Consider the following 72089-nt stretch of genomic DNA (forward strand, 5'->3'; position numbering starts at 1 on the left):
GGATGACTAGATTGGCTAGAGAAGGTCTTTTAGGCCCACTCGCTAGAGTCACTTCGCCCACTTGTGAGCACTGTCTTGCTGGTAAGGCAACAAGGAAACCATTTGGGAAAGCCACAAGGGCATCAGTCACATTGCAACTTATTCATTCTGATATATGTGGACCAATGAATGTGAGGGCAAGACATGGAGCCCCTTATTTCATCACATTTATAGATGATTGCACGTGTTTTGGTTATGTTTATTTGATTTCTCACAAGTCAGAAGCATTGGATTGCTTTAGACGGTATGTTCATGAGGTTGAGAATCAATTAGACAGGAGCATTAAGGCTCTAAGGACTGACCGAGGACGTGAGTATCTATTTGAGCAATTTAAAGTGCTCTATGAGGAAAAATGAGTCGTCAGGCAATTGACAATTCCTAAGACTCCGCAGCAAAATGGTGTAGCGGAAAGAAGGAATCGCACATTGCTTGACGTGGTTAGATCAATGATGGCGCAAGCTAATCTTCCCATTTCTTATTGGGGAGACGCTTTATTGACTGCTGTCTACGTCCTTAACCATGTGCCCTCCAAATCAGTTCCTTCCACCCCATATGAGATGTGGACTGGCAAAAAGCCTGATTTGGGCAATTTGCGACCTTGGGGTTCGGCAGCTTGCATACACAACGCTTCTCGTAAGTTTGGGAAGTTGGACCCTAGAGGAAAGAAGTGTATCTTCATTCACTATAGTGAGCATTCTAAGGGCTATGTGTTTGTTGGGGAGCATCCGGATGGAAGTGTGACTGAAATTGAGTCACGAGATGTGGATTTCCTAGAGGAGGATTTCCCTAGCAGAGGTGAGGTAACTAGAGAAGTAGAACTCTATGAGATGAAGGATCTACTTGAAGGCGCACCTAGTAGCCTAGTAGAGAATGAAAAGATAATGTCTCAAGCTCCTAGGGACAGTGGGAGCGATCTACCTGCCTGTGGATTAGATCCATTGGATGAGGATTCTCAGGATTCTCAACTACGTAGAAGCAAACGTGGAGCTATACCCCGTCGCCGTTTTGAGATTGAAGGGGAAGCATTCATGATTGCTCCGAGTGATGAGATGGTGCCTAAGAATCTCAAAGAGGCTCTCTCATCCCTTGCTAGTAAAGAATGGAGTACTGCAATGGATGAAGAAATAGTGTCTATGAAGAAAAATCATGTCTGGGACTTGGTTGATTTGCCGCCAGGGCGCAAGACTATTGGGAACAAATGGGTTCTCAAAATCAAGCGCAAGGTGGATGGTTCCATAGAAAGGTATAAGGCTCGCCTAGTGGCGAAAGGTTACACCCAACGAGAGGGTGTGGACTATGAGGAAACTTTTTCACCAGTTGTAAGGTTTGCCTCTATTCGCCTAATCCTGGCCATAGTAGCTCAGTTGGACTTAGAGCTATATCCGATGGACGTTAAGACTACCTTTCTCAATGGAGAATTGGATGAAGAGATCTGTATGGATCAACCAGAAGGCTTTGTGGAAGTAGGTCAGGAGCGCAAAGTTTGCAAGCTTCAACGTTCTATTTATGGCTTAAAGCAATCATCCAGACAGTGGAATCTGAGATTTCATCGAGCCATTGTTTCTAATGGGTTTACGATGATTGATGAAGATCACTGTGTATATGTTAAGCGGTCCAAGGACATTTTTGTGATATTATCATTATATGTAGATGACATATTAATGGCTGGAAATGACAAGGAGATTATTGTCGCCACTAAAATGTGGTTGTTCTCTACATTTGAGATGAAGGACATGGGTGAGGCAAGCTATGTGCTCGGTGTTAAGATCCTTAGGGATCACACTAGGAGACTTCTTGGTTTGTCTCAAGAGACTTACATTAAGACTATCCTAGAGCGATTCCAGATGCAGAGCTGCAAACCCACAGACACTCCTGTTGCAAAAGGCGAGAGCCTAAGCCTTGATATGGGTCCTAACACTCAAGAAGAGAGTGAAAAGATGGCCCGTGTTCCCTATGCAAATGCTGGTTGAAGCTTGACGTATGCTATGATGTGTACGCATCCTAACATTTGATATGCGATCGGATTGGTGAGTCGTTACCAATCTAACCCAGGACCAGCTCATTGGAAAGCAGTTAAGAGGATATTACGATATCTTAGAGGGACTACAGATTACACACTTTGCTACCAGAGTTCAGATCTACATCTAGTTCGCTATTGTGATGCTGATTGGGGAGGAGACTTAGATGAGCGTAAGTCTACTTCAGGATATGCTTTCATGCTTAGCGATGGTGCTATTTCTCAGAGCAGTAAGAAGCAATCTTGTATCGCCTTATCGACAATGGAGGCTGAGTTTGTGGGTTGTTCATCTGCTGTTTAGGAAGCCGTGTGATTGAGGAGATTCCATCAGCATTTGGATGTTGTCACGCACACTTCAGACCCTGTGACTATCCACTGTGACAGCATGGCTGCACTCGCTTACGCTAAGGATCCTAAATACCACGGAAGTACCAAACACATTGATGTGAGGTTCCACTTTATCAGAGACATTTTGGCGCAGAAAGAAGTGCTCCTGGAGCACATCCCTACGAGTCGTATGGTTGCAGACCCTCTGACTAAGCCCATTGCTAGAGATGTTTATCTTACTCATGTTAGGGCTTTAGGACTACGTAGGTGGTGATATGTTTTTTTTATGTGTATCCAGTTGAACTCATATTTTTTGGGGATATTTATGCCATTAGTATTCATATTTGTTTCTATTACACATTTATGTTTACTACCTTTTGCAATGGCTTGTGAAATAGCATACACAAAATAATTAAATTGATGTTTGCAGGTAAGATTGGCTCACTCACACGAGCAATCGCCCTTAGCGCTAGGTAGCGAGTAAGGATGAGACTAGTGGCTTATTGTATTTGGAGCAATTAGAAAAGCCAAAATTATCCACTAGCTATGTCTCCTTGGTTGGTGCCAAGATGAGGTCTTGTTAGAGACCGACCATGGATATGAGAGTACCCACTTTTCCATGATATGCCTGTTATGGATAGCCAGATGCGAGATCTCATTTGATGCCTGAGAGGCGAGCAAATAGAGAATTCGAGTTAGACGCTAGAAAGCGACTAGACTAAGATCTGTATAGTGTGTGAGTTTAACATCACTCTTGGGAAGAGTAACTCCACTATAACATGCATTGATACTGCATGTGCTTATCGACCCGTTAGCGAGGTGAAAGAATGGATCCCTGCTTCTTCATCGTGTGCGTCCTAAAAGTCATTTTTCCCTAAATGACTTCACTTTGTGCCTTTTGTGACCTTTGACTATGTTATATGATGAGGAGTTGATGTTCAGCTACTTTGGTATGCTGCCTGCGGTCAGGTATGATTCGGCTTTAAGGGACATTAATGGGAAAGCGATCAATTGCAAATTGAATGATATAAGGTGAAGGGAAGATCATCTAGTTCTACATCTCTGCTCTATATTCACTGTCGACAACTCATATCGCTTTTATAGGATGCTGATTGGGTGTGAATATAATGCGGGACCTAAGAGAGTCAAACATGCTCTTTGAGGGATTAGAGATGTTTTTGGACTGATGTAGCTAGATGGGTCTGGGTACATGAGACACTATTTCTGTTTTTTTTTGGGTTAATTTCTCTATGTTGACTCATATTGAGTTTCGAGTATAGAACTCCCACATGCATGTGTTCTCAACGGTCGCACGGTGCATTGGCTAGTGTGAGACTGTTCATTTTTTGGGGAGATTGAGATAGAGATGTGGCAGTGTCATGCCAACTCATGTGCGAGTGGGAGATGTTAGAAATGGACGCCCATGTGGCATGACCATTTCAATGCTTTGAATTTATAACTGGAACTCCTGCATTAATGGGGTTTGTAACTCCTGCACTAATGGGGTTTGTAACTCCTGCCTTTATTGCTGAGGTTAATGCTGCATTAATGACCAGCCATAGAGGCTGGAAGCTTTTCCTCTCTCCCCTATACTTGCTTAAATTGAGACCCTCCTGTCAAGTCTAAAACACACGGAAATTTTTCATATTCTGACTCTCTCCCAAAGACAACGATCAAAGCCGTTTGCACTGTGATTTGTGTGGGTGATATTCACTGTTGTAATATCACCCCACTGCTGGGTTGACTGATCAGATTCAGGAAGCACGTGGTTTACCCACGAGATGTTTTCTATTCAGACTCTGTAAGAATGGTATGACCATAATTTTTATTCCGCTACGTTATACTGCAGATTTACATTGGTATCAAAGCCTAGTTCGGTATTTTCGTGTTTTCTTAATCATGTATATATATGTACACATTATATAGCCTGAATTGTTTGTAAATTTACATGAAAATGCTATTGTATGGAATTTATCATGCTTTGTATATGACTTAAGTAGTGAGAGATTTTTTGATTGTTTTTTGCGCATGGAATTAAATTAAATTTTGATAATTATCACTAGAGGCGCAAGAGATGATTACGAGCATAGCAAATTTTCGATCTTGAGACATGTGTAAAATTATCATTATTTAATTTAGATTCTTTTTTGCTGCAAAATAATTTTTTTTGTGTTGCTATCGTTAATATCCCCTGCGCATTTGTTTACCCTATATGTAGAAATGGCAGCTAAGACAGTGGTGGCAGACTTAACTAAGGGAGAGAAATCGGATGGCGACAATTATGACATATGGCGCTGTAAGATCCAATACCTCCTCAATGAGCAAGAAGTGTTGGCCACACTTGAACAAGTGATGGTTGAGCCAGAGCAGGGCAATACAGCTCAACATCGTCGTGATCTTGAAGCCTTTCAGACTTGGCGTAACAAAGATCGGTGTGCGCGCTTTACTATGTTGAGCAGCATGCACAACGACTTGATAAGTGAGTTTGAGCATTGCCCGACTGCATTTGAGATGTGGGAAGCTCTCAAGCAAAAGTTTGGTATTACCTCTTTGGGAAAGCTACGTGGGCTGACTATGAAGTTTGACTCATATCAGAAAAAGGCGCATCACTCGATGAAGCAGCATTTGAGGGTTATGTCAGCCATGATACGTGAGCTTGTGGCTGCTGGGCACAATTTGACTCAAGAGCAGCAAGTACAAGCTGTGATTCGCTCTTTGCCAAATTCTTGGGAGTAGATGAAGCAGAACAAGATGCATAATGAGAGTGTGAAAACATTCGAAGACATATCGCGCCATTTGGTGTTAGAGGCTGAGTGCCTTGAGGCTGCTAAGTCTGATGGTTCTGCTATGGTGGTTGAGTCAAGCTCACGTAGGACTTCTCAGTTCAAACGTGGAAAAGCAAAAGGTGCCCGTAAGGAGCAAGTAGCAGCGGCGCTTAAGCCCAATGGCACTAGAAATTTCAAGCATAGGGCACGAGAGGTGGTAAGAAGGCAAAGGCCAAATTGACATGCTTTAACTGTAACAAAGAAGGACACTTCGCTTGGGACTGCCCTGAGCAGAAGTTGGTACTCCATACTTAATTTCACACATTCAATGCTTTGTGTCTAGTCAAGCATTAATTGCTCATTCTCCTCATTTTTGGGTTGTGGACTCTGAAGCAACAGACCACATCGCGAGGGACAGAGTAGGGTTCGTTGAGTATCGCCGAGTACCTACTGGGAGCAGAAAAGTTTACATGGGGATCGAGTCCAATGTGGAGGTGCTTGGCATTGGCACATTCAAGCTGGAAATGCGACGAGGGCGCACCTTGTATCTTCATGATGTTCTTTATGCTCCGGATATTTGGCGAAACTTAGTTTCAGTTATTAGCATGATGAGCCTTGGTTTTAGTTTTTGCTTTGAGAATAATGGTGTTAGCATTTATTTGGGAACAATTTTTTATGGTTTTGGTTATCTTTCAGATGGTTTTTTAGTTTTGGATGTGGATGATTCTAGTCTTAATAAAAATGCCAATGGCTCTGTTTCTAATAATACATTTTTTTGTGATAATGATTCTATGAGATGGCCTGCCAGATTAGGCACCATAGGGCAAGACAGGATGACTAGATTGGCTAGAGAAGGTCTTTTAGGCCCACTCGCTAGAGTCACTTTGCCCACTTGTGAGCACTGTCTTGCTGGTAAGGCAACAAGGAAACCATTTGGGAAAGCCACAAGGGCATCAGTCCCATTACAACTTATTCATTCTGATATATGTGGACCAATGAATGTGAGGGCAAGACATGGAGCCCCTTATTTCATCACATTTATAGATTATTGCACGCGTTTTGGTCATGTTTAATTGATTTCTCACAAGTCAGAAGCATTGGATTGCTTTAGACAGTATGTTCATGAGGTTGAGAATCAATTGGACAAGAGCATTAAGGCTCTAAGGACTGACCGAGGACGTGAGTATCTATCTGAGCAATTTAAAGTGCTCTACGAGGAAAAAGGAGTCGTTAGGCAATTGACAATTCCTAAGACTCCGCAGCAAAATGGTGTAGCGGAGAGAAGGAATCGCACATTGCTTGATGTGGTTAGATCAATGATGGGGCAAGCGAATCTTCCTATTTCTTATTGGGGAGATGCTTTATTGACTGCTGCCTACGTCTTTAACCGTGTGCCCTCCAAATCAGTTCCTTCCACCCCATATGAGATGTGGACTGGCAAAAAGCCTGATTTGGGCAATTTGCGGCCTTGGGGTTCGGCAGCTTACATACACAACGCTTCTCATATGTTTGGGAAGTTGGGCCCTAGAGGAAAGAAGTGTATCTTCATTCGCTATAGTGAGCATTCTAAGGGCTATGTGTTTGTTGGGGAGCATCCGGATGGAAGTGTGACTGAAATTGAGTCACGAGATGTGGATTTCCTAGAGGAGGATTTCCCTAGCAGAGGTGAGGTAACTAGAGAAGTAGAACTCTATGAGATGAAGGATCTACTTGAAGGCACACCTAGTAGCCTAGTAGAGAATGAGGAGATAATTTCTCAAGCTCCTAGGGACAGTGGGAGCGATCTACCTGCCCGTGGATTAGATCCAATGGATGAGGATTCTCAGGATTCTCAACTACGTAGAAGCAAACGTGGAGCTATACCCCGTCGTCGTTTTGAGATTGAAGGGGTAGTATTCATGATTGCTCCGAGTGATGAAATGGAGCCTAAGAATCTCAAAGAGGCTCTCTCATCCCCTGCTAGTAAAGAATGGAGTACTGCAATGGATGAAGAAATAGAGTCTATGAAGAAAAATCATATCTGGGACTTGGTTGATTTGCCGCCAGGGCGCAAGACTATTGGGAACAAATGGGTTCTCAAAATCAAGTGTAAGGTGGATGGTTCCATAGAAAGATATAAGGCTCGCCTAGTGGCGAAAGGTTACACCCAACGAGAGGGTGTGGACTATGAGGAAACTTTTTCACCGGTTGTAAGGTTTGCCTCTATTCGCCTAATCCTGGCTATAGTAGCTCAGTTGGACTTAGAGCTATATCAGATGGACGTTAAGACTGCATTTCTCAGTGGAGAAATGGATGAAGAGATCTATATGGATCAACCAGATGGCTTTGTGCAAGTAGGTCAGGAGCGCAAAGTTTGCAAGCTTCAACGATCTAGTTATGGCTTAAAGCAATCATCCAGACAGTGGAATTTGAGATTTCATCGAGCCATTGTTTCTAATGGGTTTACGATGATTGATGAAGATCACTGTGTATATGTTAAGCGGTCCAAGGACATTTTTGTGATATTATCATTATATGTAGATGACATATTAATGGCTGGAAATGACAAGGAGATGATTGTCGCCACTAAAAAGTGGTTGTTCTCTACATTTGAGATGAAGGACATGGGTGAGGCAAGCTATGTGCTCGGTGTTAAGATCCTTAGGGATTGCACTAGGAGACTTCTTGGTTTGTCTCAAGAGACTTACATTAAGACTATCCTAGAGCGATTCCAGATGCAGAGCTGCAAACCCATAGACACTCCTGTTGCAAAAGGCGAGAGCCTAAGCCTTGATATGGGTCCTAACACTTAAGAAGAGAGTGAAAAGATGGCCCGTGTTCCCTGTGCAAATGCTGGTTGAAGCTTGACGTATGCCATGATGTGTACGCATCCTAACATTTGTTATGTGGTCGAATTGGTGAGTCGTTACCAATCCAACCCAGGACCAGCTCATTGGAAAACAGTTAAGAGGATATTACGATATCTTAGAGGGACTACAGATTACACACTTTGCTACCAGAGTTGAGATCTACATCTAGTAGGCTATTGTGATGCTGACTGGGAAGGAGACTTAGATGAGCGTAAGTCTACTTCAGGATATGCTTTCATGCTTAGCGATGGTGCTATTTCTTGGAGCAGTAAGAAGCAATCTTGTATCGCCTTATCGACAATGGAGGCTGAGTTTGTGGCTTGTTCATTTGCCGTTCAGGAAGCCGCGTGATTGAGGAGATTCCTTCAGTATTTGGATGTTGTCACGCACACTCCAGACCCTGTGACTATCGACTGTGACAGCATGGCTGCAGTCGCTTACGCTAAGGATCCTAAATACCACGGCAGTACCAAACACATTGATGTGAGGTTCCACTTTATCAGAGACATTTTGGCGCAGAAAGAAGTGCTCCTGGAGCACATCCCTACGAGTCGTATGGTTGCAGACCCTCTGACTAAGCCCATTGCTAGAGATGTTTATCTTACTCATGTTAGGGCATTAGGACTACGTAGGTGGTGATATGTTTTTTTTTATGTGTATCCAGTTGAACTCATATTTTTTGGGGATATTTATGCCATTAGTATTCATATTTGTTTCTATTACACATTTATGTTTACTACCTTTTGCAATGGCATGTGAAATAGCATACACAAAATAATTAAATTGATGTTAGCAGGTAAGATTGGCTCACTCACACGAGCAATCGCCCTTAGCGTTAGGTAGCGAGTAAGGATGAGACTAGTGGCTTATTGTATTTGGAGCAATTAGAAAAGCCAAAATTATCCACTAGCTATGTTGCCTTGGTTGGAGCCAAGATGAGGTCTTGTTAGAGACCGACCATGGATATGAGAGTACCCACTTTTCCATGATATGCCTGTTATGGATAACCAGATGCGAGATCTCACTTGAGGCCTGAGAGGCGAGCAAATAGAGAATTCGAGTTAGACGCTAGGAAGCGACTTGTGCGCTTAAAAGCGACTAGACTAAGATCTGTATAGTGTGTGAGTTTAACATCACTCTTTGGAAGAGTAACTCCACTATAACATGCATTCATACTGCATGTGCTTATCGACCCGTTAGCGAGGTGAAAGAATGGATCCCTGCTTCTTCACCGTGTGAGTTCTAAAAGTCATTTTTCCCTAAATGACTTCACTTTGTGCCTTTTGTGACCTTTGACTATGTCATAAGATGAGGAGTTGATGTTCAGCTACTTTGGTATGCTGCCTGCGGTCAGGTATGATTCGGCTTTAAGGGACATTAATGGGAAAGCGATCAATTGCAAATTGAATGATATAAGGGTGAAGGGAAGATCATCTAGTTCTACATCTCTGCTCTATATTCACTGTCGACAACTCATATCGCTCTTTGTAGGATGCTGATTGGGTGTGAATATAATGCGGGACCTAGGAGAGTCAAACATGCTCTTTGAGGGATTAGAGATGTTTTTGGACTGATGTAGCTAGATGGGTCTGTGTACATGAGACACTATTTCTGTTTTTTTTTGGGTTAATGTCTCTATGCTGACTCATATTGAGTTTCGAGTATAGAACTCCCACATGCAGGTGTTCTCAGCGGTCGAACGTTGCATTGGCTAGTATGAGACATTTCATTTTTTGGGGAGAATGAGATAGAGATGTGGCAGTGTCATGCCAACTCATGTGCGAGTGGGAGATGTTAGAAATGGGCGCCCATGTGGCATGACCATTTCAATGCTTTGAATTAATAACTGTAACTCCTGCATTAATGGGGTTTGTAACTCCTGCATTAATGGGGTTTGTAACTCCTGCCTTTATTGCAGAAGTTAATGGTGCATTAATGACCAGCCATAAAGGCTGGAGGCTTTTCCTCTCTCCCCTATACATGTATAAATTGAGACCCTCCTGTCAACTCTAAAACACACAGAAATTTTCCATATTCTGACTCTCTCGCAAAACAATGATCAAAGCCGTTTGCACTGTGATTTGTGTGGGTGATATTCACTGTTGTAATATCACCCCACTGCTGGGTTGATTGATCAGATTCAGGAAGCACGTGATTTACCTACGAGATCTTTTCTATTCAGACTCTGCAGGAAATGTATGACCATAATTTTTATTCCGCTACATTATGCTGCTGATTTACATTGGTATCAGAGCCTAGTTGGGTATTTTCGTGTTTTCTTAGTCATGTATATATATGTACACATTATATAGCATGAATTGTTTGTAAATTTACATGAAGATGCTATTGTATGGAATTTATCATGCTTTGTATATGCCTTAAGTAGTGGGAGATTGATTGATTGTTTTTTGCGCATGGAATTTAATTAAATTTTGATAATTATCACTAGAGGCGCAAGAGATGATTACGAGTATAGCAAATTTTCGATCTTGAGACATGTGTAAAATTATCATTATTTAATTTAGATTCTTTTTTGCGGCAAAATAATTTTTTTTGTGTTGCTATCATTAATATCCCCTGCGCATTTGTTTACTCTATATGTAGAAATGGCTACTAAGACAGTAGTGGCAGACTTAACTAATGGAGAGAAATTAGATGGCAACAATTATGACATATGGAGCCGTAAGATCCAATACCTCCTCAATGAGGAAGAAGCGTTGACCACACTTGAACAAGTGATGGTTGAGCCAGAGCAGGGCAATACAGATCAACATCGTCGTGATCTTGAAGCCTTTCAGACTTGGCGTAACAAAGATCGGTGTGCGCGCTTTACTATGTTGAGCAGCATGCACAATGAGTTGATTAGTGAGTTTGAGCATTGCTCGACTGCATTTGAGATGTGGGAAGCTCTCAAGCAAAAGTTTGGTATTACCTCTTTGGCAAAGCTACGTGGGTTGACTATAAAGTTTGATTCATATCAGAAAAAGGTGCATCACTCGATGAAGCAACATTTGAGGGTCATGTCAGCCATGATACGTGAGCTTGCGGCTGCTGGGCACAATTTGACTCAAGAACAACAAGTACAAGCTGTGATTCGCTCTCTGCCAAATTCTTGGGAGCAGATAAAGCAGAACATGATGCATAATGAGAGTGTGAAAACAATCGAAGGCATATCGCATCATTTGGAGATAGAGGCTGAGCGCCTTGAGGCGGCTAAGTCTGATGGTTCTGCTATGGTGGTTGAGTCAAGCTCACGTAGGACTTCTCAGTTCAAACGTGGAAAAGCAAAAGGTGCCCCTAAGGAGCAAGCAGTAGCTGCGCTTAAGCCCAATGGCGCTAGAAATTTCAAGCGTAGTGGGACGAGAGGTGGTAAGAAGGCAAAGGCTAAATTGACATGCTTTAATGGTAACAAAGAAGGACACTTCGCTCGGGATTGCCCTGAGCAGAAGAAGGTACTCTCTTACTTAATTTCTTTCATTCAATGCTTTGTGTCTAGTCAAGCATTAATTGCTCATTCTCCTCATTTTTGGGTTATAGACTCCGGAGCAGTAGACCACATCGCGAGGGACAGAGTAGGGTTCGTTGAGTATCGCTGAGTACCTGCTAGGAGCAGAAAAGTTTACATGGGGAACGAGTCCAGTGTGGAGGTGCTTGGCATTGGCACATTCAAGCTGGAAATGCGACAAGGGCGCTCCTTGTATCTTCATGATATTCTTTATGCTCCGGATATTCGGCGAAACTTAGTTTCAGTTATTAGCATGATGAGCCTTGGTTTTAGTTTTTGTTTTGAGAATAATGGTGTTAGCATTTATTTGGGAACAATTTTATATGGTTTTGGCTATCTTTCAGATGGTTTTTTAGTTTTGGATGTGGATGATTCTAGTCTTAATAAAAATGCCAATGGCTCTGTTTCTAATACTGCATTTTTTTGTGATAATGATTCTATGAGATGGCATGCCAGATTAGGCCACATAGGGCAAGACAGGATGACTAGATTGGCTAGAGAAGGTCTTTTAGGCCCACTCGCTAGAGTCACTTTGCCCACTTGTGAGCACTGTCTTGCTGGTAAGGCAACAAGGAAACCATTTGGGAAAGCCACAAGGGCATCAGTCACATTGTAACTTATTCATTCTGATATATGTGGACCAATGAATGTGAGGGCAAGACCTGGAGCCCCTTATTTCATCACATTTATAGATGATTGCACGCGTTTTGGTCATGTTTATTTGATTTCTCACAAGTCAGAAGCATTGGATTGCTTTAGACGGTATGTTCATGAGGTTGAGAATCAATTAGACAGGAGCATTAAGGCTCTAAGGACTGACTGAGGACGTGAGTATCTATCTGAGTAATTTAAAGTGCTCTACGTGGAAAAAGGAGTCATCAGGCTATTGACAATTCCTAAGACTCCGCAGCAAAATGGTGTAGCGGAGAGAAGGAATCGCACATTGCTTGACGTGGTTAGATCAATGATGGCGCAAGCTAATCTTCCCATTTCTTATTGGGGAGATGCTTTATTGACTGCTGCCTACGTCCTTAACCGTGTGCCCTCCAAATCAGTTCTTTCCACGCCATATGAGATGTGGAGTGGCAAAAAGCCTAATTTGGGAAATTTGCGGCCTTGGGGTTCGGCAGCTTACATACACAACGCTTTTCATAAGTTTGGGAAGTTGGGCCCTAGAGGAAAGAAGTGTATCTTCATTCGCTATAGTGAGCATTCTAAGGGCTATGTGTTTGTTGGGGAGCATCCGGATGGAAGTGTGACTGAAATTGAGTCACGAGATGTGGATTTCCTAGAGGAGGATTTCCCTAGTAGAGGTGAGGTAACTAGAGAAGTAGAACTTTATGAGATGAAGGATCTACTTGAAGGCGCACCTAGTAGCCTAGTAGAGAATGAGGAGATAATTTCTCAAGCTCCTAGGGACAGTGGGAGCGATCTACCTGCCCGTGAGGATTCTCAGGATTCTCAACTATGTAGAAGCAAATGTGGAGCTATACCCCGTCGTCGTTTTGAGATTGAAGGGGAAGCATTCATGATTGCTCCGAGTGATGAGATAGAGCCTAAGAATCTCAAAGAGGCTCTCTCATCTCCTGCTAGTAAAGAATGGAGTACTGCAATGGATGAAGAAATAGAGTCTATGAAGAAAAATCATGTCTGGGACTTGGTTGATTTGCCGCCAGGGCGCAAGACTACTGGGAACAAATGGGTTCTCAAAATCAAGCGTAAAGCGGATGATTCCATAGAAAAGGTATAAGGCTCGCCTAGTGGCGAAAGGTTACACCCAACGAGAGGGTGTGGACTATGAGGAAACTTTTTCACTAGTTGTAAGGTTTGCCTCTATTCGCCTAATCTTGGCCATAGTAGCTCAGTTGGACTTAGAGCTATATCAGATGGACGTTAAGACTGCATTTCTCAATGGAGAATTGGATGAAGAGATCTATATGGATCAACCAGAAGGCTTTGTGGCAGTAGGTCAGGAGTGCAAAGTTTGCAAGCTTCAACGATCTATTTATGGCTTAAAGCAATCATCCAGACAGTGGAATCTGAGATTTCATCGAGCCATTGTTTCTAATGGGTTTACGATGATTGATGAAGATCACTGTGTATACGTTAAGCGGTCCAAGGACATTTTTGTGATATTGTCATTATATGTAGATGACATATTAATGGCTGGAAATGACAAGGAGATGATTGTCGCCACTAAAAGGTGGTTGTTCTCTACATTTGAGATGAAGGACATAGGTGAGGCAAGCTATGTGCTCGGTGTTAAGATCCTTAGGGATCGCACTACGAGACTTCTTGGTTTGTCTCAAGAGACTTACATTAAGACTATCCTAGAGCGATTCCAGATGCAGAGCTGCAAACCCATTGACACTCCTGTTGCAAAAGGCGAGAGCCTAAGCCTTGATATGGGTTCTAAGACTCAAGAAGAGAGTGAAAAGATGGCCCGTGTTCCCTATGCAAATACTGTTGGAAGCTTGATGTATGCTATGATGTGTACGCGTCCTGACATTTGTCATGCGGTCGGATTAGTGAGTCGTTACCAATCCAACCCAGGACCAGCTCATTGGAAAGCAGCTAAGAGGATATTACGATATCTTAGAGGGACTGCAGATTACACACTTTGCTACCAGAGTTCAGATCTATATCTAGTTGGCTATTGTGATGCTGACTGGGGAGGAGACTTAGATGAGCGTAAGTCTACTTTAGGATATGCTTTCATGCTTAGCGATGGTGCTATTTCTTGGAGCAGTAAGAAGCAATCTTGTATCGCCTTATCGACAATGGAGGCTGAGTTTGTGGCTTGTTTATCTGCCGTTCAGGAAGCCGTGTGATTGAGGAGATTTCTTTAGCATTTGGATGTTGTCACACACACTTCAGACCCTGTGACTATCCGTTGTGACAGCATGGCTGCACTCACTTACGCTAAGGATCCTAAATACCACGGCAGTACCAAACACATTGATGTGAGGTTCAACTTTATCAGAGATATTTTGGCGCAGAAAGAAGTGCTCCTGGAGCACATCCCTACGAGTCGTATGGTTGCGGACCCTCTGACTAAGCCCATTGCTTGAGATGTTTATCTTACTCATGTTAGGGCTTTAGGACTACGTAGGTGGTGATATGTTTTTTTTATGTGTATCCAGTTGAACTCATATTTTTTGGGGATATTTATGCCATTAGTATTCATATTTGTTTCTATTACACATTTATGTTTACTACCTTTTGCAATGGCTTGTGAAATAGCATACACAAAATAATTAAATTGATGTTAGCAAACAAGATTGGCTCACTCACACGAGCAATCGCCCTTAGCGCTAGGTAGCGAGTAAGGATGAGACTAGTGGCTTATTGTATTTGGAGCAATTAGAAAAGCCAAAATTATCCACTAGCTATGTCGCCTTGGTTGGAGCCAAGATGAGGTCTTGTTAGAGACCGACCATGGATATGAGAGTACCCACTTTTCCATGATGTGCCTGTTATGGATAGCCAGATGCGAAATCTCATTTGATGCCTGAGAGGCGAGCAAATAGAGAATTCGAGTTAGACGCTAGGAAGCGACTTGTGCGCATAAAAGCGACTAGACTAAGATCTGTATAGTGTGTGAGTTTAACATCACTCTTTGGAAGAGTAACTCCACTATAACATGCATTCATATTGCATGTGCTTATCGACCCGTTAGCCAGGTGAAGGAATGGGTCCTTGCTTCTTCACCGTGTGAATCCTAAAAGTCATTTTTTCCTAAATGACTTCACTTTGTGCCTTTTGTGACCTTTGACTATGTCATAAGATGAGGAGTTGATGTTCAGCTACTTTGGTATGTTGCCTGCGGTCATGTATGATTCGGCTTTAAGGGACATTACTGGAAAAGCGGTCAATTACAAATTGAATGATATAAGGGTGAAGGGATGATCATCTAGTTCTACTTCTCTGCTTTATATTCACTGTCGACAACTCACATCGCTCTTTATAGGATGCTGATTGGGTGTGAATATAATGCGGGACCTAGGAGAGTCAAACATGCTCTTTAAGGGATTAGAGATGTTTTTGGACTGATGTAGCTAGATGGGTCTGGGTACATGAGACACTATTTCTGTTTTTTTTTGGGTTGATGTCTCTATGCTGACTCATATTGAGTTTCGAGTATAAAACTCCCACATGCAGGTGTTCTTAGCGGTCGCACGGGTGCATTGGCTAGTATGAGACTGTTCATTTTTTGGGGAGATTGAGATAGAGATGTGGCAGTGTCATGCCAACTCATGTGCGAGTGGGAGATGTTAGAAATGGGCGCCCATGTGGCATGACCATTTCAATGCTTTGAATTTATAAATGTAACTCCTGCATTAATGGGGTTTGTAACTCCTGTATTAATGAGGTTTGTAACTCCTGCATTAATGGGGTTTGTAACTCCTGCCTTTATTGTATAGGTTAATGGTGCATTAATGACCAGCCATAAAGGCTGGAGGCTTTTGCTCTCTCCCCTATACATGTATAAATTGAGACCCTCCTGTCAAGTCTAAAACACACAGAAATTTTTCATATTCTGACTCTCTCTGCAAAACAACGATCAAAGCCGTTTGCACTGTGATTTGTGTGGGTGATATTCACTGTTGTAATATCACGTAGTTACGTAAGCACATATGGATTACTCTTTTACGATGAAATTTGTCCCACAAAAAACCAAGAATTCTTAGTAGAATGAGTATTGATCAAGTACCCTTCTAGTAAGATCTCAAGGAATTTAATAGGCGCAAACAACATCCCAAAAGTCCAATCCCATACCCATCGAGTCATATAAACATGTTTGTTACATTGGCACAAAATGAGTAATATCTCATAATCACGAGAAATGAATCCATTATGGCAAAACAACCACTCCTCGTGAGCCCCAAGTATTCGAATCTGGTAGCTCTGATACCAAGTTGTAACGCCCCAAACAAAATACACATGATGATAACATAACATCCATTACTCCTTAAGACGAACCGAAATAATTCCCAACACTTGTATTACAAGATCATGAGATTAGTACAAAATAGTTCTACATGCGAATATACATTCAATGATTTCTAGCACCTGAATCTATAGCATGTAGAACTTTTAGTCAAAAATAAATAAATGCCCTCAAGGGCTTATAAGTTCTAAGACTTAAGCCCGGTTACACAAAAGATGGTTTCTCAAACTCATACATGTATAGCCCTTGGCTTGCAAAAAAATACAATCACAACAAAATAGAGCCTTGTGCTCTTAATACATACATCCACGCCCTAGTTGGGCGGGTTCACCACGTCTTTTCCTGCACCAAAATCCCATAGGATGAGCATAAAGCCCAGTAGAAAATTCTTAACAAAGTATATATATTTCATACAAGCCTCATAAAATGGAATACATATGCCATGCAATGCATTTGACAAGAAAATCACATCTTCATCCTTTGAAAACCATTATGCTCTATGATATCTTAAAATTTCAACAGTTCAAAATTTATCAATTTAACTCAAGGGGCGGTAAATACGACTCAGGTAATCCCTAGGTTGGTGTCTGCAAGTAGGCATAACTAGCACTACCAAAACCCCACTTTACCAATTGCTAACCGGAAGGGAAGTGGTACCTTTTCCGCTCGTGTTTTCGGTCCTTCACCCTGGATTCTCAGGCCAACTTAATCAGTTTTATCTCCTCTTCCTATCCGGACTTACCAACGTATTTACCCCAAAGCAATTCCATAAAAAGATTTATTCACAAACTTCTTTTCTCAATGCAAAAGTTTCCAAACTCAATTCAAAATGTGTAATAACCAATTGAATGAATATGAATGAAATAATTATCAATGCCATATAACATCTCTTCATTTTCAAATATCTCAATGATAATTCCATGACAATCAAAATTCCCATTTCTCCTTTCAATACTATTTCACAAGATAGCCACATATTCAATGAATTTTATCAATTAATAACAACATTTCCATACTTTGTACTTTTTTCAACTATTTAGTCATTTCAAGACTATATTAACATATTTGAACAACAACCTCCAAAATCACCACTTCTTATATTTCATGAAACTCATCATTTACATATATATATATAAATAAGAAATTTTTCCATCTTTTATTCATTTTGGCACACAAAATAATATATCAAAAATGTCAACCAAGTATTCTCAACATTCTTTTAAAACCCTCAATTTCTAGGTTTTTTCTCACCACACTACACACACACAAATCTTTTGAAAGAACTTCTTCAAAAAAAACTTTCCTCCTTAATCATTGTAATTCAAACCCTCAAGAAAATTAGTTCAAGAGAAACAATGAGCAATTCCCCTCCTAAACTACCCACATTGTTGAGCCAACCATCAAGTTTCAACATTAACAAGAAAAATTTGAAAATCAACAAAAAAATCTTGCAATATATATATATATATATATAACTCTAAGAAAGTCCCTACCTCAAGTTTGCAGAAGAAATGAAATGAAACCCTCAAAATCAATGGTGCCAAAACCCAATCTCCACCCCATACAATGTAGCCCTTGCTTAGCTCTCCAATATTTGTGAAGGATATTGGGTCAAAACCCCAATGGATTACAAGAGATCAAGAGTTTTAAGAGATTTGGCGTAGGAAATGTAGAGAGAAGGAGGAGGATATGTGTCACGCCCCGAATTTTAATTACTCGAAAACATTATCAAGAGCCTGAAATTTAGGTCCATTTTTTTTTTTTTTAAAAAAAGAGATCTATTATCCTTGAGCAATAGAAACATGATAGTACGTGTTCTCTCTCATGATGAATACAACAATAATAATAATAGATGCCAAGCTCCTACTATGAAGTTACAAATAAATAATTACAAACATCAAAGTACAAAGAGATTGCACACAAGATCTACATGAACTTCCTAATCGTTCAACCAATCAATCCGAACTCTCTTCCTGTAAAAAAAAAGAAACAATGATGGGTGAGCACAATTACCCAGTAGGAATCTCATCTAAAGCAATAACCATCCTATAGATAGAAATGATTATGCATGCAGGGTGATACCATATAGTAAAGTAATGTTTTGTAATTTCAAAATATCATACGTAGAGTACATTTTTCTCAAAATTTATTTGAACATTTAAGGAAACCTTTAACCATAAAAAAAACCATCCCTTTTTATCAGAAAACCATAAATCTCTTTTTTTTTTTTTTTTGAAAACAAATATATTTAAGGAACCACATCATTTTATATTTATTAACCAATTCCAAAATATTCCTCATTTAATTTCCATCTTAACATTCCTCATTTTTATTTCCATTTTCCCCTTTTTCTAGTTACATTTATTATAACGTCATAACCTCAAGTTCAAGTTCCCTTAATACTTCAAAACATGCCACATACATGCTATTCCCACCAATGTATTCATATATGTTGTAACTCCTCAATATAAAAATCCAAATCTCTTTTATAGTCAATAATTGTTATCCTACACTCAACTCCGACTTATCTAACAACTACATCACATCCACACTTGCATTATCAACTATAATTCAATATATCACAACTACATCATATCCACATATGTGTTATCAATCATATTTGAACATATCACAAGGATAATAAACCCTTTTAATTCAATTTGTTCAGATAAATTCTATATGCATTCCCTTTCCATGTCAAATTATACATCAATTGTAATTTCACAAGTCACATATGTCATCACTGACCTCAACACACTTCACAACACGTTCCACTTTTTGCCAGCTTGATACGGCGGGATAGCGGGCACCTAATTCATAGCACATTCCACCTTTTGCCGGCTATTATAGGCGGGAAGTGAACTTCCAAAATCATTTTCTCAAAAATCATATCTTTTTCCGAAAACAATCTGCAACTTTTTAGAAACCATCCCCCACATTTGTCGGCTATTATATGACAGGATGTGGGCACCCAAAACATTTTTGAAAACCATCCGTTTTTTCATTTTTTTCGGCTACAATACGGCAGGACTGTGTGGACACCCAAAAATCATTTTTTCACTTTCGCCGGCTACAATACGGCAAGACTGTGTGGACACCCAAAAATATTTTTCCCACATTCGTCTAGCGATAAGCCTAGACAGGGCAATTGGGCACTTTGAATTCAAACCACCCTCACATTTACCAGCTATTATACTGACGGTCGTATGTACCGAAAAACCATTTTTCAACTCCCCACGTGGGTACCAACCACAACACAACCCAACATAACTCAACACCACTTAATTCCACACAACACAACTTAACCAATTCAACACAACATAACCCAATACAATTCACATAACACACAACAAGATTCAACACAACCATTTCAACACAAAGATCATATCATCCATACCATTAGTAATTTCTTTTCCCCTAAGTTTGGTTTCATATTATAACATAATATAAAATATCAACATTATGAGTTCAATCGCAACTTTCACATAAATTTCTCAAATTCTTTAAAATTCAATTAAACTTGTACATGTGTAATTTAACACCTCAATTTCATGATTCTACTATTAATTGAAGCAAAATCATTAACCATCTTCATGAGCCAAACTAGAGTTTTAAAGAGAAATTAAGGCTTTTCACAAAAACACATTTTATTCCAACCCTTCTATTACCTTTACACCCAAACTAATGACCCAAGATCATAACCCAACAAATAAACCCAACTCTCTTGAAACCCTAAACCCCAATCTCGTGATTCATCACAATATGCATAAAAATATAAACTTTTGTATTTATATAAAGAAAATACCACAAATCTATCCATAAATGATGGTATTGAAAGAGAACTAAAAACCCCTACCTCTTGAAGCCAAGAGATGACAACCCAAAAATCAAAAGCAACGAAACCACAAACCATTTGGATCAAAAGGATGCCCTTGATGAGATCTAGACTTTTTCTCAAAGGACCATGGTGAAAAGAGCACTCTAGGTGAGTAGATCTAGAGGTCTTAGTGCCAAAAGCTTGAGTTTAGAGAGAGAGAGGAGAACTCACAGTTCGAGAGAGAGGAAAGAGGAGAAAGGTGAAATCAAACTATGCTTAGAGCCTATTTATAGTCATAGAAAAGTAGCCCTATGGTCAATAAAATAATAGGCCCAAAACCCCCCAAAGGTAGGGTCTATTCTAACCCCAAAATCTGAAAAAAAACACGTAGGGGTCGACCCTTCAGGTAGAAAAGACAATCTGGCACAAGCAAGGGGGGTCAACCCTTAGACAGGAGGGGGTCGACCCTAATTTCCAGCAACTAACACCCAGATTTTGCAATATAAGAGGGTCGATCCTTCACAGACTGATGTCGACCCTATATTCCAACAACACTTCCAGAAACTTCACCAACAGGTAAGGGTTGACGCTTAGGAAGGCTGGTGTCGACCCCAGAATATAATTTCTAGATTCCCAAGGAACTTTTTGACTAGAACAAACGCAAACAAACAAACCCAACAAGTTTAAATCGGATCATACTCCTCTAAAACCAACATTCAATAACTCCAAAGACTCCAAAAAATAAAAATAAGGGAATTAAATACACGCACCAATCGATTAAACGATGCGTATGTTACAATATGGTTTTTAGAGAGAGAGAGAGATATGTATAAAATGATATACACTTAGCCCAAGAAAAGAAGGAAAACAGATTTTTCAGAGTCTGCAGATTCCTGCACGTGCGGCATTCATCATCGCACGTGTGGAGTGTGCCTCCCGCACGTGTGGCACTCATCCTCGCATGTGCGGCGCCTTCCCTGCACCACCTTCCGCATTGGCCTTTTATGCAGAAGCCAACCCAGATCCTTCCATGTTTCCTGCACGTGCGGCCCCTTTTCGCACGTGTAGTGTAACGCCCCAAAAATTTTGGCATGATATATCTATTTATGCAACAAAACCCACCTGATAAACAAACACATATATATAGCTAACTAATCCATACATCCATTTCCATTAAATCCCAAATGCCAATTACATGTTGTTCACATCTCAATGCCTCAATTCTAATACCAAACATGCATTTTACAACAAGTATGAAATGGAAGCCAAACAGATAATAAGTGCCTTTCAGGCTTACAAATTTATCCAAGAACATTCTTGATTACACAAAATAGAGTTTCAACTCAACACAAATACAGCCCTGGGTTTACATTCAACAAATAACAATAAAACAAAAATGAAGCCTCAGCTCCGGGTCTTCCCAAGTCAATGCCTTGGTGGAGGCATAGCACATGTACCTGAAATGATTTCCCTTATAAGGTGAGCCACAGCATAGTAGAGATATACTACACAACATATGAACAATGACAAGACTAAAGAGGAGTATGCTCATGCCATGCTCATGATAAAACAGTTTATCTCTTTTTTTTTTTTTTTTTTTTTTTTTTTTTTTTTTTTATATAAAGCATGCAATGCTGAGATGCACAACAAATATAAAACCATTTCCATTTTAAACATATCTATTGCATGAATACGGGCCCTGTGAATCTCTAGGTGAGTGTCTGTAAGTAGGCTCTAATGCACTGCCACTGTCATTTTTATCAGTAAACTGGAAGGCTCGACACCTAACTGCGCGGTTCTACACCCCCTACCTAGATTCACCATGTATTCATCTTTTCGGAAACAAATACATTTCCAAACATTTCTAAAAAACAAATACATTTCCAATGAAATAAATGAAATGCAATGTCCCATGCAACAAATGAGAAATGTGGTTCAATTTACCTAAGTCTCATGTATTTCTACAACAATCATGACTATCCTCCACCGATATTCCAAAACAGATATTTCTATATGGATATTTAAACAATTAAATTCTAAAAAAATTTCGATAAATACAATCTATTCCACATCTCATCAAATATGAACAACTACACTAGTTTTCATATCACAATCACGTCCGGTAACCTCTCAAGGTCCATTTCTAACCGTGTCTGTTTTATTCTAACATATACATTAAGCAAAATAATACTGTTAATGCCCAAGAAAAATATCATTTTCTTTCCAAACTCATTCTCCAAGCATTATTCAATTATGACATCCTATTTTGATCGAAAGCCCCAAAAATTAAACGTAATTCTTTTGTTTTCTTTAAAAATGCTCTTTTGGTCGCAAAACGGTAAAAATTTCAAAACCGATCGAATCAAAATCCGTTTTTGTTCAAATTTAAAACATAGCTCTTTCATAATCTTACAAACATATTCCAAGTTTACACTTTCGTAATTTGGGCATCAACTCTTTGCTTTTCTCAAAATTTCCCTTTTTAAGCAATTAAATCACAAATTTTCCAAAAATTCTATTTTAATTATATACAACTCTAAACTCCCTATAATCAAGTAAAAGTGCATAAAAAAGTGTAGAAAAAATCCCTACCTCAAACTAGACGAGGAAACAAGCAAAAATCCAAAATTTTGATTTTGTCGAATTTCGATCTAAAAAATTTTGCCCGATGCTTTGCTATAAAGATGGAGGGTACCAATAGTGCATAAAGCTTCTCATAGAAGTTAGGACACTCAAGGCCATGCTGTGCCATAAGAATGTACAAGCTGCTAAGAGCCATGACACTGATAACACCTCCAATGTCATATGATCTCGTCAGAAAATCACATAACATGATTGGGTTTGACAAATAAGGGATAACTTCTCGATGAGGAGTAACAAGAACCTTCTTGTACAAATCAACCGGGAGTGGTAACCTTGTTCTCACTACAAAAAAAGTTGCTTATGGTGGCGCTTCTATCAAGACGCTTTTAAAAACGTTGGGATACATTTCAATGGCAGACACACTTTTCAAAGAGTGATATCACCTAAATTAATAGGATGCCCTTTTGATTGTCTCAATGAGACAAGTCTATTTTAACTTCACAGAGGCTTAACCATATCTATTCAAACATTTCCAAATGGCTCTCTCTCTCTCTCTCTAAAGTGGTTCTCTCTCACTAGCCCTAATTAAGGAGCTGTGGATGCAACCAGCAATGTAGACTTCTTGGAGTTTATAGATCTACAGAGAGATTGATGCTTCTAATCTCAATGATTTCTTGTTCAATCTGGATCTTGATTTCAATTTGTGCACTAGGGCTTAGGATTTAATATTTTCCTTCGAGATTTTTCGATTTCCCTTTGAGATTTTTCAATTTCCCTTAATCTTTACCGATCTAGGTCTTCGTTTTTCATGGATTCAGGTATCCAATCGCTCGTGATTTGGAGTTGCTGAGTTCACTTGAGATATGGAGCTTTCATGGTAACAATCTTGTATTTGATTTACTAGTTTTCATATATGTTCAAATTTATTATTGAAAATTATTGTATTTACATTTGATTAGGGTTTTGATTTTCATTATAGGGCTTGTTATTCATCGAGTCTGATCTAGACTTGCTGTGAGTGAACTCAAGATTCAGAGGTTTTCATCACTACATAGTAACGATCTGGATCTGTGTTCCATTTAAATAAACTCTTGCTTAGGTTTCGATTTTCATCAGCGATCTAGGTTCTCATCTCTTCCATAAACGATGGCTCGAGCTTGGTTTGGATGATTTGGATCTGATCTAGGGTTATGTTTCTCTCAGGTATGGTTGTTTTATATTTTTTAGTTCTCAGGTATTCAGGTTCAATAGTTTTGATCTATAGTTGTATTTGATTCAAATAGATTTTCTTGTTTGTTCCACAATAGGCAGCTAAGAAATTTTCAATGTTTTTCTCTTCCTTTTTCTCTATTCTTCTCTTTATTTGATGATCTCACTACATATGTGTGTTTATATAGTTTTATATGTTTATGTAAGACATCTTTGAAGAACATTAATCATCATTGGTTTTGTTGTGTTTTCTTAAACAAGGATTAGTGCTTAGATTGACGACCGGTTTTGTGCCAAAGATAAGATGTTTAACAGATTATTAGCAAGATAGATTATTATTAATTTCAGATATGTTTTTGCTTATGTTCTATGATTGTCTAAGGTTAGGGTGGGATGACAAAAGGAATTTTATTGATTTATACATGGTCATTCACAGATTTGCTTGTGTAATGCAAGTGGCATCTACTGAAATATGCAGAGTTGAAGATGGACCTGAATAGAACAGAGAGGCATATACTGAAGGAGATGGGTTTCATTTGCCATGTTGAACATCCTCATAAATTTATATCAAACTATCTTGCAGCCCTGGAGACATCCCCAGAACTGAGACAAGAAGCTTGGAATCTTGCAAATGACAAATAGCTCTGAATTAATAATATAATTTTTTTTGTAGCTATTTCAGTGTCATTTAATCTGGTAGCTTTTAATGTAGAACTTAAACTCAACCCCATTAAATTTGTGAAAATAATGCCAAACCATAGGTCTGTTCTTAGGCTAATGCTCCCAACTACCATGGATAGTGGTCAGTTTTTTACAATGTGTAATTTGATATGCTTATTTATTCGTCTCTATCTATGTAGTTCTGTTTTGATTTTGACCCCAGCTTTGTATAAAAAACACTTTTTATCTGTTTGTTGACATACTATCACCTTTTTAGAGTAAATTATGTTAATTAATTTGTTTTTCCATTGAGGTTTTTGGACAGATAGAGACACATGATTAGAGACATTGGTACAAACACCACCAAAATTTATGACAGCTGGTTGGGAGCAGATCTAAAGCATTGAAGTGCTACCAAAATGTGGATGGGCAGCCCATAGTAATGCAGACAAGTAATTACATAGTGATCATGTTTAATAATTAGGATTTGGTTGATTATGTAACGTGTCAATAACAATGTAAGAGTTAGATAAATAAATGATAGGACACTGTGTGTGATAAATAAAGAAAGAGGGTGATGGCGATTGTAGTTGCAGACTAGACTACTATATACACAAGAACTTATGTGTGCATATCTATCTTATCTGTAGATATGTGATGATGGTACTGGACATCTATAACATAGATATGCATTGGTAAAAATGTTGTGAAAATCACATGTTTTGCTTTGTTTTTGTTTTTGTTTTTGTTTTTTTTTCCCAATATCCAAGGTTGTTTGCTAGATTCCTTTCGTGTATTCACATTTTTTCCTCGTAACTGAAAAGGTAAAGTTTTCTCCATAACATACATGGTTTAGCAGTTTATTTTTTTTATCATTAATGATGATTCTAGATGGTATGCTCTGTTTTTCTTTTTTTTCTTTTCTAAATTTTATTTTTTTGAATGTAATTTTTGTATGCTGATGATGACCTCAGTAGCAATGTGCAGAATGAACAGTGGGAGATTAAGCCAATGGTTACAAATACTAGTTTTGTTGAGTAGAAAAAATAAGAAGATTATTTGGCTGAATGATTGTAATAGGTTCAGTTGAGTAGAGGTTATACTTGTATTATTGTCCTTGTGTATGCCAATTAGTTTTGTTGCTGAAATAACTCCCTTCTCTGTTTACTATATCTTTTACAGTCTTTGTTTCCTTACCTTTCTTTCTTTCTTTATGCATTGTGCAGTTATTTATATACATGTCTGTCTATATGTGTGTACGTACCTTTATATAATGATGTATCACTGTTGTACTTTCTTTTATCCGCCATTTACACACAGGTTTTGTGCTCCATTTACACACAGGTTTTGTTATTTGCAGATAAGCCATCATAACTTCTTTTCTTTGCAATTATATGCCATTTTTAAAACATAATAAAAAGAAGTCCAAAATTGCAACTTGCAAGCTTAGTCACTATGAGCATTTGTGATTTTAAAATTTATTTTGGGAATATAGAAACCTCTCTTTTACAGTTCTTCATATGTTTTATAGAATATCTCTTAGGATCTTTCCTCTCCCACTAAGAATCATCCTTTTTCCTCCTGGTCATGTGTACCTTGTTAAACTTTGACGACATGTTGACTGACTTAAAAGCTCAAGCAGAGGCACTGTTCCTGTTTGCTAATGATATTGATGGCCTTCTGACATGTGCACTTCATCCTAGCAATGTATTTGGACCTGATGATACAGAGATTATTCCGTTCCTTGTGAATCAAGCAAAATTTGGCTGGGCAAAGGTTTGAAATTTTCTTTTGTACTTTATTTATATGTGGTTTTGTTTTCTTAATATTTCACCATGTTTTGTAAACTTTGTTTTGCTATTGAATATAATGGACTGCATATTAAATTTTGGTTGAAACATAATTACCCAATAATAGCAGAGTCAATTTCTTCCTTCTATTTTTTTGTTTTACCCTTTGGCCTCTCTGGATGAAATTTTGGTTGGTGGTGGTGAATGTGATTGTATGCTTAGAAACAACAACAACAATGGGAAAAACACAAGTTACTTGATATTCTAGGTGTTATGCACTCAAATTAGTTATCATTCTCTGAACTGCTGCTGATGGCTGCCTTTTCTCCATGGAGTCTGTTTTTTTTCTTTCCTCAACACAAGTTTCTCATTTCAGTTTATTTTTTTCCTGTTTTAAATTTTAGTTAGATTTATGGAAAAGGAGAAAATTCTTTTATGATAATTTGCAGGCATTTTCATCACAAATCTTGAGCCAGTGAAGTTCTGGGATTTGTCTCTCGCATATTGGACGACCTAGGTTACCAGAGGTAATGAATTGATTGTTTAATGTGTTGTTTTTCCAGACTGGGGGGTGGGTGCGGATTGTTTGGGGAATAAACTCTGTTGTAAGAGAATTTGCATTGTGACGATGATTTTGAAAGCTGCCCATGCATTTTGGAATTTATATTCACATGGTTGTTGGATTTTTAAATATGCTATCACCTTCCCTGTTAATTTTTTATTTTATTTTATGTATTTTTGTAATTGAACCAACCATCAATGTGTCTTGATTTCCCTATTAAACTTTCTTTTTTCTTCTGTGGGAACCCTTCTTCCTCTGTCTTTCTATTTGTTATTATTATTATTTATTTTTAAAATGTTGTTCTTAGTATTATTATTTTATTAGCTGGAGGTCCTTTCATATACAAGCTAATATCGCATCTATGTGGGTTAAACTGCTCAATGGACGATGTTATGCGGTCTCAATCATTGTTTGACTCAATATTTGCATAGCTTTTAAAGATTGTGCCTAATTGCTTGTAACACATAAGCAACATTTTTATATTTGTCTACTGTTGCTCTTCTGACTAGCCATTTCCTTTTTGAAAAATGCCATCATGCTAGAATATTTACTGAAGCAATGACAAATCCATATTGACCTCATTTTTCTTTTTGAATGATTATGATGGTTTTCTCATATTGCTCCCTGAACTTAATTTCCCCTCTTCTGTTTACAGACCCATGATAAAACTTCCAGCTACATTGGTCTGGTATACTGTTTTGCTTGTTAAATGGATGCATGCAAAAATGGCCTCCACAAAGCTTAACAGTTCTGCATCATTGCATGGTGTTGTTCGATTAGCATTGCGCACAAGTACGTTTAACTGCTCTGCAGCTCAAAAACATATTGGATACTCACCAGTTGTCTCCTTGGAAGTAGGTTTCTTAGTTGGGTAGCTCACCAGTTGTATCATTGTATTATGGTAACATATTCGATTACCATTGTATTATGTGAACTCTCATTAACCTACTTCCAAGGAGACAACTGGTGAGTATCATTGTATTATGGTAACATATTCGATTACCATTGTATTTTCTTGATAAATTGTGGTGTCTTACATCTCTATAAACTGTTGAATGTTACCATTGTATTTAGTCCTAACCATGCATGCTATTGCCTTCTGTTTGAAACATGCGTTGTAATAATATTTTAGTCCTAGTTTCTTGTAATTTCTGTTACCATAGGCAAATATACATGTTTACTGCACTATTTGCATAGCTACTTTGGCCCGAGTTAGATCAGTTGCTTAAGGATGATGACAGTTCAACTGTTGCAACTCCTTACACTGCTGCTGTGTTGGAATATCGTGTGGTATATCATGACAGCACAGATGCATCAATATTGGACAAGAGCATGAGTATGTCAAATGGTCATGCTGTTCATGATGCACAACATCCATGCAGGTACCAAAAGAATGTTTTAAATCCTGAATTTTTCTATTGCCAGTTAATTTTATGCTTTTGTTTCTGCAACCTAACAAATATTTTATCTTGGAATTAAGGTCTAATGTAGCTGTGAAAAAGGAGCTTCATACGGCTGCCTCCGATCGATCTTGCACCCATCTGGAATTTGACATTGCTGGAACTGGACTTGCGTAAGTCGCAATTCTAATTCACTTAATTATGGATGTATATTTGGAATAAGGTGATGACAAATTCTGTCGACTTACTACTATTATTTATTTTTGGTAAGCAAATTGTCAATTGGATTTTGCTTTAGCTTTAAATGGAAAATGTCTGCTCTATAAATTTAAAACAAATTGGATTAGAAAAAGCATGCATTTAATGATGAATCAACTTTGTTCATTTATCTTTCTTCACTTCCTTTGTCCACAGATATGAAACTATGTCGGCGTGTACTGTGAGAATGTGATTGACATTGTGGAGGAAGCTCAAAGGTTAATGGATTTATCACCATATACAAATTTCTCCATTCACACAGATAAATCAACTTTGTTCATTTATCTTTCTTCACTTCCTTTGTTTAGTTGTGTGTTGCTCATAATATTATATATGTGAACTCTCATTAACTAATTTGTTAAATGTATGTGTTTTCCAGTCTGCATTACTTGCCCTGGCAGCTCATGCTTCTGATCCAAGTGAAGCCGAGCGATTGAGGCATCTTGCATCTCCTGCTGGAAAGGTTTGCAATTTTTTAGTTCAGAGTTTTCATAATAAAGTGGTTTTTAACGCTATCTTTCCTATCTACAGGATGAATATACACAATAGGTAGTTGCAAGTCAGCGAAGCCTTCTTGAGATTATGGCAGAATTCTCATCAACCAAGCCTCCACTTGGTGTTTTCTTCACATCAGTTGCCCCATGCTTGCAGCCTAGATATTACTCAATTTCATCCTCAAGGTGAATAATACCACAGCCTAGATATTACTCAATTCCAATCTACTAAGCCTTCTTGAGATTTTGGGTCAGTTGCTAGTAGTCCTGATTCAAATGAAGTGAGAGAGGGGGAGGGAATCCCTGATTTGGAACATGAAAGAGAGACTGAGTCTTTTAGAGAAGTTCACTTGGGGAAGAAGTTGAATGAAGAGATGAAGAACTCGGGAGGGCACTTCCTCCAGGGAAGTGCGATCACAGAAATAGAGCAGTGAGGGCAGTTCAAGAACAGTGCCACTACAAAGACAGAGTAGTGAGGGCAGCTCATGGTCAGTGCCATTACAAAACAGAGTGGTGAGGGCAGTTCAAGGTCAGTGCCATTGCAAAACAATGAGGGGACTTCAAGAGAAGTACCAGAAGAACAATACTATGAGGCAACACATTCTGTTGATGTGAAAGAGGATAAAGGAAGTTCTGATACAATCTCACGTGAATTGGCATGACTAAAAATAAAAAAATGGTACACCCAGCTTACATATTTTTTTCTTTTATTTTTTGGGTTGTGTTTGTTGTTTGATTTTGGTTTAGAAATAGTCATGTAATGTTTGCTTAAATTTAGTCAATATATTAAAATAGCAGTAAAGTTTTATCCATATTATTATTATTTTTAAGCTTTATTACAGTTATGTTTTTTAGTTAAATCTAACAAAATTAGCACAATTTAAAAATTAAAAAAAAATAAAAAAAGAATCTATAATGCCACTACAGTGTCAACGGTCATTTTAAAAAATAGGAAAAATCTATCGCGGCGTTTTTTGAATGTCGCTAAATGTCGGATGACGTCATTTTTACCATAGCTACCACATTTGGCGGCGTTTTTTAAAACGCCGCCTATACTAATTCTAGCGACGTTTTTAAAGCGTCATAATGCTATAGCGACGGCCGCATCTTCGACGTTTGGAACAAAACGTCGCAAAAAGAATTAGCGGCGTTTTTTACACTAATAGCGGCGTTTTTTAAACGCCACTAAATGTAAAATTTCCAGCAGTGTCTGTTTATCATCTGCTTTTGGATGTTGAGAATGCTCTTTGCAATCACCTTCTTTAATAAAGACTCCTGATCCATTCCACATCTCATGTTCAGCTTTCTCATCCGTGCCTTCTAAAGGGGGGATGTGTGATAAGATACGATATATCTTGTGAATAGGGAGCTCTACACTTGTTCTTGAATGACTTTTGTTGTTGCCGTCTACACTCACAATTTAATTGTCAGAAATGTCATCACGAGCATGGTCAAACAGAAGCCTTGAGATTTCTACATAATGAAATGGTAGTGGTTGAAAAGTCTTTTGAGAGTCCCTCTTTGCTTCCAAAACCTACGTCAACTACTGACATCCACTCTGGAGGTCGAATCGTGCATTTCCCTCTCTTCTTCAAAGCCACTGCAAGCCACAAAGGTACTTGAGTTGCTATTTGAGGATGGAATGGGCCAAAATCTCCACAGATCAAATTGAGAGTCTCCATTCTCATATTTGGTACAATTTCTATCATTTCGTCTTTAGCGAGAAACTCCAACTCAGCTGCTGAAAATTCTAAGGCGTGAGGATCTCACTGGGTGGCCATATCTGTGAATTCAAGTAGACCTGGGGGTTACGAATGTGGGAGGGAGATGTGCAACTTCGTAGATTTGTCGATTGACCTGGGATACATAGTGGGTATTGATGAAGTGAGGAGATACTGATCAAAGCAACTATGAACCCCACTCCAGCACCTCCTTTTTTTTAATAGCCCACCGAAAGAGTAATAATAGACAACCCATGTGTATGCTTTTGTTCCCTCCCCTCATGCACACTACTTCTCTCTTTATGTTATCTCTAAATAAAATAAATATCCACTTACCACCCTACTGAAAACATCATCATGCTATAATATATCCCACCCAGAATCCATCATCATATATTCTATTTTCCACCAAACTCATCTGACTATCTTTTCATTTGGCAAAAAAATGGGTGAGGTTGATCAAGGCTTCAATCTTATTTTTCTGTTGAGAAATTCATAAGATTGCGCATTTCAATTTTCATCATGGGGTGGTCAAAAGAAAGTGTTCAAATTTCAAGATTGGTCAAAATGGGGTGTTTACAATTGGCTATTTAAAAAAAAAAAATTGGGTCATTACATGTGGCCCAAGGCCCCACATGTGCGGCTCTGTTTTCTAGCTAGAAAAATTTTCCAGCTCAACACCGGACATTCCGGATCCGAACTCGCACCTTCCGAAGCATGAGAAACTCGACGCGAAAATAAACAAGGATAGGGATCTTGAGAAAAGTTTTCAAATACAATAACTCAAATTATCTGTCAAGGCTCCTAGTTAGACTCGACACTCTAACGAAGATAAATTCAATATAACTCAAGAGGATGAGGTGAATTATGTACCGGGTCATCACACTTCGCACAAAAAAGTGTTTGAATATTTCAGAGCCCAATTTGGTCACAGCAGGTTTGACAATGTAATTCACCAAAACTTCCCTCGCGGCAGTCTCTTCAATTGCATTGTTAAAGGGGAGAATACTTACTTCATCTTCAGAAGTAGGAAGTGTTGTAGTGTGATGGTTCTTTGGCATTACATAGTTTAGAAGAAAATGTTCAACCCCTCTAAGACTGAAGCCCTATATTACTATATATATCTCTCTGAGACTGAAGCTAAGCGCCCCTGTTATATATATATAGCTCTAAGACTTGAAGCTAAGTGCCTCTAGAGACTACTTTTAGATAGGAATGTAGGAAAAATCGAAAAAATCAACTAAACCAATTCGCTTTAATGCGGTCTAGTAGTAGTATCTGTATAATATGAACGCGCTTTAATGCGGTCTAGTAGTAGTATCTGGTCAATGACAAGATTAGTAGAAAATGAGAAGCTTAGTATCCATCCTTCCCATCTATGACCAGCTTAGTAGAGGCGGCGACAATGAAAAGCTGAACAGTATAAGCATCAACACTAGTATCCTTCCCATAATTTCTTATTGCAATGAATATTTCATGAGTGTTTATTATCTCAATATATTTCTCTCAAGTTTAAATGTGGGACAACGTATAAAACTTCAAAGAGTTTTTAAGAAAAATATAAGAAAAGTTTTTGAAACTATCAAAAAACAAACTGATTTTATTTTTGAAAATTCACCAACACAGAAAGGATAAGATTAGTCTGTAACCAAAATTAAAAAAGAAGAAAGGTTAAGATTAGTCCATTTCTTTCATTTTTCATTTTTCATTTCTTAATTTTCGATAGCAGAAAACTATTAATATTCAAGGTCTTTTGGATTGACTGGATAAAGATGGATTGCAATAAATTTCATGTTTGTTGGGAATTATGAAAAATGATAACTGTTCAAAAGATCATTTTATCATTTTTAATTGTTTACTAAAATAATGACAATTTTAAATCTGACTTTTAAATTTTCTTTTATTTTTCGCGTGGGACTTATAACATGTTTTAAAGTCTACTAAATATTTTAGTCAATAAATAAATAAAAAAATGTATTGATATTCTCATTTGGGAATAGACTATTTTAATAATTTTTTTGACCTTTTATGAAAAGATATGCAGAAAAATAAAGAGAGTGATGTGACAAATTATAGTAACTTTTTAATTTTTTAACTAAAATTGAAGGTTGCCACCTAAAATGAACATCAATAAAAATTACAAGTGTTGAAATGTGAGCTCAAATAGAGATGTGACATATTGTGAAATTGAACAAGTGGGTGATTGTTGGACAACTCAAATACATATCAACCACCAACTACTTCCTGCATAAGACCCCATTCACGTTTTTCTCTTGTGGTATTTTCATTTTGATTGAGAAGAAGAAAATGTTCTGTGAAACGAAGAAGAAGAAGGAAAATAGATATTAAATAGTTGGGGTCAAATTATTCTTTTTACCTACTAATTCGGAGAAGAAATTATTCAACTTTTTTGTATCCCCTAAGGATAGCATAATCTCACATATGAAGGACTAATAGTCCATGTCTTCACTTTTCAAACTAAATAATAGATTAGTTGAGATGTTTATGGAATCCAATCTCATGCCTTAATTCCTCCAAACAAATACCTTTACTTGGACAGACTATATAAAAGAGGATTACAATCTATGGACTGTTAGTCCTAGGATTATTTATTCTTAAACTATTTGGCTAGATATATTTTGTATCTTATGTTTATTTTGTCGTGAGATTAGATATTAGAAAATAACTATTCTAGTGAATATTGTGTTTGTTTGAAAAATTATGAAAAAAGAAAGTTGTTCAAAAAAATTAATTTTTCATCCTCAATTATTTAGTGGGTGTTTGGTGAAAATGCAAAACGAATCCTTCCAAAGATTTGTAAGTAGTGACAATGTTAAACTTGATTATATATATATTTTTTAGGATGGAATTTGTAGCATGTTTCAAAGTTTACAATTTCTTTTTTATTAATCAGCAAAAAATTAAATTTATTGATGAATCCTGCAATATTTTATAGACTCTGCCAAAGCCCCGTAATATATAGTAGACTCCCTTGTAATAGTTACCAAATATATATTAGTTTGGTTTCTCACACAGAGTGTATTTAGCAAATATATTAGTTTAGTATAATCCCCTTTTTAAGTAACGAACTCCCCTGTAATAATCTAGTAAACTTGAAAATTTGTGTTTCAAAGACTTTGTTGGTTCCCATTTTTTTTCTTGTGTACAACTTATCATTAACTATTTTAATCTTTCGTGACTATAACCATAACAATTAGTGGTCTTTAAAAGTAATTATAAAAGTATCATATAATAAATCAAGTACCTAAAAAAGTTCTTAGGCCCTTATTTTAGTGTATAAATGAAATATATATATATATATCAATAAATACTATAAAAATAAAATAATAAATAAGACAAATAAATGAGTATTTTTTGAACATCTGCATTTTTTAATATTAAAGCACCATTTTTACTTTGTGAGAAATTTATTAAACGTCATCTAATAAAGTTGTCCAACCTATAGGGCTGATTTGGTCAACTCATAGGCTGATGAACAGTAAAATTAGTTTATGTTTGTTTTGGTTTTTGGACTTCGGATTTGTAGTCCCTTTGGCTTAGGATAGGCCTTGGCGAGGGTATTAGCAATCTGAAGTGAGAGATGATATTAGCAAAATAGTCTGTTCAGATTGGGTGTTACCAGACTTCCGCTCGAAAGTCTGGCTGGACGTCCCACTGGTCAACCGGTCAATTGATTTTTTTTTTAATTATTTATTTTTTACTTGTTGGGCATTTTTTTAAACATTAATGTTTAATGTTTTTGTAATTTTTGTTAAGTAAAATCATAATTTTATTTGTTTTATTATTTTATATAAAAATAATTTAACAATCCCTACATTAACAACTATCATCAAAATAAACACGATTTTATTAATCCCCCATTATCAATTTCCTTACTATTAATCTTCTCACTATCAATCCCCTCCATTCTATCTCTAAAAATAAACGAGGCCACAAGCTAAAATTTTTATTTCACACCCCTTTTAAGATAGAATTGTCCTGCATATGAGGAATTAATAATTCCCGACTTTTAACTTTTAAACCAAACAACAAACTCATTGATATGTTAGACATGAAATTCCCTGCGTCAATCCCACCAAACAAATACTTCCTCTAAAGGTGTTGGATCACTTAAGACGTTAGTATTCACTAAGGTCCCATTTGATTGTTTGGATTGCATATAAAGGTTTAAGGAGGATATGTAATACTTAAAAATAAAAATAGGATATAATATGTTGTAAGATGTGAGATGAAATATATATACTATGGGGTCATTTATACTATGTTTGGTTAAGATAGGATCTATGATGAGATAAAAAGAGAGTGATTATTTTTGACTTCTGGATGAAAGATAAGTTATATCCGACGGTGGGGATATACAATACCATGGGACTGGTATTACATATCCCCTTTTACATCATATACTATCTGAACTCCCTATATTCGGACCAACCAAACACGAGCTATAGGGAGATAAAAAAATATGTGGGATCCACCTCATATTATATCAGGTCCCACACTTATATTGGGCCTTTATATCCGATAAATAAACAGGACCTAAAAGTGTTAGGTCACTTACCTTTTTGTAATTTTTTTTTTAATGCAAATATCACATTATTAGTATCATTGTCCAATAATATCTTATCATTTACCCTCCTATTCATATGTGGCATCTAAAAAGTAGGGGTTCACCCTCCACCTATAGAGTTTATTATGCATTGGTGATCCTATATCATTGGTATCACCATTACACTGAATTTTTTTATTTTTTATTTTATTTTTTTTTTTATTGAGCGAGGGAGAAGAGAGAAGATCCAAAGAAAAGCGTCGGCGTTGGCCAGAAGCCCACAAAGAAACTGCTTCGGGCCCATAACAATATGCCCAAAATTAATTTCAATTGCTTCTGGACAGTTCCTCAAAGGCGTTGAATTTTATGGTCTCGTCTAATTTCAACTAGTTGGTAAGAAACCATACAGGGAAAGAAAAAAAAATGGTGAACGCAGCTTTATTGCTTGTGCATTGTTTTTCTTCTTCTTTTTGTGTTTCTTTATGGGACGGCTAATAATTGGGTTCTAATTGATTAGTTAAAACGAAATTGAATGCGTTTGAACTTTTTAGTTCAAATCATTGCAACGAACTGTAAGTTGTTGCATTTATGATGTTCGATAGAATGCGTGACAAACACATGGGGCTAACTTGAACTTGGTTTGACCTTTTTGTTTGTTTGTTTGTTTGTTCCCATTCACTTTGAAATTCCTGTGTAATCAATTGCGAACTTGAACTGAGAACTGGGTTAGAGAAGAAGGTGTACAATGATCAATTTGGGAATTGGGTTTCCAATTTTTTGAACTTCTTAGCCTTTGTTCCTTGTTATGGATAACATGAACTTCAAAAATTGCATAGTGATAAGAAAATATATCCATATATGATGTGCATTGTTTTGTTTTATCACTACGAAGTAGAGATGTACATTAAATTCTACCCCATGACATGTATATAATATACTTAAAAAGAAACATGTCTGTGTATGCATTCATATCAATAGACATGATTTATGATAAAGGGTTAATTATAGGTTAATAATACCAAGACTGTTCAACTATCAGTGAATATCGCTCTACCCCTCATGTATAAATCCATACATTGGAAAACCGTAAAAATGCCCCCTTCTAGAGTGTGAAACCATGGAAGTGATTCATTTTTATTAGTTGAAGGGACCAACTAATAGTTAAAAGAGTCTTGATGTAATTAACTCTGTGATAAATGGCATAGGACAAAACCCATTGGAGCATTACTGCTTGAACATTGAATCTCTTTCAAGGTTTCAAAACTCGGTACGAGTATGCTTAAGATTTTTTGATTTGAATTTGTTGTGTTGTAAGACAGAAATGGATAGTATCTGATAGGAAAAGGTGCAGACATTTGAGGAATTTGTAGATCATCGCTTAAAACCAAACCTTGTTTGCACGATTGCTGAAAGGTACATTTTCCAAATTTCCCATTCTTTTGTTTATTATTGATCGTCCACTCTTTATTGTACTGGCAAGAAGAGTCAGGACATCTTCTTTTGTTGGACGAAGAGGACATTTTTTAATTGTAAAAAGTTATCTTGAATAAGTTGTTATATCCCAATGGGCCAAAATAATTATGCATAAGCGGAATAAATAGTGAAGAATAATTATGTGGGATCATAACATGCCACTACATTTTGTAGTGGACGTTCACAACAACCTACTCTATTGACATTGACCCAATGGTAGCGCTTCACTCCCCTAGCAGGTATTATAATCTAGTTTATAGGCTCAAACCGCAAAGCCACAACCCACAGAATCCATACTTGCATAGGTTATGCTACAATCATCAATTAACAGTTGGCTTGTCCATATGAATATAAGTTTCTTAGGTACTTTCCTTTACAAGCCGGTTTTAAAAGATGATGTACATTTAAAATTGAATTATAGTCACTATAATCAGAATTTATTATTGTTTTCGACTGGCTTAAGAAATGTCATCACTAATATATTAAAAAAAAAATCGGTATGAAAATTAAAATTACATCTCATTTGTTGCTTGATGCAAATCAGCAAGTCACACCTAGGATACCATAAAAATTGTCAAAGAACTAATGGGAAAAACAACTAATTTAGGACTATACCATTTTATCCACTAAATAATATAGCAATAGGAGGGAGATCAAGAGAGCTCCATAATGACCATTCACCACCTTCCTTACTTGAAGAAGAAGAAATAGAAGAAAAGAACCATTTCAGTTGAATTCTATTGGCTTCCCTCCTCTTCTTGTACCACCACTCATGAATCGCCTCCATTTTCTTCCTCATTCTTTGTCTCTTGATCTAGATCATTGTCACTACATTCATGTCCAAGTTGGACAACTTTACTTCACTCCACTCTCTATTTTCTGATCCAAGTTTGAGTTTCAAACACTCTGATATCCCATTGAATGCATAAGGAGAGGTCGAGAATTTACGCTTATACTTCATCGTCTTCATAGCTTCGGTTAGCCCAGATGGCTCCTTCTCTTCTCCACCATAACTCTCCTGGTCCTCCACCATCTCTTCCGCAATCTCAAATGGCAAATAATAGCAACAAGAAGATCTAATATCATCCACAAAATGAAAATCCACAATCCCAACATCGATGTCTTCTCCTCCCATTTCGCGCTTATCAACACTCGCTTGTTGATGATGATCAATACCAGTACATTTATTATCTCCCAATACCTTGAATTCGTTTGATTCAATACTTGCATTGATCAAGCAACTATCACTAGTACAAGTAGTAGTGGTGTTGATACTAGAATTGTTAATTCCATTTTCTTCATTTATGGAATTAGTAGTAGTAATAGTAGTAGTAGTAGTCCTAATATTGGGCATGTTGTTGAAGAAATTATCAAATTGCTTGTCTTCCTAACTCTATAATATTTGGTTAGCGTGCGAAGAACAAGAATTGAAAGTTAAAGAAGCATTACTACTAGCATCGTTTCGAGCTTTGAGCCTATGGAGAAGAAGGTTTGTGATTTTTGAGAGGAGAGCAGGAGAGGAATTGGAAGATGGCGAACAAGGCCAAAAATTGGTACGTGTGTTGGATCTACGAAGCAAGCAAGCTGCCTCATCATAGGCCCTTGCTGCTTCCTCAGTGGTGTCGAATGTTCCCAACCATACCCTAATCTTTTGAATGGTATCTTTGATCTTCGCCACCCACCGTCCTGACGGCCTCTACTGCACACCGACGTAGCGTTTGTGAGCTCTCCGTGTGAGAATATATTGTGAAATATATTGTAAGTCTTACAAATTAACTTAGAGTCCTATTCGAGGCATGATTATATTAGAGTCCTATTAGAGTCATGATCGTATTGTATTTGTATTTGCTTTTTGGTTCAGGAGTTAGGGCTATATATATTCTAAGGTCTGATTGTAACGAATACACAATTGAATATATAGAGCAAGGTTTCTGGAATCTTACATGGTATCAGAGCTAGGTTTCAAACCCCAGCAGCCATCGTGAAATCCTTTTTGGTTCTGATTTCTAGTTCGACTCTGTTTTCTAGACTTGATCGAACTCCCTAGTTATCCTAAAGTCAAGCCTATGCTTTGTTAGGCTCGCGAGACCCATTTGGTTCATCGAAGGTCATCTGATTCGAGAACCGGGTTCTCCTCTCTCTGGTTCTTTGGGTTCTTGATTTGTCTGTTTCATCGCGACACATCTGGGATCTGGGTGCCGGTTGTGAACCATCTTCGTAACCCGTCTAAGTCGCACAAACCCTCGCCGCAGTTCATTTGAGTCGAGAGGACTCTGGTCGTTTGTCTCTGCCTCTTTCGTGCCTCATGCGAAGGTCTGCTCTCGCCGACGATAGCTGATCTTCTCTTCTCCGACGATAGCTGGTCGTCTTTGGTGATCCATCTGGTCGACCTATCGGTTCGAAGTGGTCACTATGCTTCGATAACTGATCTTCTCTCTCTGGTTCTTCTTCAGTCTGTTCATGAATTTGATCTCTGGTTATACTTTGGTTATATTTTTGGTTTATTACATCTGAACCCCTATTTTGCTCTATTTTAAACCCCTCAATTTTCTATTTATTATTATGATGTCTCTGGCTTCGAATGAGTGTGCCTTCTGCCATCAGATGGGACATTGGAAATATCAGTGTCCTAAGAAGAGACGTATGCATGCTCCGTCTTCTCAGCAATCTCCGACACAGTTCCGAGCTCCACCTCTAATTTCTCCTCAGTTTCTGATTGCATACACTGTCTGTGCTCCGGCTCCTAATCCTGACTTGGCTTCCTTAAGTACTCAAATTAGCCAACTTCAGCATATACTGTCTACCTCCCAGCCATCCCTGTCTGCTTTAGTTGTTTCCTCTCTTCATTCAGGTTTGCTTGGGTCTTCTTCAGGTATTTCTTCGTCTGTCTGGCTTTTTGACTCTGGTGCCTCTCATCATATGACTCCTCATCTCTCTTTACTTCAAAATTGTATTCCCCCTCCCTTTCTTATTACTGTTAATGCTGCTAATAGGCTTGGTATGTCAGTTATATCTGTTGGTTCTGTTCTACCGTCTGCTATGTCTGCAGTCACTATTCCGTCTGTCTTATATGTTTCTCAATTATCTGTCAGTTTATTATCTATTAGTCAACTTGATGTCTCTGGTTTTGATGTTATCTTTTCTTCTTCTATCTGTTCTGTGTAGGATCGGATGTCCAAGCAGCAGATTGGGACTGGCCATAGAGTTGGAGACCTTTATGTGGTGGAGAGCTTGCATCTGCCTATGACTACCTCTCCAATTGCCTTTTCTTTTTTTCAGTTAGATTCTTTGTCCAGTCCTTTCTATTTGTGGCATTCCAGATTAGGGCATTTGTCTGCTGACCGCTTACGATCTTTAGCTTAGTTAGGTATATTGGGTAAAGTTTCTCCTAGTCAACTTACCGAGTGTCGGGGCTGTAAACTTGCCAAAATGACAGCCTTAGCTTTCCGTAACAGTACTTCTATATCTGCTACACCGTTTTCTTTAGTTTATATTGATGTCTGGGGTCTTTCTCCTGTTCTCACCAAGGGGGTTTCTGCATACTATGTGTCATTTGTTGATGATTGCACATGTTACACTTAGGTTTATCTTATGACTCATAAGTCTGATTTCTATCAGATATACCGTACCTTTCAGTCTATGATTATTACTCAATTTGGGTCTACTATTAAAGTGTTACGGTCTGACTTAGGTGGGGAATATTTTAAAAATGAGTTTTGTGAGCATTTGGCCAATTTGGGTACCATTCATCAAACTTCCTGTACAGATACACCTGCCCAAAATGGTCGAGCCGAGCGTAAACACCGTCATCTCCTTGAGACAGCTAGGTCTCTCCTTCTCTCTGCCTCAGTTCTGGCTCCATTCTGGGGGAAGGTAGTTCTTACTGCTGTTTTTCTTCTCAACCGCATGCCTACTCCCCTTCTTTCTGGTCGGTCTCCTTATGAGGCTTTGTTCTCCCACATTCCTAACTACTCCCTTCTTTGTGCGTTTGGGTTTGCCTGTTTTGTCCTTCTTCCTCGCGAAGATAGGACCAAACTTAGTGCTTGGTTTGTCCTCTATGTCTTTTTGGGTTACAGTCTTACTCAAAAAGACTATCGCTGTTACGATCTTGTCTCTCGTCGCCTTTATGTCTCCCGTCATGTTGCCTTTCTCGAACGTCTGTCTTACTTTTAGCTTCTCCCTCTCACTGCTGCAGTTTCCAAAGAGGATTTGGTTCACATTGATCCCTTTCCTTCTGAGGTCCCGTTTGATGAGTACATCTCCACTGTTCCTGTTGAGTCTATTCGTACTTCTCCATCTACGTCACCTATGGCTCCTTCTCCTCCTTCAGCTTCTTCTCCTCCTTCGTTGTTAGTCTATTCTCGTCGTCAGGCTCCCCCACCACCAGTTGTCTCTACTCATGTTGCTGCTCCTTCTGCTTCTGATGGCTCTGATCCTGCTACACACCGATATCCTACTCGTGAGTGTCGTCCTCCAAAGAGGTTGGGTTGGTCTAATACATGTTTTTCTGCTTCCTATCGTACTTTTTTGTCTGTTATTCATTCTTTTTCAGAACCACAATCTTACACGGAGGCCTGTTAGGATCCTAATTGGGTTCAAGCTATAGAGGATGAGTTGTTTGCCTTACAGAAGACTAACACTTGGGAGTTAGTTCCTTTGCCTGCTGGCAAGAATCTCGTTGGTTGCAGATGGGTTTATAAAGTCAAGACTCATTTTGATGGTTCTCTCGAGCGCTACAAAGCTCGTTTGGTTGCCAAGGGTTTCTCACAGGAGTATGGTATTGATTATGGGGAGACCTTTGCACCTGTTGCCAAGATGACTACTGTTCGTACCTTGATTTCTGTTACTGCTGTTCGACATTGGCCTCTCTATCAGATGGACGTTAAGAATGCTTTTCTTAACGGTTATCTCACTGAGGAGGTCTACATGCGTCCTCCCCTTGGTCTTCCCCATTCCTCTGGCCAAGTTTGTCGTCTTCGGCGTGCTTTGTATGATCTGAAGCAGTCTCCTCGTGCTTGGTATGATCGTTTTCAGACTGCTGTTACCGAGCTTGGGTTTTATTCTTCTATTTCCGACTCTGCTTTATTTCTGAGACATACATCGGCTGGTTTTGTTGCTCTCTTACTCTATGTGGATGATATGATCATCACTGGCTCTGACTCTTTTGCTATCTCTGAGGTCAAGCAGCATCTCTTTCGCACCTTTGAAATGAAAGATTTGGGTCCGTTATAGTATTTTCTTGGTATTGAGGTTGCTTTTTCTCCAAAGGGCTATTTTTTGTCTCAGGCTAAGTATGCTAATGAAGTTATTCACCGTGCTGGTCTTACCGATACTAAGGTTTTTGATACACTTATTGAGCTTAATGTGAAGCTTAATTCTACTGATGGTGTCCCTCTGGATGATCCTACTTTATATCGCAAGCTTGTGGGTTGTTTAGTTTATTTGACTGTCACTCGCCCTGATTTTGCTTATGCTGGTCATGTGGTTAGTCAGTTCATTTCTGCTCCTCGCTCTACCCATTGGGCTGTTTTGGTTCGCATTCTTCGCTATCTCAGGGGTACCATATTTCAAGGCTCACTATTGTTCTCTACTTCCTTTTTGGACTTGGTGGCCTATCAATGTTGTTTTCTTTCTCGTTTTTCCCCTTCTCTACTTTTCTCTTCCTCACCATATTTTTTTTCCCCTTACCTTTTGCTTTCAATGTTGTTGAAATAGGTGAGAATATTATGAAAGTAGCACTTTTTTGATTTGATTGTCTTGTGTGTGTATTAACATTTATATACTCTCTCTATATATGAATAGATGAGAGTGGGGTTTAGGATATTCTACCAAATCAGAGAGGTGCATAGTAACAGGTTTTTGTTGCAATCTCTTTGTTCTTTCTATTGGCTTCGATTATGTCACTTACCCATATGGAGTTGTTTTTTGGATTAATTACACTACAACAAAACTGAGTTTTTACGGCTCCACATTAACGACATATAATAAATGCAAGTCGTAGTTTCTCACTTTTATGACTTGTTTTTTTTTGCATGTCGTAATTAATTTTTTGACCATGACGTGTCTATTGCGTAGGCCGTGAATGCTAATAATGATAATTTTTTTACGGCTTGTACTATTAGTCGTAAATAATATAACTTTCTACGACGTGCATATGACATGCCGTTAATACATCAACTATACATGACACGCGTACACCAGCTGTTAAAAATATTGAACATTTCACGACGCACAAAAAATTAGTTGTTAAAAATATTATACTTTTTATGACGCACAAAAAGTCAGTTGTTAAAAGGTATATTTTTCACGACGCACATATGTTTGCTGTTAAAAATATTTTACTTTTCACGACACGCAATTTCTGTTATGAATAGTATGCTCAAAATAAAAATAGGCACCAAAATAAAAATTTTGAGTGCCAAACACCAAAAAAAATTAAAAAAAATAAAAATAAACCAAAAACCCCAACTCTTCAACCCCAAAACCAGAAACCATAAGCTCATACTCATCATTATCAACAGATCAAACCTCCACAGACTTCTCCACACTCGATCTAATCTTTCACATCATATACGGTCCAACCCGTTACTATAAGAAATTAAGGTTTTAGGGAGAAATTTTTAGGAACAAAAATAATTTGTCTGTAAAAATAATACTTTTAAGGACAAAATGAAGAAAATTAAAAAATATATATTTAATCATGTTATTACATTTTTTAGATAAGTTTATTTAGTTGTAAAAGGATCAATCACTTTTACCTACAATTTTAATTGGTCCCTGATAATCCCAAATTATACATTATTTTATTTTTTATATTGATTTTTGAACTCAGGCACTATCGTAAAAAAAAAAAAAAACCATCAGGTTCTATATTTCATCTCCTTCTCTCTCTCTCTCACTCTCTCAAATCCCTGATTTCTTCTGATTTTGGTTCTCATCTCTTTCGATTTTTGTGAGTTTCGATTTTGGTCCTTTGGTCAATCCAGATTTTGAAGAATGTATACATTGGAACTGATATCTTGCATGTTTTGTTGTTGCTCTATTTTGTTGTAGATCATATATTGGAACTGAGTTTCGATTTTGAAGATTTTGCTCAATCGATTGCTTAGATTTGTAAGTTTTTATGATATATGATATATATATATATATATGTAATACACAAAATCATCGAGTACATCATCCAGATCTCGCTCAGATTTGTAATTTATAGAACAGATCTCGCTCATGGGTGAATGTACGGGAAAGAAATAAACCTTCTCGTATAATCCTGTTGATCAAGTCTGCGCTCCTCCAAACGTCGTCGCTTTACTCCCTGAAAACACAAATGTGAGCTAGCCGGCGGGTGTGTGTCGGAAACCCCTCCGATGCCTAAGTCAGAAAAATAGACAAAGACAAGAAGCTCTGTGTATCAAAGTTGTGTGTTACCTCTCCATAGGTGATGCTTGTGAGCTTTTATAGGTTCCGTGTGGCACAATCCAAGTAGGCTCTTACTCCTCCATGTAGAGTCCTCCTAGGATTCGTACTCCTGAAAGATAATGCTTATCCTTCAACACCTTCCTCACTGCTTAAACCAAGTGAGATGGTTTTACCATGGTTGGATTCCACTATGACCGAGGTAAGCATGGCTTATGCTAAGCCGCAGACTAGACCGAGCTAACTTTAGTTCGGCTCTTCCATTCATTGCTCTTACCCAGGTTTCTCTTGGCGCCAACCATGGTGTGATCAGACCGAGCTATCAAACAGCAAGGTTCTGGCTGAGATAACCTTAATAAGCCAAGACCGGGCTAACTTTGAGTACGACAACCGGGCTATGTTCAAAGCTTCCTTTAGACCGAAGTAACCTCAAGAATCGTTCGGACCGGAGTAACTTTATACCTCTCTTGGGCCGGAGTAACTTTACACCTCTCTTAGGCAGGAGTAACTTCATGGCCTTTTTAGTTAGTCCTTCGCAACGTGGCCCATAACGGCCCATTACCCAGCTCGGCCTAATTTATAAGTATAATTTACCCTCTCAATTTCCCCTTAATTCCATCTACGTAGCATGATAGGGATTACCTGTTACCAGCCGAGCTAAAAAATTCCAGAATTCCAACCGAGCTAAAATCATTTAGCCTTTCCAGCCGGGTAAAAAACCCTTTTAGCCTTTCCAGCCGAGCTAAATTCACACTGGGTTGTACCTGTCTGGTCAAAACGTCTCTTCAATCACAGCAACTGAAATGCTTCTTATTTCATGGACACGTGGCATGCTCTTATTGGCTGAAGGTAGCTGTCACGCCGCCCTCGTACCTCGTGTTTTTTGAACAGTTCCCGCCTTTTCATCCTTTCATCTACACAAAACAAACCCTTGCTATTTCGAATCACTACTCATCTCCTTCTCTCTCTTTTCTAACCTCCACTGTTCTTCAACCTTGCAACTGTGAAGCTCGTGTTTTGCTACTGCCGTGTGTTCCCATTCTCTAGGCTATTCGATCTTCATCAGGTAAGCATTATAAATCTGTTTCATTTTTCTTGTTTTCGTATTTGTTCAATCCACTGTATCTTGTTTTGTGTGTTTTCTTTCTACTTGATTTGTATGTTTCTAGAAAAACCTAGCAATAGAACACTCGAATACATGTAATACCCTGTATAACACTGGTTTTCGATCCAAAATCATAATGCAACCGAACTAGGATACTGTTTATGCTATGTGTAAGTCTAGCCAGACCATTCGGCCGAACCAACACTTGTACCAGTAGTTTTAACAAGTCAAAAAACCATCTTTTGATTTATCTCAGCCGAGATAACAAACCGAACTAAGTCTGCACTTAGTGTGTTTTGAAGGCCTTAATTCCGACCGAACTATCTTGGGGCTAAACCAGCACTCTTAGTTCAGACCGAACTAAGAAAGCTGCCCCTAGAATTTCAACCGGTCTAACAAATCACTTGCCCCAACCGAGCTACCAAGCACCTTGCTGAAACCGAGATAGGACCTGCAACATTTCACAAAGCCGAAGTAGGACTTAACTTGTTTTTACTTTGTAGCATGGTCTAAAGATCTGTGCTTAACACTTCTGTTTTTTCACTTTGCAGACTTAGGTTGCCCAGGCACTCCTTTTGATCGCTCAACCGAGCTACACAGCAACATTTTCCGACCGAGCTAGCACCAAGTATAATTTATACATAACTTAGGAGTAAATGGGTAAATATAGGTTTTTAGTAGAAACACCAGGTGGCATGGCCGAATTCTGAAGGGATTATAACATCCCTGACGATGTCCACCTAACCTTAGCCAAAAAAGATTTTATACCTTGGGGAAACCAGGGCTTTGTACCCTTTACCCTTTTATCAATAATAGAAACTGGACTAAGATTTCCAGTCCAACCCTTAATTTGTGAATTCCTTAGGCAAATGAGAATATGCCCAACCCAGCTTTCCACCAACTCATACCGCATAATAATGGGCATAGCCGAGCTAAACCGCCGAGCTGGCATTAACCTCGGTTTAGTCGAAATCTTCCACCAGTACTCCATAGGGTCGAAAGAAGACGGCTGGGTTTACTATCTTAGAATACGCCGTCGCCGAGAAAAAATAATAAAAGACACACCGGACAAAGACTTGAATGATGATGACTTTTTCTGGGTGTCTGGCAATTTTGAAGACCAGCAAGCCCAGATCCCTGGCCGAAGTATAAACTGGAATAAAGGAGAACCTAGTATAATTACTTCGGTTTGTTGGCATGCTTTGCTTTATTTCGGTTACCTGTTCCTGAACCGAACTAACAGTTTGTTTTCTTTATGCAGATTCAGCCCATCTTCAATCCTTGTACAGTTACCCCAACCTGAACACTATCCGCGCCGCACTATGTTTTCCAGAAAGAAGTTGGGCCAAACTTCTAAATTTCGAACCGACATACAGATACAACGGCCGCCGAAAAGCTAGAGTAACTGACTTTTTGTTGGAGGACGCCCCCGAACCGGACCCAACCTTGCCATAAATTAACTTAATCCCACTGACTGCTGAAGAAGAAATGGCCAAGAGAAACAGAGTCAGGGCTCTCTTGACCGAGACAAACAGGGCCGAGGTACCACCACCAAACCAAACACAAGAAACCGTGGTGGCCCTACCATCACAACAACCCTCCTCATCACGCTGAACTAAGAGCGCCTGTACTACCCAGACCAAACAACGCTTAGTTGATGAAGACGAAACCACTCTGCCACCAAGCCCTCCACCGAGCTCTCAACCGAAGCACGCCGACCGAGCCAGCTCTTCCAAATGGGCACCCAAACTGACTTTCCAGAATCGTGATATTCAGGACACTAATTCAGTTGTCGCTGAAAAAGACCATCTGATGGTTTTCAACCTTGCTAAGAGTGTGTGCCTCCCAGCCGACATGGAACACCATAAGAACCTGACCGAGCTAAAGGCCATCCGCTCGGCCACGAAATCAATGATCCTGGTAAGTTGTTCTTCTTGTCTCTCTAAATATCACCACTTTCTGTTCGGTTTTGTCATTAGTTTTTTTTTTTTTTTGTCAAGCCGTGCAAATGGGCCAAATTGCGCATAAAAAGGTATTGGAGCTCAGGAGCACAGCGAGGCAAGCCATGGCAGAGGTTGAAACAAAAACAATCGAACTGAAGGAGTTCTACCAGAAAACGGCCGAGCTAGAGGTCGAGGTAGCTCGTCTGACCGGACTAGTTACCTCGGCCGCAGACAAACAGAAAGCCCTGGCTGTGATGAAGGATAAGTACCTTCGTGAGCTAGTCAAGCTTGAAGGTAAGAAGGACGCCGAGATAACGGAGCTGAAGAAGAAGGCAGAAGACGCCGAGCTCTGGGGTTTAAAGGAGGGCGAAGCCCTTTATATCAAACAATGTGAAGCTGCCAAGGATCTCTTCTTCAAATGCGGTTGGAGGGCGGCTGTAGAGCAGCTCAGTCATCGTTTAGGGACTGAGGTCTTCAACGCTCCAGCATACTTCATTCCAGGCTCTATGGCGGAATATGCTGCTTCTCTTCAACAACAGTTTCTTGAGGACTCATATGATGATGAAGAAGAAGCTGCGCCAAAGGATACTCCGGTTGTCAGTGACCCTGATGAACAATTAGTTCGGTTGGAGCCATTGGTGGAATACTTGACCGGCGAGTTACCTACTGAAACCGTACCTCCAGCTGACACCGAGCTCTCAACTGAGGCCGTGCCACTGTCCGAAACCGGGCTTCGTGTTGATATTGATGCTGATCTTGACGCCGAAATAGATGATCTTTTTAACTGATTTTGTATCTTCTTTTTTTTTTTGCTTTTGTAACCGGGCTGTGGCCCCTCCTTTGTACTTGTTTTGAATTTAATCAATGAAAATCATCTTTTGTATTCAACACTTATTCCGGTTTGATCTGTATGCTTGCACTTGTAATGAGTTTTTCAATGAATTCTTTTGTTCCAATTGTTATCTCGGTTTGCTTTCCTGTTTGTGCTTGCTTTTTAACTACAACTTGAACGAAACACAATATTTTTCGGCCGAGATACTTTATTCTGGTCTTAGCTGAGCAATCTGACTGAGCTTACTAGCCAACCACTCTTTTAGCCGATGTCCTTACTTCGGCTAAAGAGTACTAAGAGTTGGTTTAATCCAGCCAACCATTCTTTAGCCAATGTCCTTACTTCGGCTAAAGAGTACTAAAAGTTGGTTTAATCCAGCCAACCACTCTTTTAGCCGATGTCCTTACTTCGGCTAAAGAGTACTAAAAGTTGGTTTAATCTAGCCAACCACTCTTTTAGCCGATGTCCTTACTTCGGCTAAAGAGTACTAAGAGTTGGTTTAATCCAGTCAACTACTCTTTAGCCGATGTCCTTACTTTGGCTAAAGAGTACTAAGAGTTGGTTTAATCCAGCCAACCACTCTTTTAGCCGATGTCCTTACTTCGGCTAAAGAGTACCAAGTGTTGGTTTAATCCAGCCAACCTCTAGATTGGTTTTTCCAGCCAACCTAACGTAAAGTGTTTGGTTATTCCTACCAAACGTCCTGCAGCTTGGATCCTTATCCTGGGCTTAGGAAAGGTGTTGGTTTTTCCAGCCAACCTTTAGATTGGTTTTTCCAGCCAACCTAAAGTGAAGTGTTTGGTTATTCCGACCAAACGTCCTGCAGCCTGGATCCTTATCCTGGGCTTAGGAAGGGTGTTGGTTTTTCCAGCCAACTTTTAGATTGTTTTTCCAGCCAACCTAAAGTAAAGTGTTTGGTTATTCCGACTAAACGTCCTGCAGCCTGGATCCTTATCTTGGGCTTAGGAAGGGTGTTGGTTTAATCCAGCCAACCTCTAAGTTGGTTTTTCCAGTCAGCTTAGAATAAAATGTTTGCAATGTTCCTAACTTCATTAAAACTAACTTTTACAGAAAACAACTATGTTGAAAAGAATCGACTTGTTTTATTGAGGAAAGAAAAAAAAAATTACACATGTTTGAAAGAGGAAAGCTAAAAATAAAATAACTTGAGATTGGCAGTGTTCCATGGCCTAGGGATTGCTTTGCCGTCCTTGTCTTCTAGGTGGTATGCCCCTTTGCCTGCTAACCCAACCACTTTGTAAGGACCTTCCCAATTTGGTCCTAGCTTGCCATCTCCTAGCACCAGGGTGTTTCCCATCACTTTGCGCAGCACCCAATCTCCGATCTTGAATTGCCTTGGATGCACTGTTTTGTTGTATTTCCTGGATAACTCTTGTTGATATGAGGCAATGTGGACTAGTGCTCTTTCTCTTCTTTCTTCGGTGAGGTCGAGCTCCAATGCTATGGCTTCTCCATTCAATTCTGGATCAAAATTTTTGCTTCTAATTGTGGGGAGGCCAACTTCCAGTGGGATTACTACTTCCATGCCGTAGGCTAAGGAGAATGGTGTTTCTCCTGTTGATCGTCGAGGTGTGGTGCGGTAAGCCCATAAAACATGAGGAAGTTCCTCCGCCCACTTGCCTTTTGCCTTCTCTAACCTTTTCTTCAGTCCATCCAAGACAACCTTGTTTGATGCTTCTGCTTGGCCGTTTGCTTGAGGATATGCTGGTGTAGAATTGTAGAATTCTATCTTGTATTCTTTACAAAAGCCTCTAAAGATTCTGCCATCAAACTGGGTGCCGTTGTCTGATATTAGGGCTTTAGGTATGCCGAATCGAGGAATGATATTCTGCCAGACGAACTTCTTCACATCTTTTTCTTTGATTGATGCCAATGCTTCTGCTTCCACCCACTTTACGAAGTAGTCCGTTGCTGCGAGAAAGAACTTCCTGTTTCCGGGTGCTGTTGGCAGTGGTCCTACTATGTCCAAGCCCCACATTGCAAAAGGCATGGGCTGGTCAATGGTAGGAGTTCTCTAACCGGCTGATGTATTTGATGTGCGAACTTCTGACATTTCTCGCATTTCTTCATGTACTTCTCTGAGTCTGCTTGCATGTATGGCCACCAGTATCCTTGCGAAATGGCTCTGTAAGCTAACGACCTTCCTCCTTGGTGGCTTCCGTACACGCCTTCATGTATTTCGAACAAGAATGCTTCTACTTTGCTGGGGTGTACACACTTTAAATAAGGTCCTGAAAATGACTTTTTGTACAATGCCATAGATGGGGAGAGCCAAAATCGCTGCGACTTTGTTCTAATTTTGTTGGCTTCTTTCTTGTCTTTTGGTAAGACGCCGTCTTTTAAGAACAGTATGATGAGATCCATCCATGAGGGGCCTAATTCGGCGCAACATACCTCTTATACTTTGGGGTCCTCAATGCTTGGTCTTGGTAGGTAGTCAATTAGTAGTGGGTGAGGGATGGATGTATCTGCCATTGACGCAAAGCCTGCTAGTTCGTCTGCTCTGCTGTTTTCCTCCCTGCCAATCTGTTCTATCTTTACTACTTCAAATTTCTTGATCTCTGTTCTGACCAATTCTCGGTACTTCGCCATCCTGTCGTCCTTTGCTTCATAGTCGCCAGAAATTTGGTTTACCACCAGCGGTGAGTCACTATAGACCATTAATTCGGTGGCCTTCATATAGAACGCTGATTTGAGTCCTGTAAGAAGTGCTTCATACTCCGCTTCGTTGTTTGATGCTGGGAAGCCAAGGTTGATTGCTTGCTCCACAACCAGGCCGTCTGGTGAGATGAGGACTATGCCAAGTCCTGCACTATGCCGGTTGGAATCCACAAAGAGCTTCCACATCTCACCAACGAACAACTTCCAGCAAGTGGAGGGCTCAGATGATGTCATGGGGTCAAGAATGTTGCTGGTGTTCTCTTCAAGGTCCATGCTTGCTGTCTGCCCTGCTTGGTTCGCTTCTTCCTTGCTTTCTTTATTCTGGTCTGCCTTGGGGTCTGACTGAATATCCTGCACCAGGGGTTGCGCTATTCCGGCGTCAACTTCTATCCCTGGTTTGGTTATATCAGTCAGGTCGACTGGGCAGATATGATGGCTTGCTGGGGTGAATTCTGTGACAAAGTCTGCCAAAGCTTGGGCTTTTATCGCGGTTCTGGGTTGGAACTTGATGTCGAATTGTCCCAACTCTACTGCCCACTTCAAGATTCTCCCAGAAAAGTTCGCCCTTTCAAACAAAGCTTTTAATGGGAAAGCTGTAAGGACGATTATAGTGTGGGCATGAAAGTAGTGTGATAACTTTCTTGAGGCCATCATCAAGGCCAATGCCAGTTTTTCCAGTGGTAAGTACCTTGTTTCGGCACCCAGCAATGTCTTGCTGACATAATAGATAGGCAGATGTTGGATTCCTTTCGCGCAGACCAATACTGCACTAATTGCGTGCTGAGAAACTGCCAAGTACAGGAAGAGTTCTTCTCCAGGTATTGGGGTTACTAGTAATGGTAAAGAAGACATGTATTCTTTCCAGCTTTCCAGAGCTCGGTCGCAGTCTTCATCCCATTTGAACTTGGCTTTTAATGCTTGAAAGAATGGTCGTAGTCTGTCCGACGACCGGCTAATGAATCGGCTGAGTGCAGCTGCCATGCCGGTGAGATGCTGCACTTCTTTTACTGAGTTAGGCCTCTCTAGATTCTGAATAGCTTTGATCTGGGATGGGTCTACCTCAATACCCCTGTTGGTCACTAGGAAGCCCAGGAATTTGCCAGATCCTACACCGAATGCGCACTTGGATGCATTAAGGCGCAACTTGTGCTTCTTCAGAATCCGGAACATCTCACCTAGGTCCCTTAGATGGTCATTCTCATCCTTGCTCTTGACCACCATGTCATCGATGTAAGCCTCCATTGTTCTGCCTAACAACGGCTCAAACATCTTGGTGACCATTCTCTGGAATGTTGCCCCTGCGTTTTTTAGGTCAAAGGGCATGACCTTATAGCAATACAGTCCTCTTGGAGTGGTAAAGGACGTGACCTCCTGGTCTGGTTTGTACATGGTAATCTGATGGTAGCCTCTGTACGCATCCAGAAAGCTAAGTCTGTTGTGCCCCGCCATCAGGTCTACTAGTTAATCTATCCGTGGTAGGGGGAAGCTGTCCTTTGGGCATGCTTTGTTGACTGTCTTATAGTCGACGCAGACTCGCCATTTGCCATTCTTTTTGGTACCACGACTGTGTTGGAAATCCATCTGGGGTAATGTACCTCTCTGATTGCTCCTACCTCCAACAGGTTTCCTACTTCTTCTGCCACTATTTCGGCGTGGTGGAGTGCTGACCTGCGAGTGCGCTGAATGATTGCTCTGGCGGATGGGTGGACATTGAGTTGGTGACAGATGAAGTTTGGATCGATGCCTGGCATATCGTATGGCGTCCAGGCGAACACTTCGATGTTAGAGGTCAGGAATTCCAAGACCTCTAATCTCTCAGTGCTGGACAACGACGAACCGAGAAAAAAGAACTTATCCAGGTTCTCTTCATCTATTCTTACCTCTACCAAATCTTCCACCGTTTTTTGATCAGCTGCTCTGCCGACATCTGCGAATAGTTCATTACTTTCTGGTTCTTCTACCGAATGAATATATCCCTTGGCAGCGTGGCTTCCATTAGCCGTGACAAAGCATTGCTTGGACATAATCTGGTCTTCAAAGATCTCTTCAATTACTCCAGTTCCGTTGGGGAATCGCATTACTTGATGGTAGGATGATGCTACTGATTTCATGGCATGGAGCCATGTTCTTCCCAAGATTATGTTGTAAGTGGAAGGGACTTTCAATACCCAAAATTTCACTTGTTTTGTCACGCTTCCTGCCCTGACTGGCAGGATAATTTTGCTGACTGGCCATTCTGGCATTGAGTTGAATCCGATCAGGGGGGATACAGCCGGTGCCAGGTTTTTGTCCTCAAATTTCAGTTGTTTGAAGGTGTCGTAGTACATTATCTCACACGAGCTACCTTGGTCTATCAGAATTCGTTTGACGTCATAATCCTTGATGCGGAGGGTGACGACCAGTGCATCGTTGTGAGGGCAATATATTCTTTCCAAGTCCTTGTCTGAAAAAGACATGACGTTCGTGGCCTCCGTTCTCCCCTTTTTGATGGTAGATTGGGCACTTAGTACCTCCCTTAAGTGCTCAGCCTTCTTGATCGACCCTCTGAGCTCGCATACACGCTCAGGTTCAAATACTCCATGTATTACATTGATCACACCTTGAGGTGGGGCGTCAATTGGCATTCCATTGGGGTTATTATGATCCTGGGGGGCTGGTTGCGTCCCTTCTTCAATGTATTTATCCAAGTGACCGGCTGCCACCAACTCCTCCAGATGCTGTCTCAATGGCATACAATTTTCAGTGTGGTGCCCCTTTTCTTTGTGAAAGGTGCATCGCGATCTTTCGTCGTAGTCTTTTTGTGCTTCTCCTAGCTTAGCTGGCCATCTGATGAAAGGCTCATCGTGTATTTCATTTAGAATTCGATAGATCGGTTTCTTGAATACCGTGGTTATGGTAGTACGGATTCTCAACCATCTTTTATCCTGGTCTTCTCCGTTGTCTCGCCTGCCTCGTCCGTTTTTGTTCGGACGCTCTACCGTGTTGATCTTTGCTGTGGTCTTTTTATCTGGTACTGCGGTTATGACAGATTTTGTTTTTGCATGGGCGCCATCCGCTTCCACCCTGATGTGCTGATGCACTCTTTCCATCAAGGCCTCCATGGTGAGGGGCGGTGTCATGGTGATTGAGTCCCTGAGTCTGTTTTCGACTGGAAGGCCTCTTTTGTATTGTGCAATGGCGAGATTGGTGGGACAGTCCCCAATCTGGTTGAATGTCTCCCAATAGCGACTATTGTAGGATCTTAGTGTCTCTTTTTCACCCATGTCGATGGAGAGTAACTGGTCAATCTCCACCGGGGTTTTGGTGTTCGTTTTGAACCTCGTGACGAATGCCTCCGCCAATTGTGCCCAGGAGGCTATGCTGCCTTCTGGAAGTTTTTCGAACCAAGTTAAACCTAGATCACCAAGGCTTGATGGGAAGAGGATGCACATCAAAGCCTCGTTTCGCCAATATACTGCCATAACCTGGCAGAAGTGGCTTAGGTGTATATAGGGGTCCGTCTTCCCCTCATACGTGGTGAATTTGGGCTGAAGGAAGCCTGAAGGTAGGGGCGCGTTTTCTATTGCCGGAACGAACGGTGAGGTCTGTAGCCTTGCTAATGCTTTGTCTGTTGGTTCGTAGGCAGGGTGCGGTAATGGCATTCCAACCTCGACGCTTCCATGCGTCCGATGAGCCAACAGCTGAAGGGCAGATATCCTACGAGGGTTGCGCGCCCTAGTATCCTTCTTCTTTCGTGCCTTTTCTTCTAGCATGTTTAGCAAATCAGACGATCTTGGCAACTCCGTCTGCCTGGATGATGTCTGGTGCGAGCGCGAGGGTCGATAGGTACTTCCCTTTGTGTAAGACCTCAATGATCTCGTTCTCTTAGACCTGGAGAAACGAGTTCTGGAGGTTCTGGATTGAGTATCGCCTGTCCTGAGGCTTCTACTCTCTGCTTGTGATGGTGTGGAATGTCTTCCACGGTTTTCTGAGCGGCGAGGGGCGTCTTGCTTTTGCGCCCCTCTCTTGTCGCCACTCCTTTTCCCTTCATTTGGCGCTTCAAGGCCTCCATGTCCGCCGCCATCTTCTTTATTAATTCATCTTGCTCCTTCACACGGTCCTCCAGAACTTGAGGATCAATCTTCCTCCTTTGTCTGTCAGGACTTCGTGAACGAGAGTGACGGGGGCTGTTAGTCCGCCTCCTCCCCCTTGTATCCCTCCTGGGATTTTGTCTTTGTGGTTCTAAGTCCGCCATGGGAGGGATAGAAGGTAGGCCTTCGCGTCTTGCACCCCCCTCTGGTGTTTGTCCGTCGATGGCGGACTGCGGCAAATCTTCGTTGTGCGCCATTGCTTCTAAAGAGGAAAAGCTTGATCAAGAGGTTTTGTTCTTGTCTGAATTCCCACAGACGGCGCCAATTGTACGGGAAAGAAATAAACCTTCTCGTATAATCCTGTTGATCAAGTCTGCACTCCTCCAAACATCGTCGTTTTACTCCCTGAAAACACAAACGTGAGCTAGCCGGTGGGTGTGTGCCGGAAACCCCTCCGATGCCTAAGTCAGAAAAATAGACAAAGACAAGAAGCTCTGTGTATCAAAGTTGTGTGTTACCTCTCCATAGGTGATGTTTGTGAGCTTTTATAGGTTCCGTGTGGCACAATCCAAGTAGGACTCTTACTCCTCCATGTAGAGTCCTCCTAGGATTCATACTCCTGAAAGATAATGTTTATCCTTCAACACCCTCCTCACTGCTTAAACCAAGTGAGATGGTTTTACCATGGTCGGATTCCACTATGACCAAGGTAAGCATGGCTTATGCTAAGCCGCAGACTAGACCGAGCTAACTTTAGTTCGGCTCTTCCATTCATTGCTCTTACCCAGGTTTCTCCTAGCGCCAACCATGGTGTGATCAGACCGAGCTATCAAACAGCAAGGTTCTGGCCGAGATAACCTTAATAAGCCAAGACCGGGCTAACTTTGAGTATGACAACTGGGCTATGTTCAAAGCTTCCTTTAGACCGAAGTAACCTCAAGAATCGTTCGGACCGGAGTAACTTTATACCTCTCTTGGGCCGGAGTAACTTTACACCTCTCTTAGGCCGGAGTAACTTCATGGCCTTTTTACTCAGTCCTTCGCAACGTGGCCCATAACGGCCCATTACCCAGCTCGGCCCAATTTATAAGTATAATTTACCCTCTCAGTGAACAATATACAAAATCTATTTGATATATATATATATACATGTGTATGTGTGCTCTTTGATATTGAGTTCATTGTTTTGGTTCTATATATGTGTGTGTATAAATCTATATTCTATAATAGTTTGACTTTTCCTTGCTAAAATGGAGAAAAAGAGAGGTTAACTATTCAGGATAAAGGGAAAGCCAAAACCACAATCAACTTGGTTGAATTTGATTACATCCAAAAGTTCAAGTTGCTGAAAAAGACACTAAGAAAAAAAAAATCAAAATCAAAATCAGAATTCATGAAAAAAAAAAAAAGGTTTATTTTCTCAATTAGGGAAAATTATTTAAGGATATTAGGTATAGTAGATTAAAAATGTGTTGCTGTCTTCACAATTCATATTTTAGTATTAGATGTCCTTCTAGAGTCTATACTATAACCTATTGAAATCATCATTTGTGTGTGTGCCACTCTTGGCTTTTTCACACTTGATGAGAATTGGTACATTTTGATGTGTAAAATTTGTGTTAGCTCGGAAGAGAAGAAAAAGTAATTATGCTTGCTTTTGTAATCAATGTTAGAGAGGTGTGAATGGATTGAAAAAAAATATATAAGTTTTTTCACTTTTGTTAATTTTGAACTGCTATCAGATGATATTTTGTTTGTTACCTATTTGAATTGCTATAATCGTCACTTTGAGTAGCCTTCATGGCTCTTTTTTGAACCTGATGATAATTGACACATTTAACTGTGTAAACGTTGTCTTAGATGTGGAGAAAAAGTAAATATATTATGCGTACTTGTGCAATTGGTTATAGCGGTGTGGATGGATGGAAGAAAGATATTGGAGAAGGGTTTTCTATGGAGGATCCTCACTTTCCTTCTCTCTCTATTTTTTTATATTTTTTTGTAAGTTCATTCTTGTAATCTTTTGAAAAAGTGTCTAAGCCATTGCCTTGAAAATTTGTCCTGCATTACAAATATTTCATGCCTGCTGTTTTATATATGTTTCGGTGAGTTTCTTTTTCATGTTTTCTCGACATCATAAAATTGCTGACACTAACATCTAATTATTATTTGCAAAATTAGCAGGATAACCTCAGGACTATTGGTGTAAACTGCGATCAGATGAAATTTTGAATTGTGTTTCATGTTATGTTCTTTACTTGGAGCATGGCATTTAGGGATGTTAATCATAAATCATTATTTGCTTCATAGAACTTCTTTAGATTTCTTTTGTTAAGCATCTTTCATGGCATTCTTTACTTGGCAGCATGGCATTTAGGGATTTTAATAGTCTTATTTCTTCCTAGAACTCATTTAGTTCGATCCTTTTGTGTTCCTTGAGTTGGTAATTCATTGCTTTTTTTTTAATCATATTGGTTATGTATTTGGCTTGTCTTAGAATCTTCTAGGTTACTGCTTCGAGTAAAAGATGGAGAAAGAGGCAGTTGGGTCCCCTCCTTTACCACCACCACCACCAATTATAGTACCCACTGTAAAGCCAGAAAAACTGGACACTCTTAAGCGTTTTATAATCAGTAGACGCGGGTTTGGTAGTGCTGGGAGGTGCATTTCATTGCTGACAAATCATTTTAAAGTTTCTATCAAATCCCCTGATGAAATATTTTACCAGTATAGTGTATGTTAGCCATCTGTCCTACTTTTATTATTTAAAGTTTGCAGTGGTTCAGCATGAAACCTATTGTTCTATACCACATGCAGGTTTCTATTAGTTCAGAGGATAAGAGAGTTGTCAAGAGCAAGGGAATAATTAGAAAAATTATTGATAAACTTTACCAAACATACTCTTCTAAACTTGCTGGGAAGAAATTTGCATATGATGGAGAAAAAATAATTAATGTTGCTTACAATTCATTGTGCAGATGTGTCTACAACTATGATATTAACACTTGGACCTGTGATTGATTTTCTTCTGGCCAATCAGAATGCACAGGAACCTCATGATATTGATTGGGCAAAGGTAATTTATTGGTAGTTTGTTCTGTATTTTATTTCTATTATCTGTCAATTGAAATTGTAATTGTTTGGACATGTTCAGGCTAAGAAAATGCTAAAAATTATGAGGGTTAAGACAAGGCACAACAACATGGAATTTAAGATCATAGGCTTGAGTGAAAAGCCTCGCAATTAGCAATTGTAAGTGCTTTGCTTGTTTAATTGCATGGAACTTCTTATTTTGATACATTCTGTTTTGTTTTATTGTTTCTCCAAGTTTTTCTTTGAAAGTGAGGAATGTTGATGGTGGATATGATAGAGGGGAAGCTTTAGAGATTACTGTGTATGATTATTTTACCAAACACCGTAACATTGAACGAACTTATTCCGCATTCATGCCATGCCTTGATGTTGGAAATCCAAAACAACCCAACTATCTTCTGCTAGAGGTACGCAAAATTATTTTTTTCTTGATTGTGTTTCTCATTCCCCACCCCTAGCCCTCATTTTTTCTTTAACTCTCTCCTGCTACTCCCTTTCCTTCTATACAAGATTTTGATGTTGTTTTTGTCTTGGTATTCCAGTTTTGTGCCCTTGTATCTCTTCAACGTTATACGAAGGCTTTATCTTCAATACAGAGACCATCTTTAGTTGAAAAGTCGAGAAAAAAGCCTCAGGAACTAATATGAGTTGTGACTAATGTAAATTCTTGTTGCCATATTCTGTCCAGATTTGACATACTTTTAGGAAAATGGGCATTTCTCTCAATCTACCGAATTACTTTTGCTCAAATAAATTTTGTTGGAAAGAGGACTAAAAATGCTAAGTTTTGACATAAGAACTAACCTAAGATGATTTTTCTAGATTTGTTTTCTTTAAAAAATACTCGAAGTGGACTGTTTTCTCGAAACACAAGGCTAGATTGTTTAAGAAAATTGTTTAGACTATAAAAACGTCTAATTAGGGGCTACCAAAAATGTCACATCCTCTAAACACCTCAAAGATCATCCCCTACATTTAGTTTTGAAAAAGAAGTAAGTTTGATATTTGTCCAAGAGTGATAAAGTTGCAGCAGTCATGAAATCAGCAGAAAATACAAGGTAGCATCACTTATTCATACTAACATCTAAACTTACACCCCATTTCCAAGCATACCAACATTTCATACATACACAAGACATGCTAGGAGGTAGATGAAGAAGAGTGAGCAGGATTGGAGAAGAGAAAAGGGGTGTGTAATTTACCTTGAGGCTAGATAATAAGTGTATCACAATTAAAACTAGGTGGCTTAATGCCTTTTATCAATATGCACATGAATAAACCCTATTTTTAGTAGTTTAGTACTTACTACCAAAATCAATTCCATTGTTGATGTGGACTCAATTTAGGGAAAATTTTAGTTTTGCTATGTGTATGCTTTGGAAGTGCCTTCGGCACTTTGCTTATGGTTGACCATTGTAGGCATATGTTAATGAAATCTTGAACATAACCAGCAGTTATGTATTTTTAAATGGATTTGGCATGGATGCTAGGTACGACATATCTTTTTGTGGAAATTTGAATGGTCCTAGTAGGAAGTGCTTAGGGGAAGACAGGCCTTATCCTCCCTAATACCCGTGGTCAACACTTGATGTTTAAAGTTTAAAACTTCCATTTCATGGGAGAAATCTATTTCCTAACCATTAATTTGAGCACTGAATATTGATATTAATTTTTTTTCTTGGATTTGATTTTAATTAAAGTTATGGTTTTACAAAAGAAATATTCTCAAGTAATTAATTGAAGAGACATAGAATTCCCATGTTATCATGTAGGGTCTAAAAGCCATTGATTTGCATGGAAAAATGTTAACGAGATACTATTTATATGTTTGAATAGCTAAGGGCCGCCATTAAGAAGAGTACTGCTATTTTTGACAAAGAAAAAGCACAGAAGCGGTTGACAAAGCTATCTGGCGGTGTTGCTGTTTTCAAGGTAAATATTTATTGAATTTCTACTGTTGCATGTATTTTAATGACTTCATTGCAAGTCATCTTCTTTTAGGTTAAAAGGGTTAGCAAGGCAAAAGTTGAAGAAAGGAAAGATTGGGTTACAGATGCTTTAAATGCAACAAGAGCAGTGTGGAAGAGGGAATTGTTCTAGGTAATGGATAAACTTGTAAATAATATACTCTAATTTGACTTGACTCTTTATTTTAGAACTTACAATGGTAATGGATAAAACCTATACAAACCTAAACCTCATACATAGAGATCCTTTAACATAATTATGCAAGTCCCAAGTAGGTGCTACATTGAAGTAGATTAATTCCACCTCTTCCTCTTTTCAAATTTAATTTTTCTCTTGAGCTTCTTATGGCCTGAATTTAGTAGCAAATTATATTTTCCTGTACAAACTTAATGGTTTGTCTGAAGATTCCTACTCATTTCCCTCTAGAAACATTGCATCAAAAGAGGTAACTTCATTAGAGGTAACTTCATTTGAAGTATGAAAAAAAAGATTTTGCTTTCTGTGGATTTTATTTGCATATACGTTGAGACTATTGAGATCTTGAATTTTTGCTAATTTTTTATTATGACATTGCTTTTATGGGGCCGTAGAATTATCTTATTAATTTTGAAAATGTTTTGTTGATGTTTTAAAATTTCTTAATCATTTCTGAATACCTGAAGAAATAATTTGGTCTTTGAGTTATTGGTTCTTGTACTTATGTGAAGTTTCATTTGTCATACAGACAAGAAATGTAATAGGGTTAGTTGCTCCAGCTACTGCTGCAGGTTTAGGTGCCTTAACACATACATTGGGCACCCTCATCCCTATGATAGGAGCATGTGGATTTGCTACAGCAGCAGCTGTAATTAATATAGGAACTGCTGTTGGTAGTTTTAGATAATCTTTTAATAGTTGTTGATATGTTTAGAAAGTTAGATATGCATAGTTTTGGATGGTTTAAACTTTTTGTATAGTTTAGAACTTAAGGATATAGTTTTTGAATGTTTGGAATGTATAAACAATTGTTGAATGTTTATAATTTATGGATATAGTTTCTTTTTGATGTTTCAAACAATATTTTGGTGGTTGATTGATGTTTTGTGATGTTTGTTTGTAATATTTGTTAGATTGTACAAAATTGGTCAAATAGAACCTGCTGAATTTAAAAATTAAAAAAAAATGCATATTTTATGGCAGGCATAATAAGTCGTATTACATATTTTACGACGCGCAATCAGCGTCATTATTCGTCTCTGTAACGCTCCGAAATTTATTCAACATAAACCAACCACCTTAACTAACATTCACTAAGTCATGACAATAGTCCTTCCCTCTTTACATGATTAATACACAAGCTTATACAAAAGTTTCACATGCAAGTTATACATTCATCGGTAAGAAAACACATGAATGTATAGCATGTGAAGTATATAGTTCTCAAAAACAAATAAATGCCCTGATGGACTATAACTTCCAAGGCTTAAGCCCCGGTTACACAAAAGTGGCCTCTCGGACCCATACAAAAATAGCCCTTGGCTAGCAATTAAATCTCAACAAAATAGAGCTATGTACTTTTCACAACTATCCACGCCCTCAACTTTGGCGGGATCACCATGTCTTTACCTGCACCAATATCCCATAGGGGTGAGCATAAAGCCTAGTAGAGAATTCTAACAAAGTATATACAGTTATGCAAAACTTCTCAACATCATATGCAAACGTGATACTATGCAATGCCATAATACATAAGAGCTTCACTTCAAAGCATAACTTGAAGATTACCATGTTTTCAATAATATTTTACATTCTCATCAATTTCAAAACTTATATTTTTTTTTGATTAATAGGGGCGGTAAATACGACCCAGGTAATCCCTAGGTTGGTGTCTGCAAGTAGGCTTAACAAGCACTATCAAATTGTCATTTTTACCAGTATTTACCAAAAGGCTCAATACTTATCCGCGCGGTTTTCTGGTCTTACACCATGGACACTCAGGCCAACTTATCAAGTTCAACTACACCCCCTATCCGGACTTACCACGTATTTACCCCATACCACATTTCCATAGTTCTTATTACAACACCTCTTTCCTTTATGAAGTAAATATTTTTGAATCTAAACTCACAATGTATGATAATAATAATTTGAAATGTGTATGCAATGCAATGATCTTTCCCATACTTCATAGTATTACTCCATTCCCAACTATCTCTACAGCAATAACAATTTACCATGTTTCTCATTTCTTCGTCTCAATGTTATTTCACAAAATAACCATGCCATCAATTTATAGCAACAACAATCTCTCATCATACCCAAATCATAACAAGCTAGCCTCTTCAAGGCTACATGTAATGTTTTTAACATCAAACTATAAGATTTTACAATTTACACATTTCATGGTGCACAACCAATTGTCACCTCACAACAATACATGTTCAAGTATTTAATAATAATGTTAAAATACCATCTCACTTCTCATGTAACAAGTAGATGGCTATTTTACTACACATATGATGAAGTTGCTCTCATTCATTCTCTTGACACAAGAAAACAAGGAATTTCATAGGCATTTTTCGTATTTTCCAAAATCCCCAAAATTTTAGGGTTTTTCATCAAAGACAACCCATTCCCCATTCTCTTGAAGTAATCCTACCAAAATCATCTTTCGTGAGTTTTATAGAAGAAAATCCTCATGGAAATAAAAAGTTGAGATTTAAACCCACCTTTCAAAACTCCCTCTGTCTCTTTATTTAGTGCAAAATTAAAATCAACACAATAACCTCATGGAGACCTTAAAATCAACATTCATATAGCCAAACATGTATGTATGACTCAAGGAATCCCTACCTCAAAGTTTTGGAGAAGATGAGAGGAGGAACCCTAGAATCAAGAGGTGAGAATCTTTGGTCTACCACCATACAAGGATGAAGCTCTAGCTTTTGATCTTCAAGATGAGAGAGAGAAGATGGATCTAGACCCAAGGAACTTCATGAGACCAAGGGTTTGGAGGCTTGATAAGGGTTTTCTAGAGAGAAGAAGGAGGAAAAAGGTGTTTAGAGTGAGAGGAAAGAGCCCAAAATGTGATATAAGTTCGGCGAAAAGACATAAAACAAACAGAGTTTCGGATGCCTAGAGTGCTGCATGTGCGGCGCCCCTCCCCGCACGTGCAAAGGGCCCCTTCTCACACGTGCGGCCCTCACCCCCGCACGTGCGGGGGTCCTTCCGCACCACTCTCCGCTCGTGCCTTTTAAGTAGTAGGCACACTTCTGAAGATCATCCCTCTCCGCACTTGTGGCCTCACCCCTCGCACGTGCGGCCTAGGGCCCCGCACATGCGGCCCTGACCCAGCAGTCTAGAATTTTTTGGTTCAAACCCCTGGGCATTCTCGACTCAACCGAGCATCCTCCGAACCTGGTGGAATTTAGCACCGAACAAGACTAGAACAAGAATTCAAGAAGGGCGTCCGAACACAATAATCCCGATAAAAATGAAAATGAAGGGACGTAGAGTAAAACTGATCATTACAACCTCCCCACCATAGGAAATTTCGTCCCTGAAATTTGAACAAACTCCCCAAAATTAAATAAACTCACCAAACAAGAGTGTTCTAACAACTATAATAACTTTTCATAACATTATCAAGTTGCAACATTTATGTCAACCAACATTTATTTGTCTTTTCATCATTACTCCATCAAAACAACAATTGCTCAAATTAGATATATGAGAATAAACATCTACAACAAAATATCATCCTTCCATAAGCTCAGGCTTAATTTAACAACATATACAACAACATGTGATCAACAATTTAACATTCTCCCCTTCATCACTGGGGAACATTACAATTAAAATAAAACAATTAGGCATGCTCAAATAAATCCTGATACTTGGAGCGGACCTCCGCTTCCCGTTCCCAAGTCGCTTCCTTAATCCCATGGTGTCTGCACAACACCTTCACTAACGGTATGGTTTTGCCTCGTAGCACTTGTTCTTGGGTATCTAAGATTTGAACCGGTCGCTCCTCGTAAGAGGCATCTTCATCTACTTCCAAATCAACCTAATCTAACACATGAGAAGGGTCAGGTTCGTATTTCCTAAGCATTGACACATGGAACACATTGTGAACCCCCGAAAGTTGTGGCGGTAAAGCTAACCGATATGCCACTTCCCTGACTCTCTCCAATATCTCAAAGGGTCCAATAAATCTCGGAGACAACTTCCCACTCTTTCCAAACCTTATCAAACCCCACCTAGGTGAGATCTTAAGGAAAACATGGTCACCCACCTGTAGACATCCCATTTTTGACTGACCTCAAGACTTTGATGTCATCGGTTGTGCACTCGATGATCAGGCATGTTTGTGCTTGTTTTGAGTGCCCGAAGGTCTCGGCTGAGTGTCTTGTCTTTGAGCCTCTTAACACTCTATGTTTTGGCCTTGTTTTTGGACCCAACCTTGTTGCCTTTGGCCTGGGGGAGAGGAAGGCCTTGCCGGCCATTTGTGGCACTTGTCGGCCACTTTTCTCTCTTGTAGGCCACTTGAAGTGGTCGGCCGGCTAGGGGAAGTGGCCGGCCGGCCACCTTAACTGCCAACAGCCTATTTTCTCCTTTTTTAGATATTTTCAGATCTTTTGAGCCAGCTGTGGCTTATTGAGGTTTATCCTCCATATGGATGAGGCAAGCTTTTTGCTTGTTTGCTCTATATAAGGGGAGGTCCCTCCCCCTTTAGAGGGGTTACAAAATTTCAGAGCTGAAATTTCTCTCTCTCTCTAGAATTTTTTTCTCTCTCTCTCTCTCTCTCTATATATATATATATATTGTGCTATATTGTGCTTAAAAGTGAGTTTTCTTCACCTATTTGCACTAAAACACCTAGTCAAACACCACTACCTTGGGGCTGAGGTTCTTGAAGGCTTGTTTGGAGCTCAAAAAACTAGTTTTTGGCTCAGAAGTTGCTTGTTTAGCTACTGTGCTTCAAGGGGCATTTACCCATTTTTAAGCTTTTTTTTGTATGCTAGTTTAGGCCACCTTTGCATGCTATTTTGGCTTAGTTATCAACTGCAAAAAATTCTATTTTTAAGTGTTAAAAATGGTTGTTTGAGCCCCTTTTGGAGTTAGGGGTGGTCCACCCTCCTTGTAGCTTTATTTGCTAAGCTTTGTGCCATCTTTGAAGCTCTTAAAACAATTCTTTTTTGGCCTTTCTACCACTGAAACTCAGAAGTTTTTCAATGGTAGAAAGCTGGTTTTGAGGACCAAAATAGGGGGGGTGGTCCCCCCTCCTCACATCTTGTTTGCATGTGTTATTGGCCTAGTAGTTAAGCATATTTTTCTACCATCTCATGGCTTGTTCTCAGCATGTTTTTGTGACTTTTTTGACATGCCATAACACTATTTTGGGCTGGTTGGAGCACCTCTTGTTTGCTTCTTACACTTGTAGTGTAATCTTGCTTGCTAGCCTAGCTTACTTGATGTTGTAACCTATTATTCTAGCATGTGTTAGCACCATTTCAGCATGTTTTTGGCCTTGCCTTGACATGATTAAGCTCTTTTTTGAGTGGTCTTGGTCCCTTGAAACTTGCTTTGTATAGCTAAAGTGTAATTAGCTTCACTAGCTTTGTGCTTCAGGCCCTTTAACATGCTTTATTTGAGTTATGTACATGATATGGCATCATTTAGCATGTGATTTTAGAGCATATACTTCTGTCATACTCTCACATATATCGCTCTTTAATGGCTTTTAAGAGTTGTCCCTTATGCCTTGCTTGCGAGCCAATATGTGTGCATGATCTTCCACTCTTTTGTGCTTTAATTTCAGCACATTTTGGCCACTGTTTTAGCATGTTTGAGGTCTGTCTAAGGCTGGTTTGGCCATTTGAGCATTGTGTTCCATGCCTCTAGTGTTGTGTCCTTCACTAGTTTCAATGCTTAAGTCCCTTAACATGTTGTGTATATGATGATTGCATGTCTTGGCATCATTTAGCATGCAATTTCAGTGCATATAGTGTAGACACACTCTCACATATTCCACTCTTTCATCGCTTTTGAGAGTTATGCTCTATGCCTTGTTTGTAACCCTACATGTGGACATGGTTTTCTTGCTATTCGAGCTTCAATTTCAGCATGTTGTAGTCTCTGATTTGGCATGATTAAGCTCTGTCCAGAGCTGGTTTGGTCATTTATGCTTGATATTGCATGCTTCTAGAGTGATACTCTTTACTAGCTTAATGTATTTGGCTTTTGAGCACGCATTACATGAGTTGTTTGCATTGTTTTTTAAGTCACTTAGCATGCTATTTTAGTGCTGAAATATGTGTCATTGCACTCCATTGCTTTAAACTTTCATTCACTTGGAAAGTGGCCTTAAGCCCCTTATTGGCTTGAGCATGAACTTGAGGCATTCATGCCTAATGGTTTTAATCCTCCCTTGAGGATTTCTACTAACCAATAGCATGATACTTTCTTCATGCTCAAGGCACTCGAAGCTTAGGTCATCTTTCAAATTCTCGGACCTTTCACATTGAACTTAACCGGTTAACGGACTAATTGGTAAGTTAAAATGTGTAAACAAGAATTGAGCAAAGTAAAACATGCCAAGATAACATATGCGTGCTGCATTGCATGTGTTTGGATTAGACATTAATCCAAACACAAGAAATGTGAGACGTTTCATACTCAAAGTGATGAAACATGTTGCATTCCTTGGTTGCCGACACCCTTGGTCGCCGACATCCTTGATGTGAGTCTTATGTGCGCATTCACTAAGCTTGTACAAGCTTGGTTCTTCGGCCATCATGCATTGAGATGCTTGATTGGTGGCTTGAGAGCCAAGTACCACACTCCTTTGAGCTTGAGACATGATGAGGAGGGTGGTAGTACACACATTTCTTGCCAAATACATTGTCTTGGCTCTGTTGCTCTTTGTTGCAGCAAAGGCAGAATTCTGGAAAGAGAAGTGGCTGGCCGGCCAGCCACTTGCACTAGCCTACCGACCACTTGCACTGGCCGGCTGGCCAGTTGAGGTAGCCTACCGACCAGTTGAGATGGCCAGCTGGCCACTTGCAGGGAAAATTGTCCAAAGTGTTCCAGTGTTGGGGCAAATGCAATCTGGAAGTTCATATGATGTTCTAAGATCACCGCGAGTGCAAACAGAGGCAACTCATGGCAAGACAATACATTTTCGGGTGAAGCAAACCGAGCATACATGTCCCCCCTCCCCCCGAGGCCATTTTACTGATTTATTTAGCTAGTTAATTTACCAGTTTTGTAATTAATTAGTTAATGTGTTTAGCTAATTTAATTCATCTTTGTAATATTCTAATTAGCTTAGATTAGGTAGTTATTCAAATTCAATTTGGTTTGTAATTAATTAGCTAGAATAGTTAATTAGTTGTTTTGTAATAATTAGCTTAGCTTAGTGTAGCTTAGCTGGTTTATTTGGACCTTCCTTTGTGAGGGCGCAATATTGTAATAAGCGTGCGTGTGTGTGTGCATGTCTTCCAACCCCATTTCTTTCTCCCTTTTACTTAACCGCTTACAATGGTTAGTTTTAGGGCACGTTTTAATTAGCATACCGTATGCTTGCATGCGTGCATCATTCATTTGTCTTGCATGCACCGGCGCATCATTCAAACTGCATTGTATTTCAATACCTATTTGAATACATGTATCAAATTGTTGCATTTATATGCCATCTTAGATAGCCGAGCCTATTTAGTTGCATTATCGCATGTGTTGCATTAGGCATCTTAACATAGTTAGAATCATGCATATTTCTAACTAGCTTTTGTTTTGGCTTGGAGTACACTGTAAGTGTTTACGCTTTAGCATACTTGCATGAGTGTGAGTGTTGCCATAATAGCATGCTTGCCATGAGGCTAGTTGCTTAAGTGATTAACTGCATGAATGCCTGTGGGTGAAGGCTTGATTGCCTGAATTGGAACAACTCGATAATTGCCAGTTTTAAGCCCACTTTGCGAAGTGGCAAAATCATGTTTTAAAGCCCACTTGAGGGTGGCAAAATCTGCACTTTAGCCTACTTGCGAGTAGCACTTTCAAACCATTTTCGAAAACAAACATGAGTCGATTTGTTCCAATTCTCGTGATTTTAGTTTATACTTGTATGCTGTGCGCATCACATAGTAAGTTAGCTAATAAATTCGAATAAGAACACATGAGGTTTATAAAACAACATATCATGGTAAGTAGAGGCTGATCCTCTGATCGGGTGAGTGGGGGTGCTCATTTCAGGACCTTCCTCTCTCGTACCCAAGTTCCCGAGCCGAGGCAACTTTGGTGATGATGGACACGTGGCCTTAGGCACGAGTCAGGGTTTCCTAAATTTTCCAAAATAAAATATTTAGTTGGCGACTCTGTAATCTGGAAAAACAGTCCATGTTTGGCGCTTTTTCATTCAAGATTGATTTTTCAAAACTAATTGTCGGATTTGGACTTTTTGGTGTTTATCAGTCTGGCATTGCACTTTGTGAGATTAGATTCAGAACTGTGACAGGGGTTCGAACTGTAGTAAGACCAAATTCGCGCCTTCTTCGAAAGGGGGGGCGCAGAAAGAAAGTCGGGTCTACACCACCTCAAAGGACAATGGTCGTCTCCTCTTGTCAACATAACTTTTCTGTCGGCTTTGGGCCGTAGCTAACCTCTTCCGAATGAGAGCAACTTTCTCAGTTGTCTCCCTAACAATTTTCGGACCCACCAACAGCGCATCCCCCACCTCGGCCCAACAAACTGGTGATCTACAAGGTCGGCCATACAAGGCCTCAAACGGCGCCATCTCGATACTAGCTTGGTAACTATTATTGTAATCAAACTCAATCAACGGTAAATACCTCTCCCAAGACTCCTTAAAATCTAAGACACACGCTCTAAGCATGTCCTCCAAGATCTGAATGGTGCGTTCTGACTGCCCATTGATTTGAGGATGGTAAGCGGTACTAAAAGTCAACTTGGTTCCCAACGCCTCTTGAAGGCTTTGCCACAATCGGGCGGTAAAACGAGGATCCCTATCCGACATAATGGTTACTGGAACCCCGTGAAGTCGAACTATCTCCCTAACATACAACTCTGCCAAGTGCTTAACTGAGTCTCTAGTACGCATTGGAATGAAATGTGCAGACTTGGTCAATCTATCAACAATTACCCAAATGGCATTATTGCCCCGCTGTGTTCTAGGAAGCCCAACTACGAAGTCCATGGTAACGTGCTCTCACTTTCACTCGGTTATTGGTAAGGGTTGTAACAAACCCGCTGGTCTTTGATGTTCGGCCTTCACTTGTTGATAAGTAAGGCACTTGGACAGAAAGGATGCGACATCTCTTTTCATACCCCTCTACCAAAACTGACGGCTGAGGTCGCGATACATTTTGGTGCCTCCCGGATGTACCGCAAGGCGTGAATGATGGAACTCCCGAAGGACTTCCTCTCTACAAGATTCAGGTACAAACAAACGGTCTAAGTAGCGTATACTTTGATATGAGTGAATATTCAAACCCTTCTCTTCTTTCTCGTCGGGGATTCTATCACAAATTAACTCTAGTTCTCGGTCTCCCCGTTGAGCCTCTACAACTTTGCTAGCAAGGTAGGTTGAGCACTCAAGGCAAACAATGTTGCACTCCCTTCGGACTCTCCCAATTGCAATTCAAACTTGCCGACTTCACCCAACATAATCTACTCTCGGATGGCCATACTTGCCAAACTACTCACAGTTTTTTGACTTAAGACATCGGCCACTACATTGGCCTTCCCTGGATGATAGTGTAATTCAAAGTCGTAATCCTCCAAAAATTCCATCCACCTCCGTTGACGTAAATTCAGGTCTCTTTGGGAAAACAAATATTTTAGGCTCTTATGATCGGAGAAAACTTCAAACTTTTCACTGTACAAGTAATGCCTCCAAATTTTCAAGGCAAACACTATGCGGCTAACTCTAAGTCATGGATAGGGTAATTCTTCTCATGGGCTTTCAATTGCCGTGAACCGTAGGCTACGACCTTTCCCCCTTGCATCAAAACACAACCAAGACCATCCCGAGACGCATCACAATAAATGGTGTAACCCAAACCTCTCTTCGGAATGATAAACACCGGTGCCGTAGTCAATCTAGTTTTTAGCTCTTGGAAAGACTTTTCACAAGCCTCACTCCACACAATCTTAACTCCCTTTCTAGTCAACCTAGTCAAAGGCGCGACTAGTCTAGAGAAATCCCTCACAAAACGCCAATAGTACCTCGTCCCAAGAAACTTCGGATCTCAAAAACATTTTTAGGTTGCTCCCAATCTTGTACCGAATCTATCTTTGACGAATCCACGGTTACTCCCTCGCTTGACTCTGCATAGCCCAAAAACTTCACTTCGGCGAAATTACCACCTCCTTTTATGGTAGAAAATGCACAACCTTCTTTTATGTTTTATGTGTTGTTTCTTTTACTCATTGAAATTACCTCCACTAAACTAGCATTTACTATGCTTAATTCCTATTTATTTATTTTAAAACTTAAAAAAAAATTAATATATATTCTTCTTGTTTAGGGGTAGAATTATCAATGGAGCACATGGGACCTACTTGATTTGACGTGGGCGATGCAATGAATGATGATTATTAAATATTTTCGGAATCACAAAATCACATTGTTTATTTGATGTTTTAAATTAATGGTGTAGCTATAATTTTTATGAATAAAATAAGGTGACTCACTTAATACATATTGCGATTTTTTATTTACTGAGAGTATCATATAAGCAACTACACATGATATTTAGAGACTAACTAATAACTTTTCAGCAAAAAAAAAGAGGGAGAATTCATGGATGTGTATCATACACCTAGTTATATTCTTAGTGGTATTTAGTAACAATTGTGGTGGTGTTTTGTTATGTAACATTGTGGTTTACAGTAACTCGGTCGAATTAAAATAGGATGGGCCATGAGATGAATGAAATTGATGATTCATATATATATATATATATTTATTAAATTTAATGGCTAAAAGTAGTGGTAAATATGACATATAACTTTTCCAAAATGTGTATTGTTGTCTCTGTCAACAATATGAATGGCAAAATTAAGAAAATTTCATTTTTACCTCTATACTTTATCCTGATAATCAATTACACTATCAGATTTTGAATAATTTTAATTTTACCTTTAAAATTTTTGAAATTGTATCAATTTGGCCCTTGCCGTCCGATTTAAACAGAAAAAGTTAAAAAAAATATTATATTTTGACTCCAAATTTCAAAAGAAAGATGCAAATTCACCATCTCCTATCCAAAATCACCCTCTTTCCTCACCCCTTCCACTTCTTCCTTCGGTAGCCCTTATTCCCTACTCGTTTTCCACTCCGGCCACCTCCTTCTCCATTATCGCAACACCGCCATCATTGCAGCACCACCATCATTGCTGTCACAGTCCTCTTACTCATCTTCCTTTCCTTCTTTTTTCTTCTTCCTTCTTTTCTCCTGAAACCCTAACCCTAGAACTAAATCCACCACCATCACCGGCCACCACTACCTTCAACCACACCTTCTTCATCTTTTTTCTCCTCATTTTCTTCGAAAACCCTAAACAAGAAATTAGAATTGTTAAGGTCTATGAAAACCCCAAAAGTTCTTTTGAAACATTGATCAAATAGGTAGTGGGCATATAACATACCCACTTGCTGAAAAGAAAAAAATTAATCCCCAACCAAAAGGGTTTCATAATATCAAACCCATCATCAAAGTTGCATAATTTTGTCACAAATCTAGTAACTACCTATGAACACATTAGCAAACCCACATTTTAGAAACACTTGATACAAATTCAAAAGTAGAGATTTTTATAGAGACAAATACAAGATATAAGATATGTTCTAAAAAAATGGATTAAATTTGAAGAAGAAACTAACTTGAGAAGTGAACATCAACGGTGAGCGAGAAGCACTAGGGATGAGAGGTAGGGATAACCCATCAATTCACCATCACCATAAGGACGGTAGCTAACTTGTGCACCACCGTGAG

At 39.2% G+C, this 72089-nt stretch overlaps 1 long non-coding RNA gene and 2 pseudogenes across 2 annotated transcripts; 2 read left to right on the forward strand and 1 right to left on the reverse strand.

Annotated features, from left to right (window-relative positions):
* Positions 1–23392: 23392 nt before the first annotated feature.
* Positions 23393–24690, forward strand: LOC145805433 (uncharacterized). The gene is made up of 3 exons (XR_014347888.1): positions 23393–23730; positions 23833–24056; positions 24499–24690. It is a non-coding gene; the product is annotated as an uncharacterized LOC145805433 (long non-coding RNA).
* A 1536-nt stretch (positions 24691–26226) lies between these two features.
* Positions 26227–29942, forward strand: LOC145805431 (NADPH--cytochrome P450 reductase 1-like; annotated as a pseudogene). The gene is made up of 8 exons (XR_014347887.1): positions 26227–26498; positions 26962–27039; positions 27730–27866; positions 28291–28456; positions 28555–28654; positions 28889–29044; positions 29112–29195; positions 29264–29942. The product of XR_014347887.1 is annotated as an NADPH--cytochrome P450 reductase 1-like (transcript).
* A 7664-nt stretch (positions 29943–37606) lies between these two features.
* LOC145823027 (uncharacterized) lies at positions 37607–38341 on the reverse strand (annotated as a pseudogene).
* Between the last annotated feature and the right edge of the window lie 33748 nt (positions 38342–72089).

The sequence above is a fragment of the Camellia sinensis genome, chromosome 1 (assembly GCF_055761805.1).
Source record: "Camellia sinensis isolate YWXY chromosome 1, ASM5576180v1, whole genome shotgun sequence".
Classification (NCBI taxonomy): Eukaryota; Viridiplantae; Streptophyta; class Magnoliopsida; order Ericales; family Theaceae; genus Camellia; species Camellia sinensis.